This window comes from Chroicocephalus ridibundus, chromosome 2 (assembly GCF_963924245.1).
Source record: "Chroicocephalus ridibundus chromosome 2, bChrRid1.1, whole genome shotgun sequence".
Taxonomy (NCBI): Eukaryota; Metazoa; Chordata; class Aves; order Charadriiformes; family Laridae; genus Chroicocephalus; species Chroicocephalus ridibundus.
In genome coordinates, this window is record NC_086285.1 from 119,446,778 (window position 1) to 119,518,866 (window position 72,089).

At 39.2% G+C, this 72,089-nt stretch overlaps 1 protein-coding gene across 3 annotated transcripts; it reads right to left on the bottom strand.

Moving 5' to 3' along the window:
* Positions 1-5,260: 5,260 nt before the first annotated feature.
* Positions 5,261-48,546, bottom strand: SS18 (SS18 subunit of BAF chromatin remodeling complex). Of its 3 annotated transcripts, XM_063326748.1 has the most exons (11): positions 48,414-48,546; positions 45,922-45,998; positions 44,580-44,664; positions 30,207-30,360; positions 23,813-24,034; positions 15,837-16,004; positions 15,004-15,108; positions 12,799-12,891; positions 11,950-12,072; positions 9,173-9,306; positions 5,261-6,972 (listed from the first exon to the last, which is right to left on the bottom strand). In XM_063326748.1, exons 1-11 carry the CDS (start codon positions 48,480-48,482, stop codon positions 6,946-6,948), a joined length of 1,257 nt encoding a protein of 418 aa, XP_063182818.1. In that variant the 5' UTR covers positions 48,483-48,546; the 3' UTR covers positions 5,261-6,945. The 3 variants fall into 3 exon arrangements, with proteins under 3 accessions (XP_063182818.1, XP_063182819.1, XP_063182820.1); XM_063326749.1 differs by lacking the exon at positions 12,799-12,891 and having other exon boundaries at positions 48,414-48,545; XM_063326750.1 differs by lacking the exons at positions 12,799-12,891; positions 15,004-15,108 and having other exon boundaries at positions 48,414-48,545.
* Positions 48,547-72,089: the final 23,543 nt, after the last annotated feature.

Here is a 72,089-nt window from a genome sequence, read left to right on the forward strand (position 1 = left end):
CCTATAGAGATCTTCACCCAAAAGCCCCACTTCCAAATTATAAGTATGATGTAAATCCACCAATTCAAAGCTGTCTCTTGGGTTCAGAGCCTCCTCATAGCAATGGAGAAGGTGGTCTCCAACACATACCAAAGGAGGGACTATAGATGATTTTATCATTCATGTGGGCGGTTCCATAAATAATTGCTATACATTCTTTGTCACAGACATCTTCCAGTGTCTCCAGCAGCAATTCTACCTTTGCATCTTTGTCAGGCTTCAAGTTGAGTGTTGTCTGCCACCCTTCTAGAAGATGGGCATCGTCAAAAGGTGAGCTGTCATTGCTTACAAAAACAGAATAGATGATCAACGCGGTCACGTGATGAGAGAAACTGCAACAAAGGAGAGCGCTTCTCAATATTTGTCTACAAACTTTCTGTACTACTGATGGCATGACATGGGCTAGCCCACAAGTTACTGAGTTACTGGACCAATGTATCGCAAAGACACAAATGCACAGCAGCCAGCATGACACCCTGCAGCATCCTCCTGCAGCAACTCTCAGCGTAAACGTAGGCAGCTCAACCAAAGGAGCTTTGGCCCACTAGCTCGCTTCAAAAAACTGATACAAATTAGTTGTGCAAACTGCCAAGTGTTCATTGAAATGGTGACCAGCTGTCAGCAGTCACTTAAATAATGGTAATAGGGCAGAGTATCAAGAAAACTTAGTCAGCAGGCGACCTCTACCATGCTTGGCCCACAGACTTCAGGTCTACCGCATTTTAAACTCCAATTTCTAAGCAGACAAAAGAACTACTGAAGCAGTCAAATTAATTTATTTCCACATTCCCTGTTCCTTCCTCAGCAGAGCGGGTCTCACATAAGATTCCTGGTTTTCCGCCTTCCTTGTTTGCTGCCAGGGAGCAGGAAAACACGAAGCAATGTGAAATTGAAGGGCAAATAATACAGGCCATATAGAACTAAACTTCTGAGGTAATAAAGGACCAGTGCTGCCTTTATAGCAAGAGCATAGCAACAGTCGTAACAAGCACCAATGAACACCAGGCTCCATTAGACACGTTAGCGTGCACACAAGGTACCTGTAGTGGTCACAGATATCCCAGGACTCACCAAGCATCTATTTACAGTCTGAAAATCAACCACTTGCCATCAGCCAGAAACTTTGGGGGGGTACAACAGAAACCTTCGTGCCCGCCTCAGTTTTGCAAAGTTCTCACCTTTCCTGAGCCTACACGGGTACTGAAGAGGTGATAAATCTCAAACCAGTGTCAAGCTAGCAAATACTTTGTGATACTCAGATTGGCAGGCTCTCTGGGCTGAAGAAATTAAAAAACCTTGCGTTTATAAGTAGAACCCTTTTTTCCCCAACACTAAGTTTCTAAATGAGGTATTTCGTGATAGAAGAGAAACATTTTATCCAGGTTGGAAACAGCCTTGGGAGCAAACAGATAGATGTAGTTATCTAGGTGCTCAAACAAGAAGAGCCATCTCTGAAATGATCTGTATCATTGCTGGGGGGGGGGGAGGGAGGGGGGAAGATATACAGATCATTAACCTTTGAGATTGACACCATATCAACTTGGCAAGAAACCATCTTAACAAGTAAGGGCCATTATCAGTATTTAGATAGAAACTCTTCAGAAGTGTGGCACTTGTTTATATTGCAGCCCTGTGGGAAAGAAGTCTAAAGGCTCTGGGCTGACAAAAGCTACAACTGGAAAAACGTAAAGAAGGCAACTTAATGCTGGAGACTAAAAATTCTTCACTTGAAGTTTGCTAAGAAATAGTCAGGAGGTACAACTGATGTTAACTTAATTTCATAAAAACAAAACGTGTATTCCTACCAAGCCTGCCCTAGCAAAGGGCCTTTTTCTACACGCATCCGTAATGGACCTGTGTCAAGATGCCAGCGCACTTCTGGCAACACCGACTGCAGCAGGCGATTAGAATTTATGCTGTGTAAAATTAACTTTTAGATTAAATGAAAACTATGAACCAAGATGCAAAAGCATTTATATGGCAATTCACCTAACGCCATTTGTTTTACAAGTGTCAGGTCGAGTGAACGTAACGCCGAGCTTCGAGGAGTTCACAGACCCAGAGCTCTGGCTCTTCCAGCAGCTTTTTCCCCCACCAGAAACCCCAGGTGTAAATACGCAAAGCCACTGGCATACTGAACTACCTTCATTTCTTAAGACCACGTGAAGAATAGTAAGAGAAACTGAAAAAACTCCTCTAGTAAAATCATCAGCTGTCAGGCATAAGAAATCACACATTCTGCTAGATTAGTCAAGAATTTTTCTTCAAAAACTGCGTCACAGGAAGCTTCTCAGAATTGAGTGAAAGCATCCAGCATCTTGCAAGCTTGAAAAGTAAGTATTTCACCATTCAAATTATTTTGGTGATATATTTCACCAGAGCGGAAAAAAAAATAATTTTCTGAGCAGAACATTGCCAGCCCAGTTCAAACCCATATTTCAATTTAATTCTGCACCTATACCAATAGCCCGCTGCTGATAATGCCTACTGCTGGCTTTTGCAGAGTGAGGTTCTAAAAGTTATATATAAAAAAATAAAATCTAAATATACTCCCAATATTTACTGTCAAGGCACCAACAGAAATACCTTCCAAACTCTGGCACGCTGCTTGCTGCATAAAGCTGTGAAGCACGAGGTTTTACAGTCTTTCCAAATAAACTTTTTCAGCCGATCTAACGTAACTGTGCATGTTCTCATTTTTATATCTAATTCATTTTTTTAATCCTACTAAGCCCCTGGCTTCAATAACATCTCGAGGATTGAGTCTGCAGTTGTGCACGTCGTAAAAAGCATTTTTTTGTTATCGATTTTAAAGGTGTTGCCTTTAATTTTCATCATGTTGTCTGTATCCTTGCAAAAGTTACGCCGCCTGTTCTGTACGTACCTCTGGTTCAGACATACTCGCTGCCGAAATAAAAAAATCCCAAACATACTTCATTCGCTCTTGACCACTCATTTACCAACTCCAACTTAACAATAAAAAGGCAGGTCAGGTAAAAGATATGAGAGAGACAAGGACGAACACAGCAATTCAGAGCGTTGATAAAAACTCATTATTTCGCTAAGCGTTCCACACCACCGCTTTTTGAACACTTTGATGGCACCGTGACTTCCGATACCCACCAAACAGAAATTTTACTGCGCTAGCCGCAGAATTTCTCCTGATGCTTAACTGCATACGAGTAAATTGGTATTACCCCACTCCATACCCGCTGTTGTATTGGTAACCATCAGCCATTGATGAAGTTCTGCTATTGCCCACTGCACTTCCACAAAATTTTAAGTCCTGCATAATCTAAGCAGCACCATTCCCACCTCATTTTGCTACTGGGACATGTATTCTTTTCTCCAGTTTATTTGGCAAGTGTTAATCAGTGGTCCCAACAGAGCTCTGGCATAATTTGTTATCAATCATTTTTTTTTTTTTTATATTTAGCATTTATTCCTGTTCTCCCCCCCAGTCTTACCTGATTTCCAGTGCTTCACAGCCCACCTCACCGCATACTTTATTCTTATGGTAAAGGCTTCTCAGAGAACTTCAGGCTTTGTGAACATACAAAATAAAATCAGTTCCATCAGATTGTGCTACCACCTTTTACAATAATCCTATCAGATGAAGGGTCACATTTTGGTCAGGTTTTTCTGTTGTTTTTAAACAAACATATCATTTAATAAAAATTAAATAGTATATTAACTTTTTAAAATTTAGCATACTACTTTATCCAGTTATCTTTTCACTTCAGAAGATTTGTTTGGGTCTATCTCATAGGATTTCACCTTTATACTTCTATTTTATGATAGAGCAACTGTTGCCCATGTAGGAAAACCAGCTATTTTCCTTTTAAACCTCTTCAAGGCTTCTGGCTGAATGACACCCGGACTTGCTGATGTAACAATTTCTCTTCATTTTGTAAACTTAAGCATTGCCTCCTTTTTTGAATCTAAAATCTGCGTGTGGGTTTTTTTTGTGTTGTTTGGTTTTTTTAAATCACATTAAGGTGTTCCAGCATCCTCTGTGGCAAGAACCCTAGAAGTCAGGAGTATTTTCTTCAAAAAAATCAATTGCTTTAAACATTTAAAAGTAATTTTACATAAGAAAACAAAAGTGGGACTATTTGCAAAAAGACGCATTTATCCTACTCTATAAAGTGGCATGTTTGCTTACTTATGTTACAACATTGTGAAGTCAATTTCACTTGAAAGAGTGAGGCATCTTCTCCCTTCTGCGAGTCATTCGCAGAGCAGAAAGGGAAACAAAAGCGTCTGAAAAGGCAGAGCAAAATACAATGGCAAAAATCACAGCGCTATGATAACTAGGAGTCACTTAATTCACTAACTCCTCTTTACTCTTTGAACATTCGTATTGTTTCTGTTCACGTATTTGATTTGCGGTGTCAGTCCCCCTCTCAGGTCTTACTTTCTACGTTCTACATGTAAAATGCCAGATGTAACACCTTTTCCACTACTTTCCTACTGCTTAGATCTTATTTAATAAAGAATACTTACTGAAATGAATGTTGTATCTTGCTATTTCATCCCGGTCCTGTCATGCATTCATGCTTCCTTTTTTGTTTAGGGAAAACCGGTTCTTTTTTAATATATAATTTTAGTAGAAATACTTTCGCGTGGAGCTATCTCCTCTCAAGTTGTTCTGCCGGCATAGTATCAGAGGAATAAGGTAATTTTTGTCACCACCAATTAAAAAGTTTTACGAAACAGGACTGTTATAAAACAATTAAACCTTGCAAATGCAGTAGTCTCTAGGAGGGAAACCCTGGAGGAAATTCTGCTTATTAAAATTGCAATTTTAGTTTCCATTAAAAAGGAGAATAAGACAACAGAAGATGGGCTGGCAAGACAAATTATTTCTTAATGTCAGTTGAGCTTATTTCAAATGAGATAACATATCTACACCAGGTTGGGTTCAACACATTTTTGCCTCCTCAACTCATTTATCTAATTCAGTCATCTTGATTATAGCCTCATGGACCTTCATTTTCAGAGGAAGAGTTTCGTAACAAACAACCTACACAACATGCTGATTACTGAACAGTTAATTCTAATTAACTTGGCTATGGCAAGAGAATTTTGATAAAGTCCTAGAATGCAAATACAGTTTGGTTATTCTGGCCAAACTTCTATAAAATAAAAACCCACAGCACAGTCTCCAGATGAGACATCAGAGTGATAGGGATCTAATTTAAAGAAACAAATGAGAAAATTAAAATCACAAATAATTTATTCTTCCATTAGAATTGATGGAGTACAGTTTTAAATAGCAATGAAGTACACAGTGGTGGAAAATTGGCACAGAACCTACAAGCATTTCATTCATAATAATGTTCCTCATGCCATATCTGTTCAAACCTTGATGTGTATTTTCTATCGCCTTTAAGAAAATTGTTTTCCCTTTAAAATCGACGAACAAATTGCAAATCTTGTCTTCCATGTATAATGCCATACGTATTATGAACACCAGCTGTTTTTCTCCCCCCCCCACGCCCCTCCAACATGATCGCCAACTGAAAAAAAATTATTATTTTACTCCTGGGCTAATTTTAAGTTTTGTCCTTTATAAAAGTTGCCAGGAATTCTTGAATGCATGTATTCCTGCACAACAGAATATACGTTTATTTATCTGATACACAGTTGCAGGACAGTCTCAAAACCAATTTTTTTTTGTGTACTATGCTATTGATCGAGGTGCTGCCTCTATCTCACATGCAACACTATAAGCATTAATGCAGTTCAAAACAACATTTGGCATTTACCTCACCAACAGGTTTTCTATTTGATGTTATAAAACATCCCTTGGTCTCACGTTAACCAATAAGAAAAATGGACACGCACAAAAAATGCCCCCTTTCTAAAGATATTAGCTCCCAGTTAGGAAAGTTTAGATAGGCTTTACAAAGTCTTCTAGGCTATTTTGATACATACAAATTATTCAACTAAAGGTTAAAATACACTTATACAATACAGTCCTGTCCTCCATATTCTTTTTCAAGTTCTTTGCATATTCAAGCCAAGTAAAATTAACACTTGTCATTTTCTTTGTTATTGCAATTATTAAGAGGGATTACAGCTTGTTTATGCAAAGCTGTGACAAAACACTTGAGAAATAAAACCCAAACGTTTATCTTGTTACCCAAAAAAATGTTGCAGAAAATTGTCAAACTATGTTAGAAAGAATTTTTACAAAAATGCTTCACTCAGAAAAATTGGAAAGCTTAAAAAATTAATCTTTTCACAATAGTACATTATACTGTCCTTAATCGTGTTCCCATTTAGATAACTGGGATTCTTATTCTTTGTACATGAACCTATCAGTGATGTCTGATGCTCTCCATCTTTTTTCACTGTTATCTTTATTGTACACCATTTCGAGACTTATACAATCAAGCACTTATCATGCCCCAACCCATTTTTAACAGTAGATTTCTTATCTTGCCCAGCGAGTAGTGTACTGTCTTGCATATTCACCACATGAAAAACATAATATACAAAATATTGCTGCTGTAAAAAGTGTGCATTTCCCCTTTCCCCCTACAAAAAAAATCTGTGGAAAAAATATTAAATTCCCATAACCTTCATAAACATACAAAGCTGTTCGCACCTTTCAGTCTGTAACAGTCTATTTGACATACAGTTCTCAACTCACTGCAAATTGTTATGTCACATATTTTCTGTCCAATATTGCCATCTAGAGTAGAGATGTGAAATCAGTTTCTGAGAATCTACAGTCTTTAACAATTAACCCATAAAGACTGTATACCATAAAACAGCCACAAGATTTTTCCAAAAGCTAGATGGAATGGGAGGTTCTCATCTCAGGAAGATGTCCACAGTGCTGAGGAGACAATATGGCTGCTAATAGATACTGCCTACCGGAATGTGAGTACTTTTTCACTGTTGATAGTTTCCATACTGACCCTAAAAAATAAATTCAAAATACACGATTAGACCACAAGGCATATTTTCCTCTATTAAAAGCTGAAATCAGAAGACCATCCAAATAAGCTATGATGTTAAAAGGTGGAAACAAACAACAATAAATGAGAAACTGGTATGAGTAAGTAGTATAGAGTCTCACCTCACTACAAATCATGTGTGTTTTATTGTAAAGGTAAGACTGATGATACGGATTTAAAGCCAGGAACCTAATTTGATTAGAAGAGTATATATTTAAATGCAGTAGACTGCTGTGAAATTTGCAGAACACCATAAAAAAAAAAAAAAAAAAAAACAAAAAACAAAAACCAGGTATTACCTCTCATCTAAACTTTGTAAATTATTTCAAAAAGACAAGGTCACCTAAATTCAAAGTAATTTAGAAAACCAACCTGCTTTCAGAGATACCTAAAAATATTCATATATCAAGCATCGACTGATACATGTATCAAAAATGAAGGCACATCCCAGGGAACATAAAGAATCAGTCAACTTATCCTATGAAAATAAATTATTCTATAGATCCAATACACAGAATTATTACCCTTATTGATATTCTCTGTTTCTTTTCACACAATGTCATGTACTGCAGAAGACAGCAGAGATGAAAGCATCACTGCTACCTGCCTACCATCATCCTTCACCACAGAGTTCAAGGCTTGCAGAAGCAAGTAATGTGCTATGAAGCGAACATTCTCCAGACTGCAGTCCCACCACCATTCCATGTTAAGTACCATCATGATATGGCAGTATTTTAAATTTCAGTTTTATGTTGTAATGTCAGTTTTTTCCATTGTAATATGACAATCAGTCTGGAAGAAGAGTTTCATAACAGCTGCCAAATGAGAATTTAAGCAGCACAATACCTATGGGAATGGCTAGTATGAAAGAGTGGAGAGGTCTTCTGTAATTGAGTTTCCCAGTGGAACTTAGATTGCACAAGCTGAAGGAGTAGAGCCTATCTACAGAGAGGGTTGCCCACTTCTACTGCAAAGCAAGCTAGAAGGAACTCAGCAAATTGAGATTAGGTTTCCTTGACCCTACATTTGCAACATGCAAAGCATTTTCCTGTAGCTTATTATTTGTAGGAGGAAGTTATTAGTTCAGGGCACGAGCATTTTGTTTATCTGTTAATTAGAAATAATTGCACCTCTAAACTACCACACTGGAAGAGTGTTCTCCTTCTTCCTTGTCTTTTCTAATTTCTGTAGAAAGGAAGACAACTGTTCTCCTTTAAAAATGTGGGCAATTGTGTCTATTCTCACTTCCAAGGGAAAGTTCTTCTTTAAAGTTCAACTGATCTTCTACTGACATATCAGGATTTTATTTAAACACTAGAACCTCAACTTGATCATAAGGTATATTTAGTTACTCTATTTTATTTACGCTGAGGAAAGTAGTAGTGTATGTTTTAATGATATTTCTTAATGACTCATATTGCAAAGATTAGATTTTACAAGTTTAGTACCTTCTACAGGAATAAAACCTCCATTTTATCCTTTAATTAGAAGACAGGTTGTTGGGTGTTTTTTTTTTTTTTTTTTTTTTTTTACAGGAGTCCTCCACAACAACTCCAGCCTAGAGTTGTGGTGGTTCTTGCTTGTTTGTTTGAAACTTATCTTAGTAGTGATAGGAAAGAAGCAGTTGATTTTTCAGGTCACTTCTTTCCCATGTTCAGTGTTCCTTTATACTGCTCAGAGAAAATCTGTGCAAAAATAGGCTTCATGTCTCCCCACACAGCTCTATAGCAGAGGGACTTCAGTTGCACACCTAAGGTGGTTCTGCAACTGGAGACGAGAATTACTGACTTTCTGTTTGTGGTAACTCTGCAAAGTAGTAATGAACAATGATCCACCATGAGATTTAGGAACCTCATCTTTCATATTAGTCATCCACCATGAGGCTACGAAAAAGATCACCTTAATTTTTAAGGTCCAAAAATACTATCTGGAGTGCCTCACTTTGCCAAGTTACATTAAACTGCAAACTCAGAAGAGAATGACTGATCACATCTCCAGATAAGTGATTCTGGGTAACTCACCTGGAAATAAGATGCATGAGAACTGTATATACACACCTAAAGATCATGTCCTCAAATACATTAGTTTAAATGTCCAACAGAAAAGAAGATTATCAAATCAGTGTACAAGAATCACAACTTTCTCATCAAATTGAAGAATACCTGGTCATATCCATAAGGCCTCTGCTGTGGTGGCTGTGGTGGCCCAGGCTGTGTGGGTCTGTATCCCCCATACTGCTGGCCTTGTCCTTGTGGATAATTGGGATACTGAGGTCCTGGACCACTCTGGGAGGGGCCTGGAGATCATTAAAATGTAAGTGAAAAAAGATTGCATAAGGCATTAGGAAGAAGAGAACAGTAAAAGCACAGAATTTTACAACTGGGCAGGACTAAGAAGTATCACTGCTGTGCAGTTAGGTCTCTTCCTACCTAAAAAAATTACTGTGGTCCTCCTCTCATGGCAGGAAGCACCTTAGCTGACAGGGCCTATGCTCCAACCACAGAAGCATTTACCTTAATTTAATATATTATTTATTACCAATGGATGTAGTTCCACATGTGAAGTCACAGGGCAGGGAAGAACAAGGCAAGAAATTACAAGTCATCAACGTGAGCACATCCCAGGATTTAGGGAGGCACACTCTCCTCCTGCTGTATGCTGCTCCAGTTTCAGAGCTTTACCATGCCAGGAGCAGCCAGATGATCAGCTGCGTTTAGCATTCAGACCTTTTCAAAAGACTGGCAGCACTGCACTGCCAGAAAGTCAGTTCTCACACCACAGCAGGCAAATAAATGGGACATCAGACAAGCAAGTTACATGCATAAAATGTGAGATGTGACAACCAGTAGATGCTACTGTGGGATGGAGAAAAAGTACCGTCTACTCCATACTCCTCTGGTCATCTCAACTCTCCAGGGAAAGGATAGGAAAAACAAACCAAACCCAACTTTGGTTTCAGACTTTTTTTGGCTGTAAAAGGAAGCGGTTCTTCTGTCAATACAAACTCTTTCTGTTACTATTCTCAGGGACTCAGCCTGCCCACCATTGGAAGCTGCACATTACTACCATCAGGCAGTGCAGCCATGTTCCAAACAAAATTAACCTCATCCCTGCCTGCCTTGGGAGAGATGGTGTACTGCGTATTTCAGTGACATTCCACATGGATCTTTCACAGTGGATTTAAGTTAGCTTTTTTAATGCCACCCCTTAAAAATGGGCAGTCAGGAAGAGTTGCAACTCTTCAGAAGTCCTATATTTTAAACCAACCAACCCTTCTTTTTTTCCCCCGCAGAAGAAACAGATGTATTTTAGCAACAGCATGATTCAGTGCTAGAGAGGGCTAGAGTCTTAGCTACAAGCACTGGACATTAAGATGACATCAGCTGGTAACTCTTTCTGTAATTCTAGATCTACGAGACAGTCAAAAAGACGACCTGGAGAAGAAAAGCTCCATAGGCTATCACCATTTTCCTCAGGCCTCAAATCCCCTTCAACTATGCAGATTCAGCTTTCTACAGTAGAACAAAACCTTAAAGATTGATAATAATGACCAGGATGCTGATTTATTTTTGCAAATTAGAAAGCAATTAAATATTAAATTGAGTAAGGATATTACATCCTAAAAAGTGCTGTGTTCAACTGACAAATGAAACTTCGTTTTATTTATTCATGGTAATTCTTTGTAGCTGAATTCTAAATATTGAGTGATAGATTTTATGAAATAAAAATTAAACTTCAATACCTAGCTCTGCTGAAAATAGAAATTCAAAAATATGTTATTTGGGTTTACAAATTACAGTGTGTAAATCACTCCAACAGATTTCTTCATCTTCTTCCTCTAGTATCTCTTAACCTAAATTTTCAGAATAAGTCAGATTTTATTTCTTTACTTACAACACTTAGAATAGTGAGCTAGATGGGCCTTCACTCTGATCTTCATTCTGTTCCTGTGTTATGTTTAGCAGAATATAACTACATGCATATTATTTTAGAACTATCAATTCACCCATAACAAAGGGGAAAACTTGCTAAGTCTCAGTGGATCCTCTTAAAACTTAACTCTGCCTCAACATAACTGGATTTAATGTAAATCTGTCATTTATCTACACGGCAAAGAAGTCAGCCATGCACTTCCTCACATACCCACAATGCCAAAAGTTTTAGCATATAAACCTGCAACAGCGCTAAAAGTTAAAATATATAGATTTGGGAGATTCCTTCTTCTGAAATAATGATGTATGGCGGTACAATATGCAAGCAAGCAAAACTTAAGAGAGCAGTATTTTCTGTATGCTCTTCTGACCCGCAGTTTTCAGAAGTATACACAAAAATGACATGCTACTACTTTAAGTTTCCTGTTTAGGAGGTTTTCCTTGAATCCAAGCACTACATTATCTCACTTGTGGCAGAAGATTTCTCATTCCTGCCATACATCAGGTGGCTTGTACTACCACTGCAAATCTATAAGACAAACTCTCTTGAAAGCTGCATTGGCAATGCTTCTATTAATTTCCTTTAAAAAGAATGATTAATGTATGTTGGATGAAATTTTAAACTATTTTTTTTAAAAGATCTTGTTCTAAATGGCAAACCCAGGGATGAAAGGGTATAAATGGCTTTCTGCCATCTTTCTGCCCTCCTGAGTCTGTCTTCACCTACAGAGGACAGAAAAGACCAGAGTCTTTCTAAATTACAGACATCTGTTACAATGTTTTCTAGCCACCTTTTCTATGCTACCACATTGTCCTAAACTGCCAACAGATCTACTTCCCAAAAGATGCTGTCTTCTACACCATCTTGTTTTGTCCCAGTGAAATTGCAGGCATACAGCTTTTTTTGCACAAGCCTGGCCTTCCAACCCAGTAAAACATGGATGGAATAACATGAGGATCTCCCTTGGCCTTTTCTGTGATTGCTGTCTGTGTCTTCAGGTTCTTACCATAACCCTGCTGTTGTCCTGGATACCCTTGCTGGCCTGGATATTGCTGCTGTTGTGGTGGATAACCCTGCTGTTGGGGTGGTCCTTGATATGCATCTTGCTGCTGACCATATTGTGAGTTTCCTGTAAGATGATTGCAAGAAAGCAAAAACTTATAAAGATACCTATTCATTTATTTATTTATTTATTCCTTCTAAGATGCACAGCCAACAACACGAGAACAAAATGAAAATGCAATATTGATTTCAAAAACTGAACAAAACAAAGATAACTCAAACCAAACAGAAGGAATTCGGCCAAACAAACTGCAGTTAAAGCCAATTCTGCAAAGTTGAACTGCAGCATTTTCAGCATCTCTGCCAAACGAGCAAAACATTTACTGGAACATCACAGTCATAAGATCATGACTATGCTAAATAAAATTAAAAAAAAAAAAGACAAAATTAAGGACAGCTACAAGAGCACAGACTAGCTACACAAGATCAGCAAGCTGTTTCCTAACGGCACTATAATTATACAAAATAGATACACACACAAAAAGATATACAACTGAACCAACAAATTTATGTTTAAATAAAAATTTCCATTGAGGTAAAAAAAAATCTCTAGGGTGTTTTAGTCATTTTACTGTTGTTAGAAATGGCAAATTGTGGTTATATATTTTAGGTGTTTGCAAGAAATTATTCTGAACGCTTCATGTTCCCTGCAGTTTTCAAGACAGCCAGCAACTAGTATTCTACAAGAGCTTTGCATGGGTATAAGTTGTGTTGTGTAAGAATTTTTGTTTCCATTGCGGGTGGGGGAGGAAAGGGAATGTATGTGCGTATGTGTGTGAAGGTATATAGATACCTCCTTCGTAGTAATGTTGTGAGGAATCCTCATAAGGCCTATCGTAGCCTTGTTCAGGATACGACGGTTGCTGATAACCGTAATCATTATGACCTACATCAATTCGACAAGAGACAGGAAGAAACGTTAATGGCCTCTGAGTGAAAACCCTAAAATATTTCATTTCTCAGAAAAATGAAAAAAATTTCAACTGGATATACATGAAAAAGAATTTTCAATTGTATTAGCCAAAGACTTATTAATATGATTGCCTTTCATATTGAATTAACATGTGACAGAAAAAAAAAAAAAAGGCTTAATGCAGTAGTTTTAGCAACATCACAGCAAGGGATGGTCTTAACCTTCTGATAATCCTTGTTGGGAGGGGAAAAAAAAAAAAGTACTTTATCTTTCACTCAAAAAAAAAAATGAAAGCATTTAGGCCTTTCACATGTAAATAACCTGAATTAAATTAGAATGAACAAAGAAAGCAATTATCATACTTTGTCTAACACCTGTTCTGCTGATCTCCAATTCAAAAGCATATGCTAAAAGCAGTGTGAAATATAACAAAGCTCAATGAAGTTATGAACCACAGTCTACACTAAGTTTTGCTTTTAAGTGACAGAAAAATAACATTCTCAAGATTTTCCCTACAAACAGAATTCCTACAAGTCATAAGAAAACTTTCTGGTTTACATTCCAGTCCTGAGCAGGATTATTATAAACAAACCTTCCTTTTCAGAGACCACAGGCATCTCTGATTAAGAAACCAACATACGCAGTAAGCACCCCACCTGTTGTTGTTTTTAGAACTAATATATTTTGTCTTACAGGTGACCAAAATCTTACAGGTGATGAAATCTTATTACTAACTTGGTCGAGAACACAAACCAAAATTTTGTTTAAATTTGAAATTAAATTATACAAATTATTTAAGTTTGGAATAAAATTTTGGAATAAAAATAAGGAAAAGAGAAAACAGTTCTAGAACTACGTGGTCTTTGTAATTAGTTCTGTACCATATATCATTGATTGAATCTAATATAAATATATAACCATTAAAACAAGTCTTATAATATATTCTCTTTACATCCTACGTAAGAGCAATAATGAGGTAATGATAAAGAATGAATCTTTAGAGGAATAGCTTTTAGAGAAGTAATCTGATCTGTGCTGTCACAGAGTTGTTGATAATAACATCTAATTGCCCCTACTACAGTAAATTGCCTGCAACCATTTAAAGTTCATGTGTAAAACATAAAAGGTCCAAAATGAAAGCTTAATAATTACAAGTTAATGCAACTTGTAATTCAAACAAATAACTTGTATCCTTTTATTTGCAATGAGTAGTTGCTTTGGAAATTACAAAGCTTTGCTTTGTATACGTTTTTAAAATGTTATCATCTACCACATTCCTTGAACTTCATAAGATACCATTAAGTTGCACACACGGTTATCACAGTAGTCATGAGTCAGCATCTTTGTTCTCCCAGTCTCCGCTCAGCCTAAAAACAGGTTAATTGCAACTTTTCTAACTTATAACACAATCCAATAGCCTTCAGCACTCTAAATTCCAAGAGGCAGAAGGGCAGATTCATGAAATTCAAAGTTACAGTCTTCTCTTGAAAGCACAGGGGGGACTTCTAAAGAGGATTCACAATTACAATCTCCTCAGGGCAAGGACCATTTTATTCCTTTGCAAAAATTAAACTGAAGGCCCATACCATAGCAGCAATAACGTATTTGTGTGACTTACATGAAAACTAAACACCAAGTTAAAAAGTAGAATATTTACAGAAAAAGTACATCTCGTTAGCGAGTTTTTCCACTTCAATAAAATCTTTAATAAAAGGATATTGCCCCCTCTCTTATTTATAATAAAGTTATGATTGTTTTAATTCATGTCAATTATACTAGATAAGCTAAGGAATCCTCCATACTTCTAGATAAACCTATTAACAGAACTTCACGTTGAAATACTAAAACTGTTGTTAAAGAGTGTCAAATGGGAGTAGTACAAATTACATGCTTTGAGTAAGTTGTAAAATTAACTAGTCATAGTAACTTAAACGGTAGTAACAATTCTGAATTTGGAAGGTTTTGTAAATGTGAAGCATGATATCCAATTACTATTCTTGCCTCATTCCCTAATTTTGGGCATATAACTACATTAGTATTGGGCAGGTATAGAAAATGGGAAAGTTAACATTTATGAGAGATTACCATCAGGGTAATATTGCTGGTTCATGCCTTCTGGAGGACCTTGTCCACCATGACTGTATTGGTCCCCATAATAGTCTTCCTGGCCTGAGTACTGCTGTGGTGGGCCTGAAAAACCACAACCAGTCAATACGTAAATAACTTGTTTTGTCTGTTATAAAGCCTGCTAATTTCTGATTTTAGTATGAGAAATATTTCTCAAATGTACTCCCCACCCATATCGTTGCATTTCAGACAACATACGTAATCTGGTTTACTTAAAAAAAAAATAATAATAAAAAATGTATCTATCTATATATACACACACACAGTTGTTTGGCTGCACTAGATTGAGCACATATATATCAAACTTCAGTTTTGAGCTGATTTTAGGAAAATGTATATAACAGACTAGGGTGTTAATAATGAAGTTATTCCTTTTCTAAAAGGACTGTCAAAAAAAAAAAAAGAAAAAAGAGAAGCAAAATTGTGGAACACTGTTCCTTTCTCGTAATGGAGCTAATTCAGAAACGAGCAGATACTCCGTTCCTTTTCTGTACCTATCAGTTAAATACTGAAACCGAATTCTGCATCTGCGTATCTGCGATGCGTATTTTTAGATACTTTTTGTCAGAAAACTCAAAACAGAAGAGAAACTTGTCTTCACGTTTCATGGTGATACCAGTAATCTGCTGCTGCAAGAACCACCCTTAAAAGGGTAACAAAAAGAGTCTGCAAACAAAGCCCGTGACACCCAATGATTTGATCAAAATTTGGTGTAATCAAGAAAGCGATTTAAAATAGTTTTAAAGATGGTTATTTAAAATCACTGTAAAAACACTGAAGTGAAGTCCTACCTTGCTGTGGCGGCCTGTATGGAGGAATCTGTCTCTGACCCATCATGTGATTTCCTTGGTTAACTTGGCCCATCATTCCCATAGGTGGCTGCTGCCCCTGGTAATGCTGGCCACCTGCTTGTGGCATGTTGTATTGCTGGGTGGGGGGCTGCTGGTGCATCATTGGACCTGCGAAAGGAAAAGCAGCAAATATGCCTTCTGTAACACATGATTTGTGATTAAACCTTTCAGAGAGAACTAACATGGAAAACTCAAGGTTTAAAAATGGAGCAAAAAAGGCTCTGTATTTCTAGTGTTCTCGTAAGGATTCCTTGCTCCTGTACCAATGCAAGTGCAGATGATCAATTCAGCAACCAAATTACAAAATAGAACTCAGCCTAAATAATGACCCTTTTAGATGATTTATGTTCAAACTACACAGACACTAGTTTACTCATACACAGAGATAACTGAAACGCTTCTATCATTTTTTGTTTGTTTTAAAAGCCACCTGCAAAGAAAGTGTAGATGAAAACTTGATGGTGAAACCTTGACAAGTCATAGAAAAACTATTTAACATCATGAACTCCTCGGGGCATAGTTTTAATACACATGTAGTTGTTGTTATAGTCCAGCAATGAGCCACTTAGCTGTTATCACAAAATAAACAATGTTGTTTAGCCTATAAAGACAAACCACTTGTACCAGCGTGTCAGGCAATCACATAATAGACATTATGCAGAAAGGCCCACAGGAATACACGGTCAGCCCGCCACTGAACAGTCCCGAGCAGCCTGTATCAAAAACCTCCTTTCATACCAAGCTGCACCAAGGTTCTATGAGCCTCGGGAAAAGACCAGGAGAGATCAAGTACTGTCCATGTTTTATCAACGAAGAAATTCTAGTTAAGGCTGAACTTCGAGAAATGCAAACTTCAATAATCAAAACAGACAGTTAAAGAGCACCCTACTGACACCGCACAGCAATGAAAATGATGATTACGCCATTTCATTATATGAGATTGCAGGTTCGGTTGATATAACTTTTAACAAAGAACAGCTTCCTCACTTCCTCTGTAGTACCGCTTCAGAAAAAGAGTTATTCCAATATTAAAAATATGAGGAGGAAAGAGTTGTCACAAGAAGCTAAACTTCTTGAACAACATATTCTTATAATACATTAAGTCAAACTACTTAACAAATATTGCATACTTTATAATGGTGAAACCCTAAGCTTCCCCCCCCCTTTTTTTGTTTTATATACTTGTTTTATAAACTACAAAGACAACAAGTAACTAAGTCTCACTAAAAAACAAAACAAATCAAACATCAAACTAGCACAGCCATTCCTTAGCCCCATCCCAGGAGAAAACGGAAAGGTATCATCTCCTTTTCTATATGATAGATTTTGCCATTGCATTTAATATTTTTAAATAACTATGTGCTGAAGCACAAGCAGAAAGTCCTATGTAGAAACCGCAGTACAGGAAAGTTACCTAGATACTGACGATTTATATAAGGAAAGGAATACATAGTCACTTGGATCTTGTCTATGTGGGGTTACCAGAGAAAGTTAAGCCAAATTAATTAATGGTACGAATTCAAAGTGCGTTAGTTAAATCCCATTAAACCCCTGTGTGGAATCTCTCAGCGAGAAGTAAAGTGGCCTTAGTTCTGTTAAGCTTCATTTTCCTCTGAAGATAAATATTGGCCGCTCTTAAAATGATCCAGTTATGCTTCTACCCTTCAGCATGGCAGTTTGCGTGTCCCAATTTTAAAGTAAAAAAACAGTTTGAGATACTGTAATTATTTTTCACTTAGCAAAAATATATTTCATTTTTTGATCTTGTGAACGAGGAGGTAATTTAGATCATTCCATTTCACTGCTCCTCTGTTTGAAGGTACTGAGAAACATTAGGCAGCCTTGAAAAAAAAAATAAAAACTTGTTGCCATAATATTCCTACATCTCAAGAAAGCTTGTTAATTAACAATATTAATATTAGTCACAATACAATGTGATAAAATGTGTTGGGTCCCCATGGTGCAATGTAGAGGTTTTCTGTTTGCTTTTTAAATTAGAACTTCATTAACGCTTTGTAGAGCCACAATGAGAATTCACTACCCTGTATCAGACTGTGTATTGTGTTAATAACAGAGTGCCTGGCTTCCTTCCAGTTTGGTTCACATCTCTCTCATTAAGAAGATACCTAAAAGAAGAACCATGATCTCTACCATCTCACGCAACGGAACCATTTTACGCAGCAGTTTTGAGGAATGAGGGAACTTTGAATTTGTTTTTCATTTTGAAAAATCAAGCCTACAATAAAAGCTACATTTATTCATCATGTAATACTTAATATGACATAAAATTAAACTAGAAAAACCCTTCACAAAACTTAAGTCAAAAACTTAAGGCTATTAGTTCATTATCTTATGACTTTCTAATATTTGTAGCAAATATTTTTACAATCCACTTATAATCCAGCTCTTCAATTTCTAATCAGGTCACAACAAACTACACTCAGTGGAAGTCATGATGTCTTCCAGATTTGGAGATAAGACTTCACACACAGAAGTTCATAAAATTGTACGATGCAAGGGAATGCTCACTGCTTTCAAAGACTCTCCTTAGAAACTCTTATTTTTTGGTGAATTTCTAGAACTATTTATTCAAGAGAGGACAAAATGTCTGATTTGTACTGAATCCAAAATGAGACCAAGAAAACATTGTGCAGGACTATCCCTCTAAATATGCAAGTACACAAGCAGACTATTGTGTTTCCAAGAAACTGTTGGTAGTACAAAAGCCCTATAAATGTTTCCGTGTATTCAAGAAGGCAGCCTTCATATATTAATATACTGGAAGCATTCTGGGGATAAAAGTCTGAAGAAAAAGATGCTAAGAAGTAATACTGTAGGTCCTGTGAGGAGTGCAGGCCATTTTGGTAGTCATTAAACAGGCACCTGAAACATGTAACGTGCAGACCCAAATCAATCTTCTGGAGTAAATGAATGTATAAAGCAAGCCAGATAACAGGTGAAACCAGAACTGCTCATAGTTCAATTAAAAATAGTCCACATTATCAAGAATACACAACATTTTCCTCAACTGCTCATTTCAAAGTCATCTACACCTACTAAATGAAAAAAACTATTTCTGCTCCAGGCAGTGTCTCATAAGGAGGACTCACATATAGGGAAGAAAAGGTATGTGGAATTAAGTAAAAATGGACTGGTACCTGATTTTCTTATAAATTCAGTGGCCTGGTGGAAGTCTCCTGACAAGAAATGACTTCAGGAAACTGACAACCTAGGCTGCAGAGAGGCAAGATGAGAGAAACAGAAATGCAAACCAGAAGTGGGTCCCCAATAAACCTAACAAAGTTGAGACCAGAAGTGCACTGAGGATGAAAGAGCTGCCAAAAAACTTGGCAGTTTAAAAAGGTCTCCTTAGCTTTGTCTCCTCTGCTGAAACTCAGATAGTGGTGGCAAGTGCTATGAAAGGACAAGAATAATTGCTGACATGGCTGAAACTCCTGAAGAAGTAGAGAAGTGAGGAGCCACACGCAAATAAACTGGTGGCTCTGCTGTTCTGATTAAAGAGCTATGGGAGCAGCTGGGTATAATCAAAAAGCACCAGTACAAGCTATTGTTTCTTCAGTCTTGAAAAATACTTTGGTTTTGTTGCTAAGAGGAGGTCTATTCTTAGGCATTTCACAATGTGCGCTCATATCAATAAAGCAATCGGACAGCCACATCTAGAGTGCCAGCAGAGTACACTATATCAGATTTACCATGGTAAATGTCGTCATTGTGTCCACTGTTACATAAATAACAAAATACATACCTAGCAATGCAGCAGCCCTCAGTAAAACTTTTTTGTTGATTTTCTTCATGTTTACAAGAAAATGCCTTTTTTTTTTTTAAACATAAGTGATGGTGATGACGCTTGCAAGAGCTAGCTTAACTCCTCTACCGTAGGATAAATTTAACCTTCAATTTTCTCAAGATTCTTGACAAAAGCTACAATTCATATGTACTTCGTCAAATGAACCAAAATCTTAAAGGTGTTTTAACACAAAGGGCAGTTCAAACACTAGCTCAAAAGACTTTGAGGATACAAATGGGTTAGATGTCCAAAAAATTGAGACTGCCCTCCTTTGTCCATGACATAATGGCTACTGTAAGCAGCTGAGGTATTGAAACTAACATCTTCCGCTTATATGGGAATGAACAGATGGCAAGACGTTCACAAAAGGTCCTCAGCCTCAGAAATAATTTTATCCTGATCTGTCATACCCTGAATATGTTTATATTTCAGTTAACATTGAATGTTCCTATCTTTAAGTTCCTTTCTTTATGTGGACAACAAAAGAACAGGAATTCTGCACCTGCCTCATATCTGCTGTCTCTGGGATGTCTTCATATTTACTTTGTAATTGAAAGCTTTTTGCTTTAATGCAATTTTTTGTAAGTTTATATAAATGAAACTGTCATTAAAAAAAATCTCAGCACTGGACTCAACAATCGGTCTTCTGCAAATGATCAAGTCAACATGACATTCTCATGTAGAGTTCACCTGTTTAAAGTAAACTAGTTCCCTCACCCCAAGCAATGTGTAATGCTCATTAAATAGACTGGGGAGTTTGGCAACTTTGCTTCAAACACTTCTGGCAAGGGAACAGAATTCTAGCAAAAGGATCTGAGAAGGCCAAGCTATGATTTCTTGATCCTTAAAGTATTTCAGTTCTGCTGTTTATTATTACTCTCTGACTGTGAAAGATCTGTTCAAAATAAGTGAGAGGAATTTCCATGTAAGTTTCAGGTTCCACAAAATCATGCTTACACCTCCCCTCTGAAAAGTCAAAAATTGGCAAGACTTGAAATATTTTATTCGACTGCAATAGCTTCCCATACAGAAGAAAAAAACGCACCCATAAGAAAGGAGTTTCTTCCACATTCACTCAGCTCCTGCTGCTTCCTATCTTTTCCAAAAAGGTAGCCAACATTCCTTGTGGATGTCCCAGGCTGCTACAGTAGCTTTGTAATCAAGAATCATCTACAGAATCTTCTACTTAAAACATTCTGCTTCATAAGCCCAAAATGACTAAAATTCTTCTTTTAACTGGACTGACTGTATAAAAACAATACCACGAAAATTTTGCTTCTTGTATTAGATAGTCCTCTGACTGGCATTTTATAAACTAGTGCAAATCAATAATGAGCACAAAGTGGGGACCGAAAGTAAATCCAACAGTGGACTGCACTTTTTCGTTTTTTCTTCCTAACACCGTCTGCCTCAAAGTGTTTTGCTAGAAAAAGCACATGACAAAGTTATGCTAAAACTATCCAAAACTTAGATAAAACCTTTCTGCATATTATGGTCTCTTTATCTATTATATGATAGCATCCTTTTTTTCTAAAAGTACTGGCCTCTTTCAGGACACAGTAGGTATTATTCACTGAAAAGCTATTTCAATAATTTGTTTCCTCCTAATTGTTCATTGTGAGATGCTGTGCCTAGTCAAACACTGAAGACAGAATTATTAATTTACTCATGGGTTTTCTTATGGCGCTCATAACTAAAATGTCCAAATCTTCATAATGAATATACTTTCACAACACTTCTGTGAAATCAGATGGTATTATAATCTTACCATCAGATTCATTCCTCTACAGATGGGGAGCCCATGCAGGGAAAGATTAAGGTCAAAAACATCTACTCATTTTTAACAGCCAGCTTGAGATGCTAAGACCTTATCTTGCAGAATATTTAGCATTATATTTAGCTAGTGCTGTTATTTACTGACAGATATAGTAGGATCTCTCATTCTCAATATGGATCACTCCTTTATAAGAAACAACACATGCTTAAGGGTTCACAAATGCCTCCTGACAGCAATACTGAGGTTCAGAAAATTAGGGTTAGATGCTCTATTTACTGTTGGGTTTATGAGACATTTAAAAATTTTAAAGGGGTTAGGGTTAGGGCTAGGAGTTAGGGCACCATTAGGGTCAGGGCTAGGGTTGAAGAACGTAATTTTTCACCTCACTGTCAGAAACGGCCCTCCACTTCTGTGAAACTTTAGCAAAAAATCAGCCTTGAGGCAGACATTTAGAATGGAAAAAATCTCAGCCTAAAGGGTCAAAATTTGACAAAATTAGAATTACCCAATGTGAAAGCTTATCTTGGCCCTAGGTGCAGGCAACAGTATCAGCTCTTGTTCTAACTAGATATTTTGCTCTTGTTCTTGAACGTATAATTTGGTTAGATACTGCTTTGTTCTTTATTCCCCAAAGCCACTTCAGTACTATTATTTGTTCAGAACAGAAACCTTTTAAGTATCTTTCTGCCTAATTTCTAATGAGCAATTTTCAAGTTTGACAGAGTATTGAAAATACAGCAGGGGAATGAGGAAGAGTAAAGAACACTACTTTGAGATGGAACAATCACTAGTCCTAAATTGTAAGCCAGTCATACAAAGTAAGTTGTTTCCTGTAGAGCGACTCTGTGGATGGCTCCCTCACACATACTGCTGCATATTTATTGCTAACTCTCTGCAACTAAGAGATTTCAACTGAGCATGCACAGGACTTTTCTAAAGCATCTTACAACGTTTACAAAATTACTCGATTGTGTATTGCCCAGAATACACAGATAACTTGACAGTTCAGAGAGACAGTCAAAAATATTCCCACTTGTGAGAGTTTCCTCTGCTACGTGCCTATCTTTTGTTTCCTCTGCTGTTAAATTATAAGGAAAATGCCATTAACAATGTGGACAATGAAGGACTTGGACTTCCACTTTCACTACCGGGAAGAAAGCTGCAGAAACAGCTGCTTTTTCTTGACTCATTTTTGGTCTCTCATTAATTTAGTCTTTTGTCTGTTTTGTACGTTTCTGCGATATTCTGCAATAACCAAACTGATCAGTATGACCTGGTCTGCTCGTACACCTCAGGAACAAATAGTATCTACCTAACAAAGTGGAGCTTTGGTCTCCAATGACAGTACACTGCAATAAGAATCTGTGCCACCGAAGGATTATTTTTTCTACAGCGACCAGGATGCGAACCTTAGAAAAAGTGAAAAACACGTTTTCCTACAGCATCAGAAAAGAGATGAAAACCTTGACCCAAGTCATATCCTTCAGCAAATATATTGATAGAAGTTCATACTTGCTGTAAACGTGGCAGAAGCAATTTTTTAAAAAAATTCTGCAGTATGTCTTCTAACAGGTGGTATGTCCAGACCCAATGTAGTAGCAGACTTAACAGGTAAACTGAAAATACTGCTTCCTGACTTGTGAAGCACATTTGGAAGAACATGCAGTATACATACAATTTAATAATTTGGTCTGCTGTGACTCTAATGTAATATTTTAATTCCGCAATGTCCTTGGCACTTCAACAAGGACCATACTGTCAACAGGACACATCATCTGTTTATGCTATGTAGATATCCTAGATACCAAATTAGTTTTGGATTTTACTATATACACAAGGACATCTCCTGAAAACAGTAGGGAGTAACTGATTTGTTCCTGGAACTGAATTTTATTTCTTTAAGATTAACAGACATTCCACACTAAAACAGCATGCAGCAGAGAACAAAGATTAATTAGGTACAAAAATCTGAGGGCTACCTGACTTTAATTTTTCAGTTTACCCAAGAGACTGAAGAGTAGAGATGCATTTTATCAACTCGAGAAATAATAACACTTAGATAGAAGTGTTAAGTCTGAGAAAGATAAACAGTAGTTCAAACTTGTAACTAATGAAAACAGATCCACTCCTAGATTCTCACACAATACCCGAAAACAGTTCAATGTCTGCAAATAAATAAAAAGTCACTGACAGTGGGAGAAAGAGATGTAGAGTCCTCCAAACATGGCTACAAATGCATTTAGAGAAGGAAATCCAGGAGAAAAGACATTTAAGAATAGTCTGTACCTGAGATGTTTCCTTTTTACAGAAGTTACCAAGCACCTCGCTTACCTTGGTTTGGTTGCATGTTCATGTTTGGTCTGGGACCATAGTTGCCCATCGGCTGTCCCTGGCTCATAGTCATCTGATTCTGCACTGGCATGCTCTGTGAGGATGGCACTGAGTGATTATAGCCGCCCATTGATCCATGGCTACTTGAAGGCATGTTCATGGAACTGTTTGTCATATTGAGTTGGTTAGGTCCAGGTCCTTGCATAGGCATATGGTTAGGTCCTTCAGAAAGGCAAACGGACAAAAAAGGTTCTTCATTAAGTATCATAAATCAAGCAAATACAGTCATACTGAATCACAAAACTAAATAACGGTTATTAAATACAACTACATTAAAACAAAGATAAAACAGAGTTTGCTCATGACGTCCCAACTTAAATTATAAAAATAGTTAACAACAGTCAAAGTTCAGCTCCACTACGCAATACGTTTTCTTTTGTTGAGCAGCTGAAGCCACTAAAATAAAAGGGGAAAATATCATACAGCTCATCTTATATCCATATCATATGCAAAACTAGTCTTTTTAGTACTCACACAACGCACCCTGAATTTCAACATGAATTGCACAGTTATCAGTCTACCAGCCAGCTTGGTAGCCCTCTCACAGCTACACATAGAATTGTTACAATAGCTGTAACATTTCTGTTTATTCAAACAAACCATACTAGAGACTTTTCTGAAAGTAACAGTTAATACTTTTTTTCCAAAGTCAGGCAGTATTAACACTGACATGGTACAATACATGTAGAATAAAAGTGGATGAACATATATTTAACATTGTTTGAACATATAATCTATGGCCAATATTCTGCGACTGTATTTACAAATTACTAGGGTGGGAGATGATGACTGGAAGGACAGAAATCAAATTATCAGCTCACCTCTCATGCTTGCAAAGAATCAAAGGAAGAGCAACCTGTCTGGAAGGCCAACTACATCTCTTCACCCTTTATTTCCCCTCTTCTTGACAACACAGGTTAGAATTGGATTGTTCTCTGAGTTAAATCTACTCTCAATGGGTATTTTTAAAAGCATAAACATTACAATACCACCGGATCAGTTTACTCATTACTTTAGCTGGGATAAATGAGTAGCTACTAGGAGTAAAATTTGTAAGAGGTGTGACTAGATAATAAACCTGACCTGGACAAGCTCGAGAAATGGGCCCATGTGAACCTCATGAGGTTCAACAAGGCTAAGTGCATGGTCCTGCACCTGGACTGCTGGTATCAATACAGGCTGGGGAACAAGGGATTGAAAGCAGCCCTGCTGAGAAGGACCTGGGGGTACTGATGGATGAAAAGCTGGACGTGAGACGGCAATGTGCTTTCGCAGACCAGAAAGCCGGCTGTATCAAGAGAACCATGGCCAGCAGTTCAAGGGAGGTGATTCTGCCCCTCTACTCCGCTTTGGTGAGACCTCACCTGGAGTACTGCATCCAGCTCTGGAGCCCTCAGCAGAGGAAAGACATGGATCTGTTGAAGCGGGTCCAGAGGAGGGCCACAAAAGCAATCAGAGGGATGGAGCACCTCGCCTTTGAGGAAAGGCTGAGAGAGTTGGGGTTGTTCAGCCTGCAGAAGAGAAGGCTCTGGGGAGACCTTATTGCAGCCTTTCAGTACTTAAAGGGGGCCTACAGGAAAGATGGGGACAAACTTTTTAGTGGGGCCCACTGTGATAGGACAAGGGGTAATGGTTTTAAACTAAAAGAGGGAAGATCTAGACTAGATATAAGGAAGAAATTTTTTACAATGAGGGTGGTGAAACACTGGCACAAGTTGCCCAGAGAGGCGGTAGATGCCCCATCCCTGGAAACATTCAAGGGCAGGTTGGATGGGGCTCCGAATAACCTGATCTAGTGGCAGATGTCCCTGCACATTGCAGGGCAGGTTGGACTAGATGACCTTTAAAGGTCCCTTCCAACCCAAACCATTCTATGATTCCATGAAGTGAAAAAAGTAAGTGAAGTGCACGGATTATGCATATGACAAGCACACGACATGAAGAGTTTACGAAGATATGTGCAACCAGAGCATGTGACAGAGTAGGTCAACTGTAAACAAGGCAAGTGTTGATATACACAGAGTTCATCAAGAAGATACCACTGCTGCCAAACATGCCACAAGTGTTTTTTTAAGCCACAAAACACTAAGAAATACAGAAAACTTAGAAGAGGAACCTAGAAGAAACTATGTCAGTAGAGTTGTAGGAAGATAGTGATTTGGTTACAGATCTCCCTGTGCAAAAAAAAAAAAAAAAAAGAAAAAAAAGTATTTACTTTCTGTAAACAGCTCCCAAGTCCTGCCTTCACTAAAGAAATAGCTGCAGCAATCTAGGACAGGGTGAAGGCTAAAATAAGGACGTACAGAGTTGTACACAAGGTCACAGAGGCAATACCAACTGACCTGCAAACAAAAAGATGTGGAAGAAAAAGATAACAATTATCAAGGAACACAGCTACTAAAAGCCAACATGAAGGAACAGAGAACACACTTAAGAATATATTTATCCCCGTGCCCTTTTCAAGGCACCTTACTGAAATGAACAGGTAAGCATATTTTATCAAGGGAAGTGAAAAAGCTAAAAGGTATCATACACACAGTTCTCTGTTCCTGCAAAACAAGGTGAGCAGAGATTGCTGAATGGTACAAAGGCAGGCCCACCACAAATACAGAAAAAATAACTCAGTGAATAAGATTATGACCATGACAAAGAAATACAGATGCCTACACTGTCCCTTCTTCAATTCAACACTGCCTAACTCTGCAACACTGAGAAAAGAGAGACGGTTTAATTACGAAAAAATGAGATCATCTCTAACCATGATATCATCAATGTGTTAAAGTAAAGCTGAAGTGAAGAAAAGCTCCAGAATGTAGTGCCAAGCAACTCTATAGGACTGCTAGAAGACTAGTTTCTCATCTTCTCTCATAAGAAAAGGAAGACCACACAGGATTAGTGCCAGAAAGTCAGCCACTCCCAGGTCCTTTGTTACTTTTTTTTTTTAAAGGAAGAAATTGTCAATAGCAGATTTCAGAGAGCTACCGAAGCACACAGCGGAGTAAGTTTTTAAAAACTGGTAATGTTAAGAAGCAAAATGGGGAAGGCAAAAATCATCACAAGAGAAGCTGAAAAAATAAAACACCTTGTTTAAAAGGCTGGTTTACACTTCATGTCTAGGGTAGCACCAAAACAGGGAAAGTATTCGTAAGAAAAAGCTAGCACATGAAACGTCAGGCATGCATATGTTCTGAGGTCAAAATCAGGTAGTTTGTTAGTCAGAAGCTAGAAGACAAAGGAAAAGCCAAGATCATAGTATCAAAAAACCTTGCAAATGAAAAATAGTTAAGAACAAACTTTACAAATAATTTTTTTTATAGTTTTCCAAAATATTTCATGCAGTTCTCCTGCACATAAGAACACAACAGTTCACTATTTTTTCTATGTGAATGAATGAAATAGGAAGAGCAGAATATGAATGAAACACGAATGAACGAGACACAAAGTGCTTATCTGCCATTAAAAAAACTGCTTTAAATGCTATACTAATTACAAAAAGTTAGTGGAATAGGTATGTATCTAGACTATAAACAGAAATTCTTTTTTCCTCTTTGCCACTTATGGACAGTATCTTAGTTCTGAGAAGCTGTAAGCCAGCGTTAAGTGCATTTGAGACTACATTTGCAGCAAGGAAAGACAGACTTTGAGAGAACTTGTTGGTAATACACAAGCACCTGTTATTCAGAAAGGTGACCTACCAGTTCCAGGACAGAGGTCAGAGAACCCTATGGCAAATCTTACCTTTCTACATATGATAAAACAAGCTCAAGAAATCGGGAAGATAACCTGCCACCAGCACAACCCAGTTCATCATCTCCTTCCAAATCCAGGCTATCCTTACTTTGCATCACACAAACTCTCAGTTAATGTAACTCTTCAGACAGTAATTTTTCCAGGTAAAAGCCATAATTTGTCACAGGTACAGACAATACTCAATTCCACCACAGGCTGGAAAAGGTTCGTTGTAACTGTCTTCACTAGTAAGAGGATACAGACACTCATTTATCAGGGGATGCAATTAAGGGCCTCAGCAGCACTTCAGGTCCTTTATTAACCAGAACACAAGTATAAGAAAAATCATCCTTTGCCCTTTAGGCAATGGGAGAGCAGAACTTTAAATCAACTTGTGCCCTGACCATCACTAGGCTGTTCTTTTAATCCTCTCATCAACCCTTCCACCCATAGTCAGTCATGTGGAAGCCCCTGCTCAGACAAGGCCTTCCAGAAATCCTTAGCTGGTATTTTTAAGAGCCTGCATCTTATTTCTTCCAGACTGGTCAACTTATGTCTGTTGACCCTGGCCTCTTGGTTTGCACCTTAGTGACTTTATTCCTTTTGGACAGATCATCTCTTCAGATATTTAAGGTTTTGCATCTGACTTGTACTACAAAGTGTCTACGTAACTTTAGAGCAAGTGCCCTATAAACAGAAAGCAAATGCACACACTGCAGAAATGATTACGAATACATGCCTATGAAATACACAAAGGCTTGCATACAAGCAAACTAGCAAACACTTAAAGAAAACAATCATTCAGCTATCCACTTAACAAGATGATTCTGTTTCCCCTTCTCCAATGCCTAACTATGAAATGATTTTAGCATGCCTTTCTGATATTAAAGATGCCCTCATCTTAAGCTGTTTATCTTCACATCCTCAGAGACAACCTTAAACAGAGAAGAGAAGGAACAGACATTCAAAAAGAGGGAGTACGTTGGAAGAAAGGCTAAATTAAAGCTTAGTGGGAAACTGCATTTAAGTATCTGTCTAGGTGAATACCAAAACAAACCTATTTACCTATCACATATTTTCATAAGAGCTCTTTTCTTATTCTATCTAATTACAAAATATGTATGTTTAAGGAGTGACTTTTCTCCCCCGTGGCTCTGCAGTGAAGTCATTATGCTCACATTGTGACTTGGTAATCCTTCTCCTTGGAAAAGATCATTATAATAACAATAATATGATTACACTAGAGGGTCAAAGAGACTGATTTGTGAGAGGCAATGCTATTCTCCATGGGAGCTGATGGATCTTAGATGGATAGACGACTCCACAACCAGAATATCTCTGCCCTACTTAGGGAGCAGCATATATTGCTCTTTCCACTTCCAAATGCAAACCATGACCAACACACGTATGATGAAACTAACTTCTTCTCTAGATCTTTTATTACACTTCCTACACACAACCTCTGGAGGCTATTCAGCTACTCTTCTCAGAAAAGCTGTCGCTAACACCATCAGGTCCATTTTATCAGGATTTGCACAGAAATTAGAGACCACAGAAATCATTATTATATTAAGCTCTGCACAGTTATTTACTGTGTTTGTGGTCGTGGAGCTTATCTTTGTGACCACTGAGAGATGAATTTTCAAAGATTCTTTGACAGCAGTTTCTTTTCTTGGAAGAATCAATACCTTGAAGAGCTTTTGTATGAAAAGTTCCTCCATACAAAACAATGAAGGGGTCCTGAACAAAAGCAATCCTGGGAATGCAATTTTAAGCTGAAAGCCAATTCACATGAAATAGGCAGTATGACTTTATGAGAAGAAATTCTAGAAAACAGCCTCTATATAAAGAAGCTGGCTTTTCCAGGGCCTACTCCATTCTGATCTGACTGCTAAAGGGAATAGTTACCCCTAAGCCAGTACTGGTAGGCACAATGCGGAATTTTATCATCTTGTTTCACTGCTTTGTTTCTGACTTCCCAAGCACTTTTCTTTTTATTACAAAACAGGATGGCATAAAAACTGACTTAAAATTTACACCTAGAACAATAATCTGGAGGCCATTTCTTTACAAATCCCTTACGATTCAACACATCTTCAATAATAAAGAACACAGAGGATTAGTGGAAGCTGGATCACTTTCTGTATAAAAGAGGTTTTTATATTATTTTTTTTTTTTAACATTTACCCACATTTTAAACATCCCCTTTAAGATGTATCTATTTTATTCTTATCTAATTATTTAACTACGATGATTTCACATTATCTTTTTATGGAAGGATTTGTGTTCACTCAGCCACAGGCCAATACCTTTCCCCAATAAGCCTTCTAAAGCCAGCTGTACTGCATGGTTTCAAACAGACTAAATTTAGCCAGTTCTGTTCATCAGAGGAATGCTGTGTGTCAGCTACATCAAAGCCCAAGGGCAGCCTGATAAACACTGAATACAGGTCACGTAGCTCTGTAGCTAACAAACTCTAAGAGAGCTTGTACTCGGGGGCATTCAAAGCAGTTTTGTCATCAACAATCTAGTATCCCCTGAGCCCCCATGTCGTTTCGGTTGCCAGGCAACGCTGGTGTTAATGTCTTAGAGGAGAAAAACTTACCAGGCATCTGGCCGTTCATCTGGTTCTGCATGTGTGGTGCAGGAGGGCCCCCACCTACCATACCATCTGAAGACATGTTGTGGGAGCGCGGTGGTGGGGGAGGGCCGCTCTGACTCATCCCGCCTGGACCCATAGGCATATTCTGTGTGGGTGGCTGAAAGGAGACAGTTTAGTCAAACACGAGAAGCAGTTAGTCTGACAAATATACTATGTGTACATATGGTACAGCAGTTGCCTATATTGTTCAGCAGGGTATGAAAGAAAGCACCGGAACGCATTTCTTGCTCCTTCTGAGACGCTTAACTCCTCCCAATATTAATTTCGGCAAAACGTTTAATCTTTCAATCAATTTTACATGAGGTATTACGTGCACACAACACCACAGCACCTTCAAGCACCGCTTTAAAATGAAAAAAATACAAATCAATCCCTCATTAAAAAATTATATCTGAACAGTTTAAGATTGCTGGAGTGGCTCCCTCACACACACGCAAAAGCTTTCCTTCAAAGCAACATTTGGGGAACGGGAAAAGAACTCCTCCATTATAACTCTCTCACATCAACAATTTGTTGCCATTAACAGACCTTGCACCGGGACAGAACAGGTACAGCAAGAGATAAAAGCCTCTCAATGCTCGTAGACGAGCAAAAAATTTGCACCTGGGTGTGGTAAAGCATTTGCGATCTCTTCCCCCCTCTCCCCCGAAGCGCTGAAGGCCTAGTTCGTAATTCCGTGCCAAACACCCCCTACAGACTGGAAGCACATTACTGCTGGCCTCCAAAGGTCCAGAGACAGCTGCCTAGAAAGGATGTTTTTGGCAAATTTCCTAATGAAATTGTGAGGAAAATAACTGAATAACCTTGAGAGTTCAAAGAGGGAGAGCAAGGAAAACAGTACGTACAAGGGGGAATTTACTATAGGTTCTACTCAGGGCAATGTAAGGAGATGCAGAAACTGCTAGTAGCCAGCTCGTTTTCCTATTAAAAACACCTGTGAGACTGTACGATCCTCCTCACATACCTTAGCCAAATGCTTTCAGGGAAACAAAAAAAAAAAAAAAATCATCTCTGGGAGAGTGAACACCTCAGTCGCTGGCTTTTGCAGACCCTCTGAAAGGCCGTAACTTCATGCAAAACCTGTCCTGTGAGACAACCACGCATGTATTTTTCAACACTTCACAGAAACAACCAAGGGGGTGACCCCTAAGTTCCTGCCCAACCCAGTCCCCCTTAACATCTACAACTACTCATCAAGAGTTTCACAAAAGATATGACATAATACAGTAGAAAAGAGTAAGTCTTTCCAAACGAGCGTAAGGTGGGACGAGCGTAAAGCCCTTTCTGGCCTTGGAGAAGGCAACACCAGGGTAATACAGACACACATGCATTTGCTTGCCAGGGGGACAGGAGGAACAGTACTAATTTATTTTCTCAAAATTTCTTTAAATACATCAAAAGCATGTATTATTTTCCCTGCAATATTTAAAAAAATTCCTCAAGAAATTAGTGAAGAGCTTTTTTAGCAGTAGGAAGGAAGGAGATGAAGGAAAAGGCAAGCAAGTAGACGGCTTCTCTTACTAAATTTCTTTCATTCCTCCACAATGAGGAATTACACAAAGAATAACCTTTTATAAGCAAGTTTATTCCTCATCCTATAGCAGAAGTGGTAGATGGTGGAAAAGGCAAGAGTGAGAAGCATCTCTTCTCTCTGAACAGTGCGAGTGGAATGCTGCTCCGTTTTGCTTGATCCTCCTCCATTACTAAGCAACCAAAGCAAGGACACCTCAGCAAAGTCTTCCTTCCCTTCACCTTTGGAAGCCCACTATCATCCTACTTTTGCATCTAACAGAAATCATCTAAAACTGATGTAAAGAGAAATAAACAAACCAAAAACCCCAAAGAGACTATTTTTAATTTTTATTTAGAAAGTAATTTTTGGAATACCAGCAAAACCAACACACTTGGTATCTCCACATGAGCAGCTAGAGCTCAGAGCATTACAACAGTCCCACATCAGCAAACAAAGCAAAGCCAAAAACCATCCAAGTTTAAATGTTTTCAGAATTAAAATGAACTTCTTGGATTCCACATATAAATCATTAGTAAACTCACTGTTCACACAACATACTGATAATGGAAAATACTATAAAGTACTGAAAAATTTTAGATCATACATAGGTTTTAGCTATCCTGCAGGTGTTACTGCACAAACATGGGCATACCCTTATGCATGGAAAGATGGACAAAAAAACCTCCAAAGATTATTTGAGACAAAACTATATATTCCAACTCTGAAATTTATTCTGGAAGTTTTCAAAACATCCATTGTTTGACATTAAGACATACGCTGCAATTATTAAAAAAAAAAAAAAAAACAGTGTTGAGAGTGCAAACATTCAAGGACAGGAAAAAAAAAGTATTAAGGATTTAAAAAATCCCATTAGATACAAAAACCTGCAAGAGACTTCACAAACCACGGGGAATTGAGAGAACTGAGGGAGTAATTAAAAACACCCAGAAAGGTACTACCAGGAAATAATTTAGCAAGAGCAGCTTCTGGATATGGAAAAAGCCCAAAGACCTGTGTGAACCCATTTCAGATTCTTAAAAATAATGCACGAAAAAGGTCCATGTTGAAAACAAATTCAATCTTTCATTAAAATAAACTACCCCATAAGACGACTAGAAGGTAGGTGAACACTGTACCTCTTTTTATAAAAAATAGTAAGATCAATTCCAAGAATCATAAATCTGTGAGCCTTGCTCCCCAAGCTACAAGTAAACTGATGAATGTAATTAGAGTACTTGAAAACTCCAAGGATGATAAAGCTAAAGATGAGTTAGTAGAGTGTCAATATAGGGAAGTCATATCTTTCTAATCTATTAGAAATTTTCAAATATATAAATTAAACCACTTAGCTGCATATTTAATAAAAACTTCTTTATACAAGTTTTTTGACAAAACTTTTGGGAAAAATATGTTGTTCAGGGGTATACACTTTCACTGATCAGAAACTGCCCAAAGGGAAGAAATACAAAATAACCTTACATGAAGTTCAGAAAATAAAGGAACATATAGAGGTCCCCTGAAAGTATTTGTTAGTACACGTCAACATTTGAAGACGTAACATTAATTACTGAAAACTGAAGAAGAAAAAATAAGCAGAGTGGTGCCAGGTGAAATTCAACATGGCTAAATATACAGCAATTACACTGAACGTTGAACCGCTCTTTCTTCAGAAAGAAGAAACTTCTATTGCAACTTACACATAAAAAAAAAAAATTGAACATCACACAGACAGTTTGGTGGAAAAAAATTTAAAAAAAACATAAAAAAATATTCAAAATACCCATGTTCCCTTTCTGATTACCTGCAGTACTTGGATATATCAAAAGGGAGGTACAATATCCAAGAAAAAAAAATGCCATGGTATTTGTGATCATGATACATGTTCAGTTTGAGGAAAGGAATCACAAAAAGATACTGTAAAATCAGAAGGATTCCAAAGACAAGCAACCAATGATTCAAGACTTTGAATGTCTTTCATCTGAAATAAATCAAAAAGGACAGATTTTTTTTTTTTTAAACATTGAAAGGAAATGAACATAAGAGGATATGACAGAAATACAATTTAATGTATGATACATACAAAAAGTAGATCATCCAATTTATGCTTTAACAACAAAGGAAACCCCAGAAGAATAGTCAATAAATTGAGGAATCACATTAAACGTACAAGACACCACATAAATCACATAAACGTGAGGAATTCATCAACGTGAGACACTAGAAGAAAGTTTAAGTAAGATTCAGAGATAATCACACATACATATGCACAATCAAAACAATTATATTATATAGGATTTTTTAGAAGTGTTATAAGCCTCCATGTCAGGGTCATAAACCAATCACTATCTGATAGTAATTACAAAGAAATGTCTCCTGCAGATATAATTACTCCCTAGTGAAATTCCTCCAGAGTACACTGGCTGCAGTCGGAAGAAAACAAGAAAAAAATGTTTTCAAATGGCAATTTTCCTATTTCTATCAGAGTTGATCCAGGCTTTTACAGGTGACAAATTTGTTTTAAATCATCTTGAATTAAAAAACAAAACAAAGAAAAAAAAACTCTATAGAACCTGGGTCATTTAACTTTTTTTGTTCTTTACAGAAGTTAAGGAAATTGACTACCTCCAGTAACATGCACTATGCATGATAAAGACCTTCTAAAATACAAAGTGACTACACGGTGTTCAAAAGCCAGATAATAAGAAAAGGAAAAAGAACCCCCCCCAACCTTTGTGACAGGAAACTTACCCACCATGAACCCTACCCATTCAGCCTAGAGGAGAAGGGTGAATTGACATCCAAATGTAGTTAGGTTAACAGAACCAAAGGAAAGCCTACTTTCCTCTTTCTGCTGGATGACTGACAGAAAGGAATGGAAATTAAAAATCACTGCTGATTTTATTCTAATTGTAAAGTAGAAAATACTAAATATTTTACTATCAGTAAAAAGTATATTAAAGAATTAGAAGTAAGATGTCAGACATGGCTTCAGTTGCTAAATGCTAATTTTTGGCTCACTTAACCCAACACACAGATTACAATTTATAGCCGCTATAAGCATTTAAAATTTATCAGAGCATGGAGGAAAACAAACAAACAAACTTATTTTGTCCAGCTCTGGAAAACTGAACTGGAAAGAGACTGAAACTGACCTGCAGTTGTAACCAAAAAGAGACAAGAAAAAAACCCATTAAATTTTAACTGACAACTTTCAGCAAACAAAATCCTACTAAACTCAAAAGTTATTTGAAAGCATACACTTAAAATAATAGTCAAACTGCATACTTTTTTTAGAAGATTTTCTTTTAAATAATAAATTAGATAAAATGAAGACAGCAAACAATAAACGCTGCCATGGTGCAATTGTACACCTGGAACTTTCATCTATCATCTCTTATCTGCCCTATCAGATTTTTCTTACCATCAATAGCAGGTTGAAAGATTTGTTTATGGAACATTTATTCTTATAAAAACTGAGGTGGAATACCAACTCAGTCATCAATAAAATGTAAGAGACAGGAAATACTATTAAGTACACTAACACACAGTATTGCTAATCAATACAAATAGCAACAGATATTTAAAATACACGATCAAAAATACAATTTTCTTGAAAATCTCCCAGAGTAACAATTAAAAGCTACGTGGAACACAAACATAAAAGCCTTCTGATCTTTCTAAGAGAAGCTCTAATGCAGGATTTAATCAGTCATCTTTGTTTTCAGTTCTCAAATACCATTTTCTGCAAAGCAAAATATCCCATCCCAGGAGGTACCCTGCCCTGCGAATATCACATTGCTAATATCACAGCACCTGTCCCAGTCTCAGAGAACAGTACTCTGTTGATAAGTGGTGATGGCACCTGCAGAGTACTTACTGAGGTGTCAGACTGGGAAATAAGATCATAAAGGAATACATTTTTGAGATTTGAAAGAGGCAAGATTTATTTAACTGGGTTATGCTCTTCTTCTACAAGGTGCAGAGTATTCTAGTACTGCGAGTGCCTTAAAAGAAAAAATAACAAACCTACATCAGTTCTCAGCAAGTGTAATATTTGGGGGTAGGGAGGATTTCTACATGAAAAGCATTTACAATTGTGTCTAAATAGTGAAGTTAATTACATTTGTAATTTGTGTTCTCTCTGTTGGAGTACTAGTTGTGACACTAGCAGTAAGGAATTCTAAACTTAGAATGACAACCAGTTTCTAAATCTCGATTTACTTTGGTATCCTCAATAATCAGACTTAATATTTGTATAAAAAAAAAAAAGAGTTAAAATAGCACATAATGGAATACTTAAACACTTTGCTTAAACCGGAATCTTTAACTGTTTCAAACTGCATGTATCACTGTATAAAGATATTCCACTGTACAAATATTCTTTAGCATCTTTTAAACAACCAGAAAATTTAACCCTAAAATACTTAACATCCACGTAGCAATAGCTCTTTTGATACTTAAAAGATAAACACACAAAATTCTTACCTCTATATAACTAGAAATTATTTAAATCAAAAGTATGAATTCAGATGGTTTTATTTTAAATGACCAGGAATAAGTTAACTACGGACATTAATTTGGGGAACACTGAGCTATAGAAACAAGACAACTTCAGAGGTACTCTGTAATTCCCCCCATAAAATGCAGTTCCTATCTGTCCTCAAAAAGCAGGAGCTTCCTGCTCCACAGCTGTTTACCTCCTGCCTCTTTGGCTTTTAAGATGGTTTAATGCCTGGTCCAATATGTACAGCTTTTGCTTGCATATAGCAACCAAAGAGAATACTTCCACTTCTATTTCAGCTAGAAGGTCTTACATAAACTCAATTAAAGGAGAAAGAATCCTGCAGAACTCTCAGAGTATTTCACCGGGGAAAGAGCAAAATCATAGAGGCAAAAGGATTCGGTACCTCTGTTACCAGACTGCCTGGTGCAGCTCTCAGCAAACTGCTTGGGGTTGAAAGAGGTATTTATTGTGTAGATACTGTACTACAGAGAGGCAAATCACACCTTCAAGTATGAAAGAATTACACTTTAGAGCATACTTCTGATTCAAATCGGCTGCTATTTTTACTGATTTCTAAGTCAGCCACAGAAGTTAGCAGGCAACAGAAGTAGTTTTTTGTGTACGGTGCACTAGCTCCCCATGTGGACACACCTGATTAGCAATACATGCAAAGTAGCTGACAGAAGGTAGAGTGATCCTCTTATTTAAAGTGGAGTACATTAGTGTTCTATGAATTCACTCCTAACATGCTAACAACTTAAATTCCCGTATTCTGATTATTTTTATTTTTAGTGTAATTGCTGGCTTATGAAGCTCCCTCCAGCGGCCCTCCGTTTCCTAATACTACCCTTTCAGTTGTGCCAACACAGCCATTTACATAGCCCTGCAGTTAATCTGAACTAATCCAGCATGAAAATATCCCCCTTTCCACCTAATTAATCTGGACTGATTCTCCAGATTGGTTCATCATACAACAACTTCAAAACATCAGAGCAGAACTGCAGCTGACAAAGAGTACGGCTCTGGTTATGTCAGCATAACCACTACCATCAAAAGGAACAGCCAAACTTCTTTCCAACATTTAAAAGCCTCTCTGGAACAAAATGAACAACGTGGAAAAGCAATTTTTATTATAAGACCATGGATAAACTGAGGATCCACAATCTGAAAATTATTTTAAAAATGCAGCATACCCAATTCTTTTTTCCTAAAACACAACAACACTATTAGCCCCAAAAGATGCATATCAACACAGGGACTGGTGGTGTTGCAGAGATTCTATGAATAGGCTAGGGGAGAAACAACTCACAAAACGTAAATCACAGCAAATTTGGTTGTATTTCGTTTAAGTCTTCTAAAAAGCTTTTAGTACTGACAATTTTACAAGATTTCCTCCCATAATGAGCAGATTTTCAGTTTCCTGGTAGAATTGAGGAACGTGCTCTTTCATGCTCCACCAAAAAAAAATAAAATTAAAAAAAAATAATATATATATAAAAGTAGCTATTTGTAAAACTAGTTCTCTTTTGGTTAATATCCCATAACCACGTTTTTACATACAGTGAACACATAGGCAATCAGAGTGTTCACTTACAGGTCAGAAGTCAAACATCCAAAGCCCTAAAGAAAGAAAATGGATACAGATGATCATGTGCTGGCCTTGGAGCAAACACAATTAAGACACTCAACCTCTCTGTAAGCACTTATACCACTAAATCATAATGCATTGCTTTTAGGACTGGTTATTGCAGTCACACCCTAAGAACTAGGCTACTGACAGCAATAAAGAATTAAATCTCATCTCTTAACAGACCTGTAATACCGCAGAACTTCAGGAAAAGTCTTGTTTACCATGTTATTCAAAGCACTGAGTCTCTGAGATCACTCACACACAGTGGCAACGCTGAATTCTTAGAATAACGTGGTACTACAATGTAAACCTAAATATTCTAAAGATGTTTCTCATCTTTAGTGACAAAGCCTAACCAACTATGGGCTACAGACTACTACCAAAGGAGGCTTACTCCATGTGTTTCTTGCTCACAAAACACAGGAAATATTTTTTGCTATGCAAAATCAACATAGAAAATAAAAAGGTAGAGTATGAGCAGTTGGAGGAAGAAATAAAATAAGAAATTACGTTCTTCAGGGAGGATGCAAGGACAAATAGATTAGCTTTTATCAATTATGGATTTTCACTAGCTTGATCGTTTCTAATAATGGTACAGGAATGTGAAGCTTGATTTCTTTTACCCATCCCAACCACACTGGCTCCACTTGCCCCTCATTTGAAGATCAGCAGGCAAGTTGCTCTTTTGGGTAAGTTACTCTAATGTGAAACTCCACACCAAACAGAAGCATTCAAATTTCTTGCTTTAAAGAACACAATCACTGTTAGCGTCATCGCCTAGAAATCCTCCTCAGGGTGTACTTGCATAATATGGTGGGTATGAATGCAACATCTTTCCTTCCTTTCTCAAAAAATCTGCTGCCTAATGTTTCTCTTTTAAAACTTAGAAATTATCATGATTTTTGAAAACTGTTTAACAAACATTTAATCAGACTAATTATTCTCCAAAAACCAAGCTCCACTTCTAACTAATAGCTCACTTGCCTCTTGACAGGAAACATTCAGCCTTTATTTTGCTCTGTTCTCTATTCAGTTTACAAATAGTTGAACTTGAATTTGGCACGGACTTGCGTTCTGAAAGGCTAATGCAGAGTAATACACCATACTGCTTTGTGTATCTGCTTTAAAACTAATTTAATTCAACACAATACCATTCAATATATACTGAATTAAGCCAGGGGTTTAAAGACCTACACCAGCTGTGATCAGCAAGAAAGCAGATACCACTAACAGATATTCTGCTATACTAGCCGGTATCAGACTTTTCAAAGCCTTTGGTACATCAGTGGACAAGAATTTTATTAATTTAAGATTTCTCTCATCTTCAGTCACAGGAGTTTTATCTGCAAGTTTTATTTTAAGCTGTTAAAACTGAGCCACATTTGTCTTTTCTTGATGTCATCTTTCTTTTTAAAGAAAAAAAAAACAACAAACAAAACAGTATCAAGATAATTTGATTAACATAAATATTTTAGACGAGTTTCACGTTCAGAATAAAGGCTAGTAAAAAAGCCAAGTGCACTGTTCAGTTCCTAAGACTCTGAATTGTTCGTACAAACTAATCACATCACAAGTACATTAAAGCCAGACTAAACATTACCCTTCTGAAAAGTACTGAGGTGTATTTAAGATCATAGGAGACTTTCCACTGATTGAGTAAAACCATTCTTACATTTAAGACTCCTATTTAGCCACCTGAACTCTGCAGCTTTAAAAAAAAAAACAACACAACAAACCCAAACACACACAAAACCCCAAAACCAAACAAAACAAATGTCTTCCAGTAAGGAACCTGAGGAAGAAGTTTTAGTCAGGCATTAGTAATGATGTCTAATGGTTCTACCTCTTGAAGCAGTTTCTTTGGAAGTAGCCAGCATGTCAGTGTTTGCTGATGTTAAGTGTCCGTAAAAAGCAATCACCGTTTTATATAGAAGCGTCTTCTAACTAAAACGGCATGAACTCTGCCCTAATCCGTGAGATAAGTTTGGGAGCAGAATAGATTAAGGGACTTCCCAAGTCCTACAAAAAGCGTTAGTTTTGAGAGAAGTCTCTCAAGCAAGAAAAAATATTTTTATTCATAACTTTATTAATAAGCCTTCCAATAATATGAAATTAAGAAAAATAATTTAGTGAGATGTGCACATTTTTGTACAACTCAGACACAATAAGTTTTCTTGGAAGTCACTTCACGTACACAGTTTAGCTTGCTACTGGAATGAACTGGCACATTCAATATAAAAGAAAACTGCCACATTATAAGTGTGAGTAATAATCATAAGCATTTATTTCCATCACCTTCCTGAAATACACACTGAAATCAAGTGCTCTGCACACTCAGAAGGCAAATTGCATTATGTAAGAAAAACCCTGGAAAAAAAAATAAATCACTTTTTCTGCATGCAAAAAGCCCCAACAAAACAAGTGTTCCCAATTAAATAACTCCTGCAGACCTCCATATTTGCCTGTTATCGAACAAATGCTAAAATGAAAAGGCTCAAGTAGAGGACAAAAAAATCCCCTCTACTTTTCCCAATACAGTGATGGTTGTGGGTTGTTTTCCCATAAATATTTGGCAAAAGTTAAGACATATGGGAACAGGAAAATGTCCAGGTCAAAAAGTCTCTTTTCATTCAGCAGTTTGCAATGACTTTTTAATGTCAATAAGACACTCTCTCGCAAGAAAAAGAGAGAAATAAGTCAGGGAGAATAAGATACCTTTTCTGCAGTTTGAGATTTAATGTAATTAGAAACACACACACACACACACTGCTTCACTACTGCTTTTGGGGGGGTTCTCTTGGAGGTCCCAGTAACCAACTTTAATTCACGGAATGGTCAGGGTTGGAAGGGACCTCTGGAGATCATCTAGTCCAACTCCCCTGCCGAAGCAGGTTCACCTAGAGCAGGTTGCCCAGGAACACATCCAGGCGGATTTTTAATATCTCCGGAGAAGGAGACTCCACAACCTCTCTGGGCAGCCTGTTCCAGTGCTCTGGCACCCTCAAAGTAAAGAAGTTTCTCCTCATGTTGAGATGGAATTTGCCATGTTCCAGTTTGCGCCTGTTGCCCCTTGTCCTGTCACTGGGCACCACTGAAAAGAGTCTGGCCCCATCCTCTTGACACCCGCCCTTTAGATATTTATAAGCATTGATGAGGTCCCCTCTCAGTCTTCCCTTCTCTAGGCTAAACAGACCCACGTCTCTCAGCCTTTCCTCATATGAGAGGTGCTCCATTCCCTTGATCATCTTTGTAGCCCACCACTGGGCTCTCTCTCCAGTAGTTCCCTGTCCTTGAACTGGCGAGCCCAGAACTGGACACAGTTGCATCTTGGCTCTCTACAGTTCAAGGATACTAATTCTTTGCTGTTGCCTCCCTTAAAAGTAGCACCGGTGGAAATCAAAAGAATGCAACAGTCTCGTGTTCCTCACTATTCGAGTCCTTTTTGGAAAGCTAACATATCCCATATGGGGGTGGTAAACAGACTTTCCACTGCTGTCCACAAAAGAGAATATCTGCCATAACTCGCAAAGCGGCAGCAAAAAGTTGCATCAACTTTACATGCAAACTTAGCAACAACTCTCATCCAGCTGGGAATGTCCTTAGTAATGCTCCTGTTCACCTGGCTGAGAAAAGACTGGTTGACACAAGGAGATTAACCTCACGCTTCTTTCGTCTTCCAATGTGAAGGAAAGCCTCTTACCCCAGAAGTCATAATTTAATACTCTACATTTATGATGCATACAAAGACAACAGGAGCTTTGTTATGACACTGGAGTTTCAAAGTCTTTCTTGTTCTATTCACCCACTGCCTGCAATGCCTGCTTCACCTGTTGCACCTTTTCCTCACTTGCAGGCCCCTTATAGAATCATTTCTCTGCATGATACAGTTGGTTCACTATAGAATCATAGAATCATAGAATTGTTGAGGTTGGAAGGGACCTTTAAGATCATCGAGTCCAACCTTTAGCCTACCCTGACAAGAGCCACTTCTAAACCATGTCCCTCAGTGCCCCATCTACCCTTTTTTTAAACACCTCCAGAGATGGTGAATCCACCACCTCCCTGGGCAGCCTATTCCAATGTTTAATAACCCTTGTTTACTTTTGTTTAGTGCAAGATTTATCTTGTTCCCTACAGGCAACACCACACTTTCAGAAAGGATGTACAGTATTTGATCAGAATAGCACATTCTAAAAGATGTGGACAGAGGCACAGAAGCTGACTTTCTTATACTAAAAAATACAACATTTATGTCCAATAGAAAAGACAGGAAGGAGGCAGTAACTACCTCGAGTAATCCCGACAGAAAATGTGAGGGAGAACATACAAGCGTTTTTCCCAGCAGGATGAAGCATCAAGTCTACGGACTATTGTGAGAGGATACAACGAAGTTATCATCAGGTTCAAGTAATTTTAGCTTATATTAAAAGCTTCAATGAACCTGATTATTTAGCTCTTTTGTTCAGTGTGAATGTTATCTCAACAGCAGCATTCTCTTTTCAACTTCATTTGATCACACAAAACATTTTACAAAAACTAATAGTCAAGTTTTGAAATTTCTTGAGTGTATTTTCCTGATAAAACAAAAACAAGATAAAATTTAAACAAAAAAGAAAGTATAGTTTACTAGGAGAACAATCTTCCAGATATGAATAGATCATATGGAATCCAACTTCAGAAGCTATTCAGAGTCAAGCCCTAAGTTATATGTGAAACTACTGCAACAGTAATATCATAAATTTCATGTATTTTACTATTAAAAATAGTGGATGTTTACACACACAGTATCTTGCTCCATATTTAACTGTCACCACCCGCAACCCTTGAAATTAGTAAGACTGTTCAACAGCTGACACAGAAGCATGCTGAACAGAAACATAATACTTCCAAGTCAACTTGAGCCTCATCAGCTCTTAAACAGAAAGCCAATAAAGGCAAAGAGTCTGAAGTAGTTTATCTTGCATTGAAAAAAAGCAGTAGCTCACACATTTCCAAATTTTTCTGGCTAGAATTTGTTGTGAAGACAGAAAGAATTTAAATGTTTTTCTAAAAACCCCAACAAAAAGTCGTTTTATCTCATTATGTTACCACATTTCAGGCAAATCATCCCAGAGTTGACTTAGTAGGTCAGAATGTCTACACTTAGGTAAGACTGAACATCTAAACTTCATTTTGTATTTTAGTTTGAAATAAAAACTACGAAGCTACCTTTTTATTCCCCCACCCTCAGCTGTCCAAAGAGGATTCCCCCCACCCCAAACAAAACCCACTATGCTGTTGTCTCACTGCTGTGGAATATTCCTCACATTCAAGATCAGAAATGCACTTCAGTCTCGATCTGCAGAAGTCTCTCTCAGCCCTATCTTCATTTTCATTTAAGAAGAAAATGTCATCACATTCAACTTTAAGAACAGGGCTGTTCACCAGGGACTAGGATAAGGTCAAATTCATTTCCAGTTGTCATCAGAACCAGGATATGAATTAAGCCTCCAAAAACATATTAGTTGAGTAATACACACAGCCCTCTTAAAGGTTTCTTTCCCTCCCGCTCAGCTACAAGGATGGATTTATAAAAAGAGAAGCCTCTACAGGCACAACAGGTTGGACGTAATGAAGTACTGTTTCTATAGTCCTCTAGGTACCAACTTGAAAGGATGCTTTGCTAGTAGCAATGACTGGAGAACACTTCTCCAGAGACCAAAGAAAAAGTAATTCAATTTCAGTTGGTGAAAACTAGTATCTAAGAATGACTGTTTTATAGACATTCTTTTAAGCTTCATATTACAGAAATGAATCAAGACTGTATTAATTCAAGAAAAGTCTTACTACCAAAAAACAAAGAACTTCCTTGTGTTACTCACAATGAACTCCCCAAGCTTTCTGATTAACACAAAAAGCAAACAGCAAGCTATTGTGATGTTTGTTGTATCTTTCCTTACTGCTCCGTAAAAAATGGAAAGGGGGAAAAATAGGAGGTATCTTATACAATAAAGAGTTCAGGAATACAGACTCAGAAAATTCCAGCTTAAAAAAAAAAAAGACAGCAAGTATTATCTGAGAAATGCTTCATTTGTAAAGTGATGCAGTGTTTCAAGTTAAGCTTGCATGACTTTATTTCTTGCGTATTATCATTATTCACCTTAAAAAAAGGTTACTTTCTAATACAGGAGAGAGGCAAAGAATTTAAGAGACTCACCTAGAGTTGAGAAAAGCAGACAAAGATTTACCCAACCTCATTCCACTGAGGCAAAAAATAATAAAAAAAAAATTCCCCCCCCACTTTTCCCTGATGTAAGAGGAAAAACAGATTACTGTTGTAGGAGCTAAGACCCACATCAACAGAGTTCTTAGGTGAGGAAAAAACACTAAGACCATCTATGAGGCAAGCCACATACTCTGGATTAAAGATGCAGCGCACAGGTTATCAATCTTTAGTTAAACAAGTCAGATTTTGAACAACACCTAAACGGTGAGATTACTAGACTCCAAATACAGCATGAAGAGACACTGCATTTTGTATATGCACCGTACAGTAAATCAGAGGCTAAACATTTGGTCATTGCCTCAAACACTTCTGTGTGGTTTTGCGCTGTTTGTTTGGTTTGGTTTTTTTTCCTCCAGGAACCCAAATAAAATCTGTTCCCTACTTTTACACTATTTTGTACTTACTGCTGGTAGTAGAGACTGCATGTTCTGGTTGGAGTCAGCTATAGTGGCTAGGTAAACCAAGTTTGTATGCAGCATCTGCTGGTATCTATCAAAATAAACAAAGGCAAAACAGATCTTTACTTTAATCCTACATATGTAAAGAAAGTTACCTATGTAAAACAAGATTCAAGAAACTTAGAAGAGTACCATTATTAGGAATCCTAAGCCTTTCCCCTCACACTTACCTATTACCCAACCTTTCCCAATGTCTCCGTCAAATCTGTGACTGTATCTTCTCTGCAACTTCTGTCTTGCTATGAAAACATCTAAAGCTGGGCGACCCTGTTCTCACCTGTTTCGCTTCGTGCCCCAAACTATGTCACCAGGAGACATACGGAGCGTGTGTGTGTGGCTGTCTGGTGTAATTTCCATCACAAACACTAGGGAAAGAAAACTCCTCATATTATAACCCCAGATGCAAAATATCATAGATTTATGTGAATCACGGCCAAGAACAGTGCAAACGTTTCATCAGGACCCTGAGCTTTAGAAGTTTGCTACGTAGTGATTTTTCTGCCACAGAACCACATTCTTAACATAGTCTCAACATCTAGCCCACAGTCACAATAACCTTGAAAGGAGGAACAGATTATGAATACATAACTACAGCCTTGCTGTTACAGTTAACTGTGCTACAATAAAAGCATTCCCTTAAATCAAAAATACCTAATGTTTATGACTCTCCCTCCTACTCCCAGACTACCAGTTCCCTTAGTAAGGGCTCAAGAGCCATACTGTGATGCCCCATCTGTCAGCAAACTCTGTATTTGTCTGATCATCCCCTGCCAGAAAAGAACAATGGGAAAATAATATTCCTTAATAATTCACTCCTTCCACAGCTCTCTCAGATCACTCTCCAGAGATCCCACTAGCCAGCAAGTCCACATGAGATATTCTAGCAAGCCAAACATTTAACCAAGCTTGTTTGTTCTTGGGCAAGTGGTAAACAGGTAGTTTTCCCGTGTTTCCTAAAAGGAAGAAGAAAGGTCTGAGAAGAAAACTACCTCTTTCCCAAAGTGAAATTATGATGCAGAGGAAAAAGATCTTGGGTATACAGTCCCCATTTTTATGGGTGTCATCATTATGACAACAACTTACTGTAGTCAATTTGCGATATTTATTTCAGCGATAGAAGTGACAGTCATATGGCAAACAGAAAAATCAATTTTAAGTGTAGTGTCTGCAGCAATACTTTTCTATTCTTCACAGCACAGTTCTCCTACGAGGCAAGCTAAACAGATCAAGAATGGTGATCTAGATGGAAATTCACCCAGTCCATAGTAGATTTGGATTAATGTCTTACTGAGAGCATTCAGACGTCTTTCCTTTGTTCTGATAGTCCATTATACACTGAATAAGATGATTATTTTCATCCAACATCTGAAACGATAAAGAAGAATTTTGCAGTAAGTATCATGAAGGAACTGAAGATAAATTTGAGCCTCGCTCCTCAGAGTTTTTAAAAACAAAAAAGAAAAGTAGTATTCCAGAAAGTTCTACATTAATAATTTATAGAACACTCTCTTGCTCCCATCTCCCTGCACCCTCCAACTAGTTTTACAGCTTTCATTTTAAGGGTTTCAAGCCACTATTATAGCTACATTTGTGAGGCTTCCCATTCAAATACCAATGCTTGTTATACACTAAGTTCTTACAAAGTTTTCAAAGCCTTGCATTTCTTCATTTGATCTCTACCAAGAAGCTTACTTAAAAACTCATGCTCCAAATTTCCTCTCGCCTTATAAACACATCTGTTCATAAATTTAATAATAAAAGGTATTGAAATTGCTATTGATAGAGACTGAGCTTACCAGACAGGTTTGTTTTAAGGAAATGCATTCGAAAGCTAGGCCATATTTACAATAAGAATCTGTAATTAAACTGCACTTTATAAATATTCTGTATAATGGGCACAATAGATCTATTATAGAAATAGGTACCAAGACTTTTTTTCTTCCAACTAACCCATCTCTATGAAAAAGGTATGGAGTCAGAAGCCTCATGCAGCCTACTCAGGACTTCTATCCATGTAAGAATGAGCCAAACAGACATATCTTCCTAAACGCAAACCAGTAATTCACCAGAACTGACTAGAACCATCACTGAGCAATTATTTTGCCTGAAATTGCTAGATCTGGAAACACTGTCATTAAGCACTAAATACAGACAGGACTGCAGTATTTTGAGTTACTGTCTGACCCTCAGAAACTACGTACAACTGCAGCTGCACACTCAGAGGATGATCATGCACACGCAGCTACACACAGTTCACATGTACTAACATCAAGCTTTATAAGAAACACAGTGGCCATTTTCAACAGAAAAAAATACGGAAAAAGGCGCTAATATCTTTGATACCAAAGTCTCATACAGCACTTGCCAAGGAAACCTTGAGGCAAGGCTCTCCTCAGAATGTCTCCCACCTTCCAGAGGAAGGCAGCAGACACTTAAAACAGGTAGATCTTCAGACTGCCAGTTAGATGCATTCTTCACTGTCACCATGTAAGCTGCACATCTTTGGGGGTTAAAAAAAGGAATGCTAGGCCCAAGAGGAAAGTAAATGGAGAAGGAATACAACTGTATTCTAGATGGGGCTGCAGGCACTGATTTATACAAGTTCGATTGAGCAGTTGCTGATAGAAAATTGAAATAGTTCTTTCAAAGAGTTATAAACACCTACCATCAAAAGAGAATTTAGTTTCCAGCTGGATGAAGACGCCTCCGGGGCTTCTGACAGCTTATGTACATCACAAAGATTCTTCAGCTTTAACTATACCAGTGTTTTGCCAGCACACCACCATCAAATTAATGGTTTGACTACAGCACAAGAAAAACTTAGTTGTCTGCATTCTCCATATGCACCCCAGTGACCTGAAGTCTCTACTGACTACCTTTAGGCAGCTTTCCACCCAGTGGGTATTTTTCACCCACACTTCCCATGCACTGACGACCTCTACGCTATCCTGGAGGTCTCCATCGTAACTCTGGGGTCGTCTTTGAGGTCCTGACCCCTGCAACACCTACCTTGTTGACACTCTCTCTTTACTAAATCGGAAGTGAGCTAGACCTACCCAAATGGCTCCTACCCAAAAAGCTTCTTGTAATCTGAAATCGGTTTGATTCACAGCTATTTACATTGGTAACAGTGTGAGTCTTTAGTTAAGTTTCTGAATACCAAGTTACCAGTCAACTTGAACACACTCCTCTGCTTCTGCCGACACAAAACATCGCAGATTATTACAAATCTCATACATGCTTTTCTTAGATTGCTTTAGCGAGTTAACTTGCTCCCTCCCACGTAAGCTTAAATGGAGTCGTTCGCAGCCGCTGTCATTGGCTCCAACCATGACGTTCTTCGTTAATAACACTTAAAAGTTTAGGGGCAGCCTCACTACCGGGCGGGCCGAGTTCGGGAAGCAGAGCCCGAAGCCAGGCAACCTTCAGGAACGACTCGACGGCGCTCCGCCTCACAGACACCCCTCACAGGACGGGGTTACCCGTCTCCTCCGTTTCCCCACCGTGCCAGGCCGAGTCCTTAAGGCTCAATTCACGCCCGCGGCCCCGGGAGCGCTCGGGGCAGCCGGGAGGGCCGCAAGGCCACCGGCCACCCCCCCACCTTCTCCCCAGCACTCCCCAACAAGTGCCGAGGCCGGGAAAGGCAGCGCAGCGAGCACGGCCCGGCCGCCATCAACCCCCCCGCCCGCCTCCACTTGCCCCGACAGGGCCTTGGCCCTCCGGAACGCCGCCGCCATCCCCTTCCCGGCACGGGGAAGGCCGGGCCCGTCCTCTCCTCACCTTCTGTATGGCGGCCGGCGTGATCTCGCCTTTCCCCCGCTGCCTCGGGGCCGCGAACGCCACAGACATGTCGGGCGGCTGCTGGGAGCGTCAGTCCGCCCGCCCGCTCACGCGCCCCGCGGAAGCAGCAGCGGCGGGAGGCGGACGCGATCCGGGAAGAACGCGGGGGGCGGGGGCGGCTGCCCAGCGGGACGGCCCATCCCCGTCCCGCCGGGGAAGGGTTAAGGAGGTACCGGCCGCTCTTTCCCCCTTTCCCACCCCCGGCGGGAGCCCCGAGGCGGCCGCGGCCGCCTGGCACCTCTCAGGCAAAACAACGGGACACCGAAAGTCGGCGCGGCGCCGTTCGAACGTGGCCTCCCCCCATCGCGCGACCTTCCCGGCTACCCCTTTCCCTCCGCCGCGTTGGTACGTTCCCGCCCAACGCGCCTCAGCGCCGGACAGACAGCGAAGTGGTACGGCCGGCGGGGCGGGGGGGATGGGAGTGCTGCGGTGCGCGCGTTACAGGGGAGGCGCTCCGGCTGTGCCGAGCGGCGCGCTCTCCTCCCCTCTCTACCCGCCGCGACAGTCGGTTGCAGCCGGGCAGCCTGCTCCGGCGGGACTGGGGGGAGGCACCTCACGCTGTGAGGCGGCGGCGGGCGGCCCTGGGCTTTTGCTGCGAGGTTGCGGCGTTTTCGGCCTGGCACGATCGGGCCTGCCCGTGAGGGGAGTTGGTAGTGGCGGAACCGGTGCTAACCGGCGGGGAGAGCCGCCGCCGTGACGCTGTCGCCGTTTGCGGTGCCGCTCCTTCAGCGGCTGCCAGCGCTGACAGGTGGGGGAGCGGGGCGAAAAGAACAAACCGTGAAGAGAAAGTTGTGGGGGAGCAGCAGCAGCTGGTGTTGTGGGACCCCCGGCTCGCTGGTGTGGGGCGGCTTTCCCTTGCCGACCTGGGCGCCCGCCGCTTCCCTGTTCGTGAGAACGAAACGGAGCAAAGAGAAACGGCTACTGCTGCAACTTTAAATAAATTATAGAGGCTGAAAGTGCTATAATCGGCCTTGATTTTTTTCAGTGCGGCCACTGGGGGGAATCTCCATTTTGCCAAAGGTCCTCCTGTACAAGTTGGCAAGTCTGAGACGACTCTTTGAGAGAGTTTCAACGGGTAAAGTTGAAAATCCCCAATTAAGCATTTTAAACCTGTTTTTACCGAGGCACGGCCCTGCTCAGCCTGTGTGCTTTCCAGTGCCCTGCTGCAGGCTGTGAGTAATGTCTCTTTTTGCAAGCGGTGGCCTTTTGTAAACGAATTTCTGCTCCTGCAGTTGACAGAATCGTGCTGCTGTGGTTGATGGGACACTACTTGGTGACATGACACCACGCCACAAAATGTGAATCCTGTTCCTTTTGCTGGGTGCATTGCTTGCCCTGTTCTCAGCTGTTGCTGGCTGGAGTCCCTGGCTCTTCCCTCAAGCCCTAACCCTTTTGGTCACAGCACATATTTGTCAGTGGCATCCTTGGCCACCCCCTGGCTGTACAGCTGCTTCCCAACTGGCATGCTGCCTCTTCAGACTGTTTCTAGGCTGGCTCCTTTCCCCCGCCTCATGGAGATTGCTCTTCTTGGCTCTGCTGCCCTAGGATTGACTGTGACTGTCCATCACCCTCTGCTTTTTTTCCCTTGACGACCAGTTCCCAGGCTGCCGGCTCCAAGCTGTTCTTGCATTCCTACAGCATCCCTGTCTCCAAGGGCCCCCCACCTGTGCCTGATGCTCTCTGATACCAGAATGGTGCTGCTTCTGCCTTGTCTCTTCAGATTACACATGACTCTGAGCTGATGTGATGCTAATCTGGCTTGCTCTCCTCTCCAGAAAATGTCTCTGGCCCACTGTAGGTCGTGCTAGGGAGGAGGAGTGATGCCAACATATCCATTAAGCTGTTTGTGTTTCTAACCATTTCACTCATCACCATCGTATCTGGGTCCATTTTTTGTACTAGTACAGGGGTTTTTTTGTGTCTCCCACACACTTCATCATAATCATCATCATCATCATCATCATCATCATCATCATTACTATCATACTCGTAGGAAACCAAAAGCAAAAAATGAAAGGGTTGAAGAAACCCATTTTTCCTAAAGTTGATAGACTTCATAGTGATGCGTGGTTATTATTTTATGTTCTTGAAGTGAACTCATAGGATAACTCTTGTAATAGCTCTGTGCTCAAATTGATACTAGTTATTAAAACAAACAATTCTAGGAATGAAGAATGCAAGACAGCCTCGGCCAAATCAGTGTGTAATCAGAAAGGTACCATCTCCTAGACAGCTGCAAATAGAATGACAAGGACTTAACTTTTTCAGCAGAAGTACATGCTTGGCTCTGGAGAACCAGTGAGGTGCCTGAAGGTGTCCCAAGGGTGCAGGCATCTTAAGCAACTGGAGGGCAAACATGTTCTCATGAAATACTCTCAACACTGGGAATTCCGCAAAATGTTCTTCTCTTCCCACAAGTATAACTTGTCTTGTTCTCATCCCCTGGCTACCCAACCACTGTTTATAAAATATTTTGCATCGGGGTGTCTTGGGGATCACAGCGTTTGAGACAATGTGCGTTAGATGTCATCCACATAAACACTGCTTTTAAGATCTGAACGTTCCATCATATTCTCTCATGTTTTCAGGTTGGTTTTGAGTAGAGGAGAAAAACAGGCTTGCGGGATGACACAGGTGAGGAGCCGTAAAATGAAAGGAATAATTACCCACTGTATTTCCCAAATGTAGTCCAAATTAAATGTGAGAAACTTTTTAGTATATTCCTATTTCCATGCACAATATGGGAGAACAATGTTTGGAATTCATCTGTTTTTAGAGGAAGATACACACATAAGATCATTCATTCATAATAACTAAAACCATCTCTTTTGCCTAATTCTGTCGGATGATTAAATCCATTTATTCCCTTTTGTCATGATTTTTCATTCATATGTTTAAAATTTAGGACTTCTGTATTCATAAATAGCAACAGAGCTAAAGAAACGTTGAAAAAAGAGTCTGCAGCTCTGTTTTTTTACCATGGAAAGGGAAATTCACACTCAAAATCAACATTTAAATAATGGCACAGATGCATACAAGCAGGGAAATAGATAGCTACAATGGAAATGTGCCACATGTCCCAGAACACATAACCACAACAGGGCGTCTCTTTTATGACTTTCTTAATGCACTGCAATATGCCTAGATATCAAAGGACATATGGTATATTTTCTCTTTAATTGCACATTTCTTTGCTCTTGTGAGTTACTCGCAACCTTAACATTATTTAATTGTAATTTAGATGCATAAATCTAGATCATCACTGAGAGTTTCAAATGCAAATATGTTTCAATCAGATCTTCTTCCACCTCTGTTCCAACTTTTGTCAGTGTTGTGCCTTTTTTGTTGATGTGCATTTGAGTATGTCATATTTTTTGGAACAAAAAGAATGCAGACAAAGGATAGGTCCTTTTCTGAAAGTTGTTTTCCCCAGGTTTCCAACTCATGTTTCTCAGTAACAAATAGTAGGTAAAGATATAGTACCTGAGCCTGGGGTCTGGCAAGTGTTAACATTTAGTTTCTAGAGAAGCTATACGTTTGAAATGAAGTGCTAACAGTAGAGCGATTTTCGTCATCTCAGGATTGTGTCAAAATTCCCCATTGCAGAGGAATTCATTTAGTTTTGGAGAAAACTCTAATATTTTTAGTGATCCAGTCTTCCGACAATTCTGAGAAAAAATGTCAGTTTCTGTCTGTATTTTCTGCCATTTTATTATCTAAACTTCCATCAATTCTCTGGAATAGGAGAGATAAGTAAGAGAAGAAATCTGCAGACATTCCCATCCACAAGCCGCAAAATACAGAATGCTGATTCATCATCATTTTCAAATTTACATCTAAAATTAAAATTTCAAACTTGGAATTTACGAAGCTGTATGTACAGGAAAGAGGACAGGAAAGAATTTTATGGTAGCACCATCTGCTTAAACCTGCTTGACTAAAGGTCTTGGTATCAAAAGTTGAGAATGATTCCTGAGAGTTAGACTGTCTGTTTCTCAGACAAAGGCTTTAACATGTTGGTGACAGCACCTCATGTTGTGCTTTCTGTTCGAATTGACAAAAAAACCTCCACTTTCTTTACGTACGGTAAGTATGACAGCTCAGAATCTACTGCTAATACGATGGCATGGTGAATTTGAGACTCCTTTTCAGGATGGATTACTTTTTCATCTTGCAATTTAAAAAAAAAGTGTGTGTGGGGGATGTTTATGCATGTGTTTTGTAACATCAGCAATACAACCAGGTAACAGTTAGAGCAGATCCCAAGGAAGGGGAGTCTTTTGGTAGATGACGAAGGAAGATAGCAAAAGGAAGAAATGCTGGTTTTGGTTTAGTATTTCCTCACTAACTGAACTTGGTGTGATCTCGTAACTTTGGTGGGATTTTCTACGTGCCCAGTCTCTGTGTTAATTCCTTTTCTTGCAAAATGGTGCTTGCCTGTATAAATGGTTGAGTCTTGAAAACAGGTCCAGTTCTGCTTATTTAATAAATGGTAATTTGTTATCAAAATACACAACAATATCAGAGTGTTGGTAGGGTAAATGGTGCTTTTTGCTTCCTAGAAGAGATCGCACTAACAGGATAAATTTGTCTTGAATTTATTCTGTCAGCTTCCTGTCTGTTTTTGATTTTTTTTTCAATTTGCTCATTTATATTCTGCACTGGCTATTATAGAGAATGTTAATAAGAAGTAGCACCTGAAATGCAAGCCTGTATGTTCTGGTGTAAAGTGAAGTACCCAAACAGCACTGCACGCTGCATGGATATTGGTGGCTCTGCCATGTTCCAGAGGGGCAATAAGAAAACTCAGAAAAAAAATCTTTGGGATGCTAAATTTTTATTCTAGTATCTGTCATTTTAGTCTGCAAATATAAATATTTAGAATAAAGAAATGCGCAGCAGGTTCAGCAGTTTGCACTAGTGGGACTAAGTGCAACAGCTGCGGTGAGAAAATTTTTCTGTGTCCTGATTTTATTCTTCAGAAGGGAATCTCCAGCTACTAGGAACGTATGCTATAAATAAAGAATAGCAGAACATCTAATCTAAGCCTCCTTAGAGCCGAAAAGTCTTCAAGAATTCTTAGCAGTTAATATTTTATTTTAGGACACAGAAGCAAAGCACTGCAGTTTTCTAACTTCCTCATTTTTTGAATGTCAAAAGCAAAGCAGAAAAGATAAACACGAGAAGGCACTGCCAAGCAGTGCTGAAGAAAATATAGAATGATCATGGTGGTTATTGAATATTCGTATCTGTTAAAGGCACCACATTTGCAATGGAAAGGTATAGTATTCTTCTGGAGAGGCTTCTGGGGACTCTCACTTCTGCACCGTCTGCATCAGCTTCTGCCTTCTGAAGACTCATGACCATGAAGGACAGAGGAGGTGACTGAATGGCTACAGGACAGTACTTCTACCTTATCATCACAATCCTAATCAACAGCTTGCTGAGGGAACATAGAAAGATAATTATAGCAAGTGCAATTTTCTTTCAGCGAGCCTGATCCCATGACCTAAAGAAGACCTCCCTCATCCTGCTCCCAGTGCTGCCCAGGATGCTGTTGGCCTTTGCTGCAAGGGCACATTGACAGCTCACATTCACCTTGTCCACCAGGACCCCCGAGGCCTTTTCTGCCAAGCGGATTTCCAGCCAGTTCGCCCCCAGCATGTTCATGTCCGTCCATTTCTTCAACCTGTTGTGGTCCCTCTGAATGGCAGCACTACCAACTGGTATATCAACAACTCCTTCCAGTCTTGTAGCATCGGCAAACTTGCTGAGGGTGTACTGTCTCCTGTCATCCAGGTCATTAATGAAGAAGTTAAACAGTATTGGCCCCAGTATTGACCCCTGATATACATCACTATTGACTAGCCACCAGCTGGACTCCATGCCACTGACCACAACCCTATGAACCTTGCAGTTCAGCTAGTTTTCAGTACACCTCACTGTACACCTCAGTTTGCCTATGAGAATGTTATGGCAGATAACTGTCTAAAACCTTGCTAAGGTTGAGATAAAAAAAAATTAAAATCCACTGATCTCCCCTCCCTGCATGATCAGACAGTGTCTGTATTGCGCCAGGACACCTGCCCCTGTGTCCACCTCTGGTATGCTTCTTTTTTATGTTTGGCTTTTGTCAGGAGCTCCTTGTTCATCCCTGCAAGCCTCCTTGCTCAATTTCCTGCAGGTCAGGGTGGACCATTCTTGAGTTTGGAGGAGCTGATCTTTGAAAATTGACCATCTCTCTTGGATCCCTCTTCTCTCCAGGGCCACATCCAGTGGGACTCTTTCAAGTAGGTCCCTGAATGGGCCAAATTCTGGTCTCCTGAAATCTAGGGCTGTGATCCTGCTTTTTGCTTTGTGCTTTCCTCCTGAGATCCTGAACTCCACCTTCTCATGGTCTGACTGCAGCTTCACATCCCCAGTCAGTCCTTCCTTGTTTGTAAGTTTGAAGGCTAGCAGAGCACTCCTCCTTGTTGATTCCTCAGTCACCTTTGTTAGGGATTTGTGAATCAATGCATTCCCTAAACATTTTGCTTTGCTTGTGCCCTGCTCTGCTGCCCCTCCAGCAGATACCAGGATGGTTAATGTCCCTCATGAGGATCAGGGCCTGCAAACATGAAGTTTCTGACAACTGTCTGAAGAAGGCCTCTTCTACTTCTTCCTGATCAGGGGGTCCATAGCAGACACCCAGGACAACTTTGCCCATGTTGTTTTGCCCCAGCAGCTCCCAGTTAACTCCTTATCCATCCCAAGGCAGAGATCCGTGTTCCATTCCTGCTGCTGTCTCACATAACGACATTTGGGTTTGTTCTCTTCTGTCTGCTTTCTTTGTTGATACATATATTGCTTTTTAAGAAGAACAATAAATAACCATTTAACATTGTTCTTTAACTTGCTATACACGGTGTATCTCAAAGTCACTGTATATTTTATCAGAAGGTCTTGAAATCTTAAAAGATTAATTCTCTTGTGAATAAAAAATAATAAATTATACAATGAAATACCAAGCAGGGAATACAGTTATATTTGAGCAAAAGTAGATTATAGAGATAGTATTGTCACTGTTAATAACCATTGGTGCCAGTTCTATTGCATGGCACCTCAGTGACAACAAAGCAGAGCAAAAGAAACAATATACTCACATTTCTGCAAATACGCTTTGTGAGTATTACTGTACTTGAAACCAATTTGGGAAAATATACTCTAACTAAAACCTTGTTGTATTGAATGTACATTTATTGTTTTCCACTTTTAATGTCTGTGGGATTCTTTCTTCTTGCTTGCTTTCTTCCACTTTTCAAGTATTTTCAAAGGTAAAATTATGGTGACTGGAGATCCAGTTGCAGAGTGAGGCTCTATAATATTTCTTATAGACACGCTGCATCAATTTTACTCTTAGCTTGGAATGACAGATATAGCATATTTGTATTTTATCACGTGTGAAAAGGAACCAAAGTAAGCTTCTGTTGAACATGTACCACATCATTGTTTGTACCATGGTATTCATCCTTCCAAATATGGCCCCATTTCTTTGTCCCCATTTCTGTATTTGGTATGTATGCGGTAATGTAGTCATCGGGAACACTCAAAAGGCCCATAATTCACTGAAGGCCAAAACTCCTTTCCTGTGAAAGTTTACTCATTTATACCTTTCTCTCCTGAGCAGTCCCATCATCAGTGGAAATGCAGTAACTGAGTACATACATATATTCAAGAGCCAAGAAAATCACTACAAAGAATAACTATGACATTTTGAAATCTTTCCTTTATCTAGTCCAAATTTCTAGCGTAGACTGTGCAGGTACAATGAATGGTTGCTTGGAATGGTACTGTCTCTAACTTCCATTACTGTAAACAGACCTATTTATTATATAGATGTATAATATCTGTCTATGCATGTGTGCTTCTTTTCAAGCAGGAGCAAAAGGGAGGAGAAGGAAGGTGCTTCATGTGAGTGTGGCCTGTGAGAACAGGGTCCCAGCGTAGAGGAGGACTGCTGTACAAAACAGGAGGTTGCATCCATGAGGAGAAGTTGGTATTTGCAAGGTAGGAACTAAAGGCCTTGGTCTTCCCTTGTTTTAGAATGAGAGCAACAAGGGATGTGTGCTAGAAACAGGTAAGCTGCCTTTGAACTACCCTACAAAGAGGAATTGAGTATAATTTTCTCTAAGCAACATAGGAAACCAGCAAAAAATAGTAACTGTTGATTTCTAGTATTATTTTCCTTTAAGAACGTAGCAATGCTTTCTACCGCTCCCCATCTTTTCCTTTTATTCAGCATGAAATTTTAAAGCATTACTCTAGTCTAAAAAGATACTCTGGAAAAGTATCACAGTGTTATTCTATAATTGCTATATATTCTTTTGCAAGTAAAATATCAATGTATCTTCCTATTAAATCCTTCTGAAAATCAAGTTGAGTTTGCTCTGGATACCAGTAAGAAAAATTTTAAATTAAAAGACTAATTAATTAAGAAGCCTTGCTGGTGGGAATGTGGGCCATAATAATACCTGTGCCTCTCTTGTATTGATTCTATAGGAATAAAAAGGAGTCTTTTGTTCAATAACATAATTTGCACTTTATTATTAAATACTACTAGTCTTTGATAATGATAAAATGTGATTTTGCATAACTTTCTAAATATGTTCACATATTAGTGTGTATATATTTTTGCAGGAATAAGGTACTGTTGCTCAAATAAATTCATTATGCAGTTTTCTAAATGGTACATTCTTTCCTACTCTTTGCAAGTTGGCCTTTGATTCTGCTATATGTAATGCATCATTTTACCCTGCTGATTTAGCTATTGGGAATAATTCAATTTGGAATAATTCTGTTTTGTAGGATTCAGGGTTTATGTGCTCATTGAAAATATTAAGTATAGACTTTATTTTTAATTGATGTTTGTCTTTCCCAGACTTCCTCATTGTGTTTAGTCAGCATCAACTTGAAAAGTTGGTTACACACTGACACAGACAAGAAATTATAACCTATGAATCAAAAACAGAGGTAATTTTTCTCTCTGGGGATAGGAAACAAAAAACTGAAATTCATCAGAAATTATGACAGAGAAAGCCAATTGATAGGGGTCAAATCTGGTGAAAAGCAGATGAAACCTCCTATGTTTATTGGTATTTATTGATTGAGATCTAATTTTTGTAAGAAAAGTAATAAATTGTAAGCCTGGAGCAGAGGACAAAACTTGTAATGGATTGAAAACGCAACAAGAAATTGCCTATGAAAACTTTTGCTGGCCTATTTAAAATGGAAGTTATATGAGCTCTGAAACAAGTAGAATTGATGGCTAGATTGTATGTACCTGTTGGTATGGATTTTCTTAAAGAGCAAATGTTTTATAGTAGCAGTATGAAACCATAGTCTGTTATTCTTCCTAAATTCCTAGAGATAACAGGTTATGTCTTTTTAAAATAATGTACAGTTTTCTGCATTCATTTTTGTAATATTTTACCCATTGTGTACTTTATATAAAATAGTCACAGAAACTGACAAGTTTGACATTGTTTGTGATGTAGCAAATCTTTGGTCTTAGGTAAGTGATAAGAAAAATATTTATCACAAGGAAGTCATGTAAAAAAGGGATGAATTTTATAAGTAGTGTGCTCAAAGAGCTTTTCTTTCTTGAGTGCTAGATAAGATGATAAATTTCTGCAAGGAAGTGACTTCTTGTGTGTTCCTGTAAACCCTCTTTTGCATCAATTCCTTAGTGTTGGTGGGAGAGCATCTTTGAGGAAGACTAAGAAAGCAAAGGAGGAAGGGGATGCCTGTGTACTATTTTGGTCGTGCTTGAGACTTTCAGCTCAAAATCCTAGTTTATTTATCATTGATCTTATCGTTCATTTATTTTCTTCAGCCCATTATCAGACCTGACACAGTGCTGGTCAGTTTTTCTTTCCTTTTCAGCATTCGTTGATTTGTGTCTTATAAGAAAAAGGTTTTATGAGGGGAAATGCTGAGTTTCAAACCAACCGAGAAAGAAAGTTCTTGAGATGGTGACCCTAACATCCTTTCCATTAGTCTTTCTTAGAAGTTTTCGAAAGAGCAGTCTTCATCTTTCTTTCTACCTGTGGATATGAAAGGAGCTTCTCATAAATATCAGTGGTATGACATTGTCTACCTTCAAAACTCTTCCCCACCAAAATACCTCTGAAACCAGTGACAGCATTTAAGTTGCAGTCTGGCATTACCTTATAGCTCACAGCTAGCTGCTATCAAAAGCCATGATTTCCTTTGGCCCCCTCTACACTCGTGGTCATATGTTCCCACTCTGTCTCCTGTGCCATCACGTTTACTCATCTGATCTTGTAGTGAGACATTTAAGGAAGCTGAATTATTAGAAAAACAATTGCTTTTCTATAAAAGCAGTTTTCTGCCTGTTGAGTTGCCCAAATTGGGAGCAGATGATCTTTGATGTCAAAGCAAGGGAATACAATTACTGGGGTGCAAAAGTGGAGCAGTGTTACCCTTCTTTGTCAGCAGTTAGCTTTTAGATCAGCTTAGCCATGGTTGCACCTATAAACAGAGAATATACTGAGAATACTGCTTATCACATTCATCTGTGTTGTCTTCCTATCTCCCTGGGTTCTTGTGTCTGTAACCACCTTATTTCCTTTGTTTTCTACTTTGGTTGTGAGCTTTTTGTTCAGGGGCTGCCTCTCTGTACTGTATTTGTAAACCACAACTTTTGCAACTTTGAAACTTTTTGCTGTGATGTTTACCACAACTTATCATTTTTCCTTCCTAACAGATGTCTAACATTATTATTTGTTGTTCAGGGGGAATGACGCAGCCTCTACATAGCTGTTTGCCGATGTCTTTGTGAAAAGACTTAGTATTATAACATCTCCTCTGCATAACATAAATAAAGTTAATATTGGAAATAAGAACAATTTCTTCATTCTCATCTAACAGGTTGGAATTTGAGGGCTAGATACACCTCTGTTGGATACACAGAAAAAAAATCTGTCACCATGCTTCAAGAGGAAAGAACAGTGAGGAAACTGTATGCACTTGATGATCATGTCTGTTTGGCTTTTGCAGGTATTGTTCCTCGTGTTATTGCTCCACAATTCATTCCATTGCAGATATGGAATATGTAAAAGTCCTTTAAAGACTGAATTAATGAAGAACGTGAAGGTGGACATGGTGATTTGGGAGATTGGTACTAGGATATGAAGGCTTGGGTTCTTACGTAACTGAATATAGCTGAAGGATTCTTACGGGGCCAGTGGGAATTACTTTAATTTTTATTATATTTTTTTAAATCATCTTATGCATGTCTGTCTGCACCTTATCATCAGGGACAAGCCGCTTGGATAGCAGAAGCTGCTCTGTACTGGTTGCAATGGCAGTAGGCAGGCTGAAAAGGCAAGAAAGACAAGCCTAGAGATCAAATTCAGCAAAACAAACCAGGATGATATTGGAAATATTCCTGGAGAGTTGGCAGACAACTTTGGGCTTGAATCTGTGCTGCCGTCCTCCTCCTCTGCCCTAGAAACTACTTCTTGACATGCCTGTGGCATTTACGAGACCCCTGTTCCATATATGAACTAACACTTGTGAACATTTGCCTCCACAGGGAATATTTCCCTCCAGTTGAGGATTGAATGAAGGTAAAACTGCATGGAAACACATCAAACTGGTTAGCAAAACTGCTTAGAGCATACGTCTCATCTCGACGTACAGTTCCACGTGACTGCTAAACTGACTGGTGTTGGTTAGTTGCCACTGCAAAACAAAGGTCTTACTCCAGGCTGTGCTCTTCCATTGTCACTTCTGTGCTGGCTTTGCTGCCTGGCTGAAGCACGGTAAGCCAGGCTTAAAGCCTGCCCAGCAAAGACATAAGCCAGGACGAAAAAGTTTCTTGCAGTGTCTGACCGAGGCCAGGGCAAGAGCCAGCAGAGGCTCAGGGAGCAATTCAGAGAGAGACACGGTACCACTGACTTAGATCAGTCTAAACTCTCATACAAGTGTGTGCTCCTGGGTGGTGCCACTTCTTCCTCCTGTCTCTGCAGTACCCTAGGCACTTTCATCTCCTCCCTGATGCCCTTTCTGGTGCTTCTTTGATGCCTTGTGAGTTGACTCAACTCACTAGCCTCACAGAAAAAACCCTCTTCATTTGCTTGTTGAATTGAAACAGTGTGCAACTGTATGAGCCCCATAACTCTGTGAGGGAACAGGGGAGTGAAAGAAGAAGTTGATGGAGGAGATGGAACTGTCCTTTTTTGGTGGTCAAACCATTATTAACCCACTGTGCATCCAGCTCTGGAGCCCCCAGTATGAGAAGGACAGGGACCTGTTGGAGCAGGTCCAGAGAGGGGCCACGAAGATGATCAGAGAACTGGAGCACCTCTCCTGTGAGGACAGGCTGAGAGAGTTGGGGTTGTTCAGCCTGGAGAAGAGAAGGCTCCGGGGAGACCTAAAGGGGCCTAAAAGAAAGATGGGGAGGGACATTTTACAAGAGCACGTAGTGATAGGACAAGGGGTAATGGCTTCAAACTGGAAGAGAGTAGATTTATATTAGATATCAGGAAGAAATTTTTCACTCTGAGGGTGGTGAGGCACTGGAACAGGTTGCCCAGAGAAGTTGTGGATGCCCCATCCCTGGAAGTGTTCAAGGCCAGGCTGGATGGGGCTTTGAGCAGCCTGGGTTAGTGGGAGGTGTTCCTGGCCATGGCAGGGGGTTGGAACTAGATGATCTTTAAGGTCCCTTCCAACCTATACCATTCTATGATTCTACGAAATTAGGAACCTACTCAACTGGCTTTACCATCAGGAAAGTTATTATGTTAAATGTGCCTTGGGTTTTTTACATTAGCTTGTAATGAAGAAGAATAAGGATGTACCTCAGCAACTCTCTCTACTTACACCCTAGTATGGTGCCGTAACCCCAATTTCCTGGTACTGTGGGGTGGAAGGAGTTGTACCATACCAAACCCACAACATGTGGTACGGTAGGGAGCAGGGTACTTTTCATATGTGTTTTTGGAGGGGCTAAATCCATATTTAATTATGTAAGGTTTCTTTCTGTAAACTTAAAAACTATTATGGCCTAAAATTTACTTAAAATTGCTGTTTCTCGGTTAGAATAAAGTTACTTCTGTGTGCTGTTTTGAATTTGTTTCTGTCTTCACCTACATTGCTTTTTCAGTGGTTTCTGACTTTAAAAAAAAGTTGCAATGGTCTGCTCCTTCTTGAATAATAATTTGTTGCTAGTTAATGAAAGAGCATTTGTGATGATTTTATCATTATGATCATGCAGACCTGACTGCTGGTGCCAGAATAGTGATTAACGGCTCCATGAACTGACTCTTGAGGGTCCAGTCACAGTAGAATATACCACACGCTGCTTTGCAACTTTAGCAGGGAAGCACTTTGGCACTTTTACTTTTCCGCTTAAAGTGTCAGATGATCCTGAGTATAGAAAACAAACCGATTGTTTCTATTAATATCTGCAAAAAAAGGAAGTCAGGTTAAGTTTCCTTTGCATGACTTCTTAAAAAAAAAGTGAATATCACTTGAGAAAAATAACTGGTTTTCAAGTAAAATAATCACCGTTATAAGCTCTTTTATTTTAAGGAGCACCAGCGAACATAACTGTTCCTCATATGTATAGATCTGTGAAGAACTTTATTGTATAATTTGGAAATAATAATGCAGAGAGACCATATAATATTACTGTATAAAAGAGTTGAGATAAAAACATAAACTTAAAAATATAAACTTACAGAAGACAGCAACGTGAAAGGCCAAACAGAATGTAAAACTCACAGATGCAGATTCTTATTTTCAAATAGTAAAGACTAGCAGAACACCCGTGAGCAGGCTGATTGATTGCAGCCATCTGAGATGTTCCTTCAAATCTGTTCACAACTGTGCCTGAAATCACGTTAAAGGATAATCTGATTAAACCTTAACTTTCTGTAGTCTGTGTGGTTTTAACAGGGAGTAGTTTCTTTACAGTGAAGCTTGTTTTGCCTTAATTACTTTTGAGTGTCTTGAATGGAGCTGTGCAACTAGAGCATTGACCGCAAACTGACTTCCGAAGACCAGAAATAAGCTGTTGATGTATTGGAAATGAAGAGTTTTATGGTGAATACCTGTATCCAGCCTTTTCAGTGTTGTCCTTTGCTTGCGTATTGGGCCAGTAAATTTCTTAATTTCCTGGGATGCCAAAACTGGTCAGCTTTCCCACAGAGCTACACACAAAGCAATGGCTCTAGACCTTTCGGTGCGTCTGCCTTGACTGTGGGCTTCAATAGCGGTGGGAGTCCTGAACTGCACCAGATAGGTCCACCTGGTGCCTACCAGTCTTGGAAGGTAAGTGTCAACTTAATATACATTTACCGTCTGGAAGTATCAAAGTACTTACATAAAAATACTGCATATATGGACTGTATGAAGAATCAATTTTATGCATTAAAAGTTTTTGCATAGTCTGCATGTCTCTGATGTTGGATGTTGAATTCTGAACCAAGCATCAACAGGATCAGAAGGAAGGTTCAAGCTGACTAAGCCAGTGGAAATAAAGTTATAATAAAGTTATAATAAAGTTATAATAAGCTATAGCAAAAATACATATATACATATATAAATACATAAATAGATGTAAAAGCTTTACAAAGGCTTAATAATTGCTGCAAGAAATGGTAGCCTCTTTATACGGGAAAAAAAATACATAATTCCATCTGAAATGTGTCTTGTGTTTATTTGTTCACTTGCTGCTTTTTATAGAAACTTTTCTGTACAGGCACTGAAAACCTGCCTATCAATCAGCTGTATTTGAAAGAACACAAACAGCAGCTAAGGCCGTTATTGGAGTTTTTGTGCCAGAGAGTTTTGAGTCACACCTTGCTCTTGATCACAGGTTTTTGTAATTGATTCAAGCAGAACCAGAACAAATATGCCGAACCCTTCGGTGTACGGTCTGCTCGCACTAGAAGCTCTCCCTAGCGGTGTTGCAGCTGTGCCGCTAAAAGCAGTAGCAAGAGAGCAATCTGTATGATTATATTTAGGCTTCCATTCCCATTGCAGGGAAACTATTGAATATGTTGGTTGGTCATGGAGGCAATGACCTAGAGGAGTATTATTATTTTTATTTATTTTTTATTAAATGAAGACAGGCAGAGGCAGGGTTGAGGAAGTCCTCTGGCTACAGGAATAGTTGCAGCTGACTGCAGCCGGTGTTGTCCATATTTTGTACTAAATCAATCAGATACTTACCACTTTAATTTACTGGGGTAATTTCATTGCTGACTTTGTGCCTAGTGGTGGCTGAAAGCTCTTGCAGCGCATGAGCTGGTGGGGTACCTCTTCATTAGAGAATGAAACTGCCAAAGCCCACTTTTTGTCCCTGAGACCATGTTTGTACCAGACTCTCCTTGCCTCCAAAATGGACTAGCTGTGTCCTGGCTGCCTGCTCCCGATGTGTGCCAGAGACCGTTGTGGCAATGGAGATGATGAAGCTCCAGTGCCTGGACCCACATGCTGACGACTTTTCTGTTCTGGCATGGGTTCAGCTGAGGCAGCTGGAAGCTGCAGCAGTGGATTGATCTCCTCAGTGCAGACAGGAGCGGTGTCCACCTTTACTGCTCAGGCAGCTTTGGATTAAGTATCTTCCAGACTTAGTAGGACGAGAGGAGGGAGGAAAATATTACACCAGAATGTTGTAATAGCTTATGGGCTTTGGCTACGTGTAAAGCAGAACAATTATTCTGTAGAATGGATTAAAACTTCCCCAGACCTTTAATTGTACGTGCCTTGGTGAAGGCAAAATCACAGATCACGTTTGCTTTGAGGCAAAGGACTGAAGGGCATAAGGATCCATTTAAGTCTTACACTAGTTTTATGTATGATCCGCATATTTTTTCAATTTCTTTCTGTCTCTGGCCACCAATGAAATAAAAAATCTGAAGACAAAGTTAAATATTGAATATCGCTTCTTTATTGACCTATCTTTGTTTCCAAATGGATACTTTTATTATGTAAGTATTTCTCATTACTGTGGTGATACCGTAAATGCTAGTTTTATCAATTTGGTATTTTTGCCATTTTTATCACACCTCTTAATGCTATTGATGGCTTTAACGTAGCTGCTAGAACTGGTGAGTAAGTAATCACTTTGCGTTGTCTCCACTTAAGAAACTTTGTGGGGAAAGCTGCCTTTCAGATAATTTAATATGTCAGGTAATAGCCATTCTTGCTGTAAGCATTGCCTCCCTTCCAATTCTCTTTTTTGCTCTAAGATTTGGACTCTTAACTTGGAGGTTATGGACAAAAGGTAAGGAGATGTCCTAATTTTTTTTCTTTCCTCCTTTCTTAATTATTGCATGTTTGTTTGGTTTTTTGTTTTTATTTTTCCCAAGGTGAGCATAGAATAGCAGTTACTTACCAATGCAAATGGTAGTGTATTTGCTTTGCAGCCTTCTATTGTTCTATACCACGATGTGCCCATCACACTGCCTTCTTGGTTGGTTCCCTGTCCTGCTGGGATGTGCCTGTAGTTGCTTCTTATTCCCTAGTTTTTGCCTCAAGGGTGTAGTTAATTGGATTACAGTCCATGTTCTCTGCTTGATTCCCAAGAGCCAGAAAGCAGGGAAGTCCTAGCCACCATCTGCTTTTCCCCGTCCTGTGGATTTCTTTCATCTCTAATGAACTCGGACCAAAACACAGACCGCTGTGCTTGTAAGCCATCACAATACTTCAAAGGCATTTTTGAGCTAGCTGGGAAAGAATTCTGGGGCACACAGATAGGCGTTGGGTAGATCAAGCAATGAGCCCATGAAAAGCTAAGGATTTACAGAATCTGACAACTGGTTTATTAATGACTGTATTGTTAACATGAAAAGAAAAACAACTTTCTGAATGTACTTTTTTCACTGTAAAAGTGAAAACCACCATTCTTGCCATTCTCATTTTAATTTGAGAAAATGCTGATGGAACCTTGTCTGCAGGATTGGCAGAGGTGTGTTGGCTGTTTGGCCAACAAGGACATGGTTAGTTGACAAAGTTGTAGCATGGCTGGAGAAGGTCATAATCAGCTCCTCAGTAAACCCAGATGAAATTTCTGCCTGCCCTCCACTTCGCTTTTAAATTTAAAAAATGTTAGTGATTTTTAAATTATTATTATTACATTAGAATAATTTTTTATTATTATTAAGCTTCAGAGAGGGGAAGATAATTCTTCATAGAATCACAGAATTGTCTAAATTGGATGGGACCTTTAGGATCATCAAGTCCAACCATTAACCTAACACTACCAAAACCAACACTAAACCATGTCCCTAAGCACCACGTCTGCCCATCTTTTAATTATCTCTAGGGGTGGTGACCCAACCAATTTCCTGGACAGCCTGTTCCAATGCTTGACAACCCTTTCAGCGAAGAAATTTTTCCTGATATTCAATCTAAACCACCCCTGACAGAACTTGAGGCCGTTTCTTCTTGTCCTATTGCCTGTTACCTGGAAGAGACTGACCCCCACTTCGCTACAACCTCCTTTCAGGTAGTTGTAGAGAGCGAAAAGGTCTCCCCTCAGCCTCCTTTTCTCCAAGCTAAACAGCCCCAGCTCCCTCAGCTGCTCCTCGTGAGACCTGTGCTCCAGACCCCTCACCAGCTTCATTGCCCTTCTCTGGACACACTCCAGAATCTCAATGTCTTTTTTGTAGTGAGGGGCCCAAAACTGAACACAATACTCAAGGTGCAGCCTCACCAGTGCCAAGTATAGGGGTACAATCACTTCTCTAGTCCTGCTGGCCATGCTATTTCTGATACAACAGCATTCTGATGCTGTTGGCCTTCATGGCCACCTGGGCACACTGCTGGCTCATATTCAGCAACCAACACCCCCAGGTCCTTTCCTGCCGGCCAGCTCTCCAGCCACTCTTCCCCAATCCTGTAGCGCTGCATGGGGTTGTTGTGACCCAAGTGCAGGACCCGGCACTCGGCCTTGTTGAATCACTACAAATATTTATTGAATTGTTACTGCAAGAAAAGATAACAGCTACAGCACTAGAAGCGAGTCTTGCACATCAGACCATGTGGACATTCCTCAATTCACGAAGCTCTGATAGCAATTTAGATGTCAGTGAAACTCGAAAAAGTTTGTAATTCCATTTGAGAGAAACCCTGTGTATGCTCTCCATTTTTTTTTTTCCTCTCTGATGTAAAGAAATAGGTACCAAACTTTGGCAATTCTTCCAAACACACCTTCTTGGCTTTTAATTGGAGAGAAAAAAACAAACAAACAAACAAACAAACAAAACCCCAACCACAAGCAACATGGCATTTGTAAAGCCCCGAATATTTAGTCAGAGAAGTTAGAAGAAGAATATTGGTTGGAGAAGTATTCTATATCCTGGCTTACTCAGAATGCTTCTCCTATGGACAGGATTTAATTTGGGTTTCTTCAACTATTGCTCACAGTACTGTGTTAAATGTCTTTGAAATGTCTGTCCTTCCCCTGGTGCTACATCAGAAGAGGTTTTAGCAAACACAGAGTTGCTAGAATAATTTAGGTAAAGACATGCGTGGCCTGAAAAAGTTAAGAACTGCTGTTCTTATATATTTATGTTCCCAGATACTCTAAGATCAAGTATTGAAACATTAGGAGAGTCTAAACAGAAGCTGCAAGGGGAAATCATTGACCTGGCAGACAGGCAATTTGTGCACCGCGTATTGCATATTGCGAGGGAGTCCAGTATGAAATGTACGCAAGCCTTTATAAGATTGATCACAGCAGTTAATGTATGTCGTGGTGAGATTTATAACTTCCTTTCTGTCCTCCACAGGCCAATGCAGTTGGTGGTAATGCTAAAACTGGGTAAAAGTTTTTGGAAAAGAATTACCCAGAAGAAACTACAGGAGCTCAAAAGGACACCACTGAATTAGCAAGCAACTTTGCTAAAAAGTAATCCAGTACCAAGCACATGATAAATGCTTTAAGAAAAGCTTGGGCTTCTTCCCTTCATGAAAACGTGAAATGCTTGGTAAGTATACTTGTTTTAATTATTTCATTGTATGCTATGCTGTGAAATCTGGTGGAAAAAAACCATTGAACTTGCTATAATAAGGAGAAACCAGCCACAACAGGTATGTGTTAATGACTTTATAGGAAACGAGTATACAACTGGTATACAAAATCTCACAAAAATTATTCCAGGTGACACCTGTGCATTCAAGTTGATGTATGAAATCTCCCCTAACATCTGGTGGTACAACGTTAGGTGACTTTTGTAGTGTCTCTGTAGATTGATAGTGCTGGGAGCTATAGTGATTGCTGCTAATTTATAGTAGCGTAAGACACTGTTGGGAACGATTCATGCAAGAAGCAGTGTAGGAAGGTGTATGGCAACATGCTACTTGTGTGGGTTGTATAAGACATTATCATTGTCTTTGAAAATGATGAAAATGATAGCAATGTTTTATCCTGTAGTGATCCTTATCGCAGTGTTTCTGACATGCTGTGGTCTCTTCATAGCTTAATAGCTTCTGTTTCTATCACAAGTGGAAAATACAGGCTTTAGAGTATATGCAAAAATATACATTAAAAATATTATTGGAGTACAGTATTTTCATTTTTTTGGAGCAGTTACTTTAACACTTACAACGTAGTACAAGGTATTGCCAGCAGGTCGAGGGAGGTGATCCTTCCTCTCTGCTCAGCACTGGGGAGGCCACACCTGGAGTGCTGGGTCCAGTTCTGAGCCACCCAGCACAAGAGGGACATGGACATACTGCAGAGTGTGCAGTGAAGGGCCCCGAAGATGATGAGGGACTGGAGCATCTCTCCTATGAGGAAAGGCTGAGAGACCTGGGACTGCTCAGCCTGGAGAAAAGAAGACTCGGGGATATTATGAATGTCTATAAATACCCAAAGGGAGGATGCTAAGTGGATGGAGCCAGGCTGTTGTCAATAGCGCCCAGTGGCAGGACCTGAGGTAACGGGCACAAATGGAAACACAGGAGGTTCCCTCTGAGCACCAGGAAATACTTTTTTTTTTTTTAATGTGGTGGTGACTGAGCACTGGGACAGGTTGCCCAGAAAGGTTGTGGAGTCTCCATCCTTAGAGATATTCGTAAGTTGTGTGGGCATTGTCCTGGGCAACTGGTTCTAGGTGGCCCTCCTTGGGCAGGAAGGGGTCGGACCAGAGGACCTCCAGAGGTCCCTTCCAACCTCAGCCGTTCTGTGAGTCTGTGATAGTTGGTGGGGAAAAAAACTCATCATGTTTTGGGGTTTGTGTTTTGTTTTTCTTTGTTTTCCTCCAATAAGAGAGAAGGGGTGGACTCAAATTTACCTGGCCTAACTACAGGTACCTAGGGCTTCCTACTGACTGACTCTAGGCCTTCAGCTTGAATAACAAATTTTAACGAATGTGTGCTTTGAAATTCAGTGTGCGTTTCATCTCTCGAGTGACTGTGACTTGGATGTTTAGGAAAACAGCATAGAGAAAATGGGAGAAGGAGCAACATGTAAACACACTTTCCCAAATATGTGAAGAAGTTAAGCAATTCATTTGCCTTGCATTAATGCTTTTGACATTAATTAGGCTATTTTTTTTGTTTTAACATTTGCTCAAAGTTTAAAATATCTCTCTGCCCCTTCAAATATGTGAACAGGGTAGGGGGAGAGGAAGAATAAAATCTTGATCTTTTTACTATTCACCAAAAGAAGTAAAAAGATAAATCCAGGTGTTCTTTTTCAGGCACTTTCTTATTTTTGATTAAGTAAGCCAGCCTGCTTGAAACATCCATGGAACTAAAAGAATGCAGCAAGACTGCAGTTACAGGGTCAGAAATCATATTTCTGTGCTGTTATGCTTTGTGTGTGTTAAGGGATAATCAAATTACAAATTCCCAGTGGATGGCAAACAGTTCAGCTGAAAATCATGCACCTGCTTAATCCAAGATGATACGCAAGCACAGGGAGGTGGAAATGAAACGCATCACTACAGCAATAGTTTCCTACAACATGATACTTCTGAGGATGAAGGAAAACAGGGACACAACACTGCCCTTTGAAGGAGAATTCATGATTTGCCCTAATGAAACTGATTTGCTATGTCCTTTTTCTAGTCAGTAGTGGATTTTTTTGGTTTGGGTTGGGTTTGGGTTGTTTTTTTTTTTTCCTAGGGAAAAAATAACTGTGCTGTAGGCTTATTTCCCCAACAAAGTTGGAATACTCACCAGAGTGTTAATTCTTGTGTGTTCTGTTTTCTTTTAGAAATAAAAATTTCTAATACCTGGCATAACTACCTATGTGTTTATAAAATGCTGATGAACACAATTAAATATAGTACATTTTTTAAAAAAATTTTGGAAAGTACCTAACGGTGTATAGATCCAACTGACACCTGAGCTTGTTTAATACTAGGGCACAGCATGAAAGAATAGGAAAACATCCTATGTGCTACAACAGAATTCCAGTCTCTGTTTAAGGAGCTAGGTGAACATCAACACCAGTTTTAATTTGTCTGTAATTGGATTTCAGATTTTACTGGCGTAGTTTGTGTTACAGCCTTCGCTCAGCTTTATCGTGGCTGGTGTTAAGTGGTGGGAAAGGGATGCAGCCCAGTTTAGCCCCTCTGTGAACTCCACTGTTGGTTGCCGGCAGTCTCTTAATTCACTATCATCTGATTTATAAGTCTGATTCTGACTGTTTGCATCGCTTTGAAATGCTTTACCAATATTTGGCAGCACAATTTTTGCTATGGAACATAACTAAATAGATTGTAGCATCACAATTGGAAATCAGTGGTATTAATCACTTTGTCTTACACAGATTTGCAGTGTAAAAGATATTGAAATTCATGTCGCAGAAATGGAGAAGCGAAAAAGCATCTGAAAAGAAAAAGAGAAAAAATACCTAAATTGCAAAACAATTATGATGGCTGTTATAATGTTTTTGAAGCTCTAAGAGGCAGTAATTGTCTACAGTGCAAAGAGTTGCTGAATGGATTTGATTCTTCCTAAGCTGAGCTCTGTAGTTTTCCTGAAACTTTCTAGAGCTACGGCTGTGCTAAACTCAATACGCTTGTTCATCCTGCACTGTGCAAAGAGGCATATATTCACAGACTCACAGAATGGTCAGGGTTGGAAGGGACCTCTGGAGATCATCTAGTCCAACCCCCCTGCCAGAGCAGGGTCACCTACAGCAGGTTGCACAGGAACACGTCCAGGTGGGTTTTGAATGTCTCCAGAGTTGGAGACTCCACCACCTCTCTGGGCAGCCTGTTCCAGTGCTCTGCCACCCTCCAAGTAAAGAAGTTCCTCCACATGTTTAGATGGAACTTCCCATGTTCAAGTTTGTGCCCATTACCTCTTGTCCTGTCCCCGGGCACCACTGAAAAGAGCCTGGCCCCATCCTCCTGACACCCACCCTTTAAGTATTTATAAGTGTTGACAAGATCCCCCCTCAGTCTTCTTTTTTCCAGACTGAAGAGACCCAAATCCCTCAGCCTTTCTTCATAAAAGGCTGTTCCAGTCCCCTAATCATCTTGGTAGCCCTTTTGGGTTTTTTTTTGTTTCTTGCACATATATTTGCCACAAAAGTTATGCACGCATTTTCCAGGACATGGTGATTTCCCTGGTTAGTGTTGGTACAAGATACATAAAATCTGTCAGAACCAGCCCCCCCCCTTTTTTTTACCCTTTTCTACTGTAACTTTTTGCAAAAGGGATAATTACTGCTCAGTGGTATTAAGAGTCCAGTAAAGTTCTGATTTGTGTTCTGTTTTGTTTACCGAGTATTGCAACACTGTACGTTATTAATGAAAAATAGATTAGCAATGTCACTTTACATAATACTGTACTATTATAGGCCACTGCAGCTTCAGTGATAAAACTGCTTTCTTTTAGTGTATTTTACCAGATAGCGAGTGGTATACAGTATGACGTCTTAATACAGTTATATAATTCTTAAAATGTTAAGTCTTAGATCCCATTGGGTTTTTTTTACTCTCCATTTTCCATTGAGAATATATTTGTACCTGATGGCTCAGGCTTTAACACTGTGAATCTTTTTTGCAGAGGCATTTTACCTGTACCTATTTCCTGTTACTGTATATTTTCAGCTATGCATTTCTATTGCTTGTGCCCATTCCTCCCTCCTTTCTCCCTCTGTTCACTTAGCCTTCTGATCTTTCTTCCTCACTTAAAGCCTAGTTTGTGAAGTGCGTGTGCTTCCCGGACCTTCCCCCTTCACCAGATCACTTCTGTGGCTTCAAGATGTAGCTTTGGGTTCCCCAAACCAGCAGGAACTGCCGTTACAGATCCAGATGGGATTTCCTCTGCTGGGACTTAACATGCCTCACCGTATGGATAAGCTCCACGTTCAGTTAGCTCTTGTTATTAGTAACTCAGTATAGTCAACCAAGCTTTATTGCTTAGAACCATAGGATCATAGAATTGTTCAGGTTGGAAGGGACCTTAAAGATCATCCAGTTCCAACCCCCCTGCCATGGGCAGGGACACCTCCCACTAGACCAGGCTGCTCAACGTCCCGTCCAGCCTGGCCTTGAACGCTTCCAGGGATGGAGCATCCACAACTTATGCCTAGTTCTTTTGTTGTACCTTCCTGTTGTACTTTTAATATTTTATAAG

Bases quoted from the DNA above. Each gene is read 5' to 3' on its own strand.
- SS18 (XM_063326748.1), bottom strand. From the start codon at position 48,482: ATGTCTGTGGCGTTCGCGGCCCCGAGGCAGCGGGGGAAAGGCGAGATC. The intron at 30,361-44,579 runs GTAAGTACAAAA...GTCTCCTTTCAG, and splicing joins TGCAGTCTCTACTACCAGCA to CCACCCACACAGAATATGCC. The intron at 9,307-11,949 runs GTAAGAACCTGA...AATGATCTCCAG, and splicing joins AGGACAACAGCAGGGTTATG to GCCCCTCCCAGAGTGGTCCA.